The 72,089-nt window shown below is 41.5% G+C and overlaps 4 protein-coding genes across 4 annotated transcripts; 2 read left to right on the forward strand and 2 right to left on the reverse strand.

Moving 5' to 3' along the window:
* Window positions 1–23,080: 23,080 nt before the first annotated feature.
* On the reverse strand, window positions 23,081–31,186 carry LOC146609079 (uncharacterized). Its single transcript, XM_085346923.1, has 4 exons — window positions 31,074–31,186; window positions 29,271–30,979; window positions 25,588–25,618; window positions 23,081–23,621 (listed from the first exon to the last, which is right to left on the reverse strand). Exons 1-4 carry the CDS (start codon window positions 31,184–31,186, stop codon window positions 23,081–23,083), a joined length of 2,394 nt encoding a protein of 797 aa, XP_085203049.1.
* A 9,372-nt stretch (window positions 31,187–40,558) lies between these two features.
* On the forward strand, window positions 40,559–42,476 carry LOC146609080 (uncharacterized). Its single transcript, XM_085346906.1, has 2 exons — window positions 40,559–40,671; window positions 40,766–42,476. The coding sequence occupies exons 1-2, from the start codon at window positions 40,559–40,561 to the stop codon at window positions 42,474–42,476; spliced, it is 1,824 nt and encodes a 607-aa protein (XP_085203032.1).
* A 6,538-nt stretch (window positions 42,477–49,014) lies between these two features.
* Window positions 49,015–52,201, forward strand: LOC146609081 (uncharacterized). Its single transcript, XM_085346881.1, has 5 exons — window positions 49,015–49,127; window positions 49,222–49,631; window positions 49,737–50,314; window positions 50,438–51,248; window positions 51,498–52,201. The coding sequence occupies exons 1-5, from the start codon at window positions 49,015–49,017 to the stop codon at window positions 52,199–52,201; spliced, it is 2,616 nt and encodes an 871-aa protein (XP_085203007.1).
* A 13,649-nt stretch (window positions 52,202–65,850) lies between these two features.
* Window positions 65,851–68,109, reverse strand: LOC146609082 (uncharacterized). The gene is made up of 3 exons (XM_085346924.1): window positions 68,028–68,109; window positions 67,707–67,943; window positions 65,851–67,601 (listed from the first exon to the last, which is right to left on the reverse strand). The coding sequence occupies exons 1-3, from the start codon at window positions 68,107–68,109 to the stop codon at window positions 65,851–65,853; spliced, it is 2,070 nt and encodes a 689-aa protein (XP_085203050.1).
* Window positions 68,110–72,089: the final 3,980 nt, after the last annotated feature.

Genomic DNA, 72,089 nt, shown 5'->3' on the forward strand with positions numbered 1-72,089 from the left:
CACAGGGAAATACGCACAAAACTGAAGGATGACGCGACATGAAACAGAGGGAGATTATCACATAAATACACAGAAGGTAATAAGGGACATGGGAATACACAGGGAGCACAGATGAGGACAATTACGCATAAAAAGACAGGGAGGACACAGAACTGAAAATACTCAGAGATATATGAACACAGGTACACAGAGGAAGATAAGGAGCAAAGACATGGGGATATTGCAATTGCAATATCATGTCTCAATGCTACTAAAAGTAGATGACTTTCATTGCCCCTGTTGTCATTTGTGCCCTTGATGTTGGAATGCTTTCAGACATGTTTTGTTGGATGCGCTAACAAATTGATTGAGTGATTGATTGTTTGAGTGATATATCAACTAGGTTGTATGTTGAGTGTCTGTATGGGGCCTTAGGCCTGGATTGCTTGGGTGTATCTACGGTATGAGAATACTGTATTTTATATGTATTTCTATCTTTTATATCCTATCATTATAGTTTTTAAGTATTTAATTATAGTTTTTAAGTATTTATCTTTTGTGATGTTGCACTGACCAGAGACATCTTTCAATTTCATTGTACCTGTGACAATGACAATAAAGAATATTCATTCATTCATTCATATCTAACAACCAAAAGCCAAACATGACAACCTCGGGACCAGGACTAAACTAACAAGGTGGACTCAAATCATAATACAAAATGACAAAACACAAGAAACTGAGACCGCTGGGTCATAAGACCCAGGATTGTGACAGTAAGTGTGTGATCCTGACTGAGAGATCGATAGACAAGTTCATTCAGGTACATTTGACCTTCATCTGCGATGTCTTCTTGAGAAGATATGAACAAAAGTTCCCTTATAAATGTTTAATGTTATTTGGTTAGGAGTGGCATTAATGTGGCAGACCCTTACTCTGAATGGAGCTAGAAAGGTAGGCAGATGGTGGAGTAGCTTCAGGGAACTGAGCCAGTATGTTCCAGGTTAGAGTGCATACATATACTGCCAGTCTGGGTGTGTCTCCCCAACCAACTAGAGGTGGATGACAGATGACATAGCTTGACAGGGAGGGGTCCAGATAAGAGGCACAACCCAGACTGGTTTTTCCAAATACAGGTGCAGTGGTTTCATTCAGACCAGAAGCTGCATGTTCTTAAACTCAGGTACACATATAGCTCTTAATGCAGGCCAGTAAACTTGAAATATAAAGTCACCCCCTTTGTGGCTGATAAATCCGTTTTTCTTTCTTTGGATTCACTTCAATGATTTTTTTGTTCAGCTGTCACACAGTTATCAATCAATCAATCAATCAATCTTTATTTATAAAGCACTTTTCATACAAAAAAAAAATGTAGCACAAAGTGCTTTACATAGTTAAAAGCAGCCCACCCCACCCTCCAACTCACTCCCCACACTCTCATTAACATAAATGATGTGAATACACACATATCCCCCCCCACACACACACACACACACATACACACACGCGCACACTTAAAGAGTAAAAGTTGGGCTGGGCTCGCATGAGCCAAGTGAGGAAACACTATAACAGGGAGCCGTCTGCACCGGGAGTTATGTAACGTCTCAACATGAAGGTTAGCATAGCTGTGCTGCTCCTCACATATAACGGCCCAACTCACTTTTCTCTGCTGTTTTTTTTCCAATAAGTGTGTGGATGTATTTCTCACACCTCAGTAAACTGGGATGCATCGTACTTATTTTCACATTATTTAATGTGAATGAAAGGATTCCAGCCATTCTTAGATTCTGTTTTCCTTTCTTTTTTGTTTTCATGCAGAGGAACTCAGAGTATGACTTGGCAGATATACTGTATTGTAAATGTGATGTATTATACATACATACTTATAGAGAGAAACTCCCAAACTAGCAGGTGTGTCATTTCCTCTATTGTGCTCTCCTTTGTTAACTGTCAGTCCCTACAATGTGAGTGGAAATGCATCAAATGTTTGCCTTTATTCAACAGTCAGCTTTGCTCTCTGGAACCAGCCTGGGTTGATTTCATTATGAAGTCATCAGATAGGATGGTTTCATAAGGAAGGATTATGTAACCATGCAGAAATCAGCCAGATTTTTAAAAAGACACTCTTTTCTGAGTAAATAGATGCATTTTAATGTGGATACAGAGAAACATGTTCAACTCAGTGTCTTGTATGCAGTGTCTTACCGCTCCTCAGTCACATGACAGCCTGTCGTTGGCTCTGATGTGCAGTACAAACACACAGGCATTGCTCTGTATCATTGTTGTGCTGGTCTTCACATTCTGTGCTCCAGACAGCTCACTGTTCTCACACAAACCTTCAATATGCAGCAGGAGAGTAATCCTTTCACTCTGACCACAGTCAAAGGACATTTTGGTTTTCCCAGCTTTAAAACGAAACCTGAGTCCTCATCCATATCAGATCATAACTCATTTGAGAGCCTGCATAAATGATATCTGTCTCATTTAATCCTGACTCTCTTTGACATGATGAGCTCTGAAACCTGACGGAAACTCTTCCAATAAGCCATTCCTCTGCAGATGATCTGTCAGCTGTTTGACAACTTCTCCTTCAAGGATTTGATTTCCGTTTCCATTTCCTTGATTTGAAAGGAAGGTTGGAGATGGCTCTTTACCTTCTGCCATCTTGAAGGCCTCTGGTACATTACTGATAAATACAGGCAGTATAACAGTGTTTCCTGAAAACCCTCTCCTGTCTGATCATTTCCTGATAACATTTACATTTATAATAATTGATTACACAGCAGTGGAGAGTAGACTTGATCACAGTAGATGTCTTTCTGAAAGCGCTGTAACTAAGTTTAAGAATATAATCCACCCACTGTTATCATCTTCAATGCCCTGTGCCAACACAGAGCAGAGCAGCTACCTGAACGCTGCTCCAACAGAGGTCGATTATCTTGTTAATAATTTTACTTCTTAATCTACTCATAGTCATCTCCAACACGTTCTCACTCCCAAAGCGTAACATTTTACGCTAGCTGGCAAATCGTCTGTATATTACACTTCCAGGCACCCGACACGTCCCTATATGATGAGATCAGAAAAATGAGGAAACATGAGAACCGTTTGGAATGAATCTACACGTGTATATTTGTTTGACTTAAATCGCTTTGGAAACACTATTTAACATTATTAAAGTGCTGGTTGAGGTTAGGGATAAGGTTATGGTTAGGGCTGGAATACATGGCTGGAACAAGTATTACCGTGGGAGCGTCATTCTACTGGATTTCATGCATAACCCGGCGTGTAGCATAAGAATGCAAACGGTCACTTTTCGCTTTCCTTAGGAACGCCGCGGGACGTGACAAATCAGTATATTATGCCTCGGGAGTGCGAACGGGCTGTAATCCCACAGATGTAACATTATCTACAGCTACTTTCAGTTACATTGATATTCATTTAGAGTCTTTTTCTCCAACTGATCTTTCTGAGTTAACTTCAATAACTACTTCCTCCAAACCATCAACGTGTCTTTTAGACCCCATTCCTACAATACTGCTCAAGACTTACGCTGCTGGGGGATTGTAAGACTACGAACATGAAATTATCCCTTTTTTATTTTCATTAATTGTTTTTTTTTATGTACAAACATTTATGTACAAACAAAGACTAATTGTCTTTTGCCATGTGACAAATATGGCACTTTACTGGAAAGCTTTCTTTTTTAAATCATAGAACCAGCCAGTCCTAAGACATTTTTTGATATCTCTATCTGAAACTACAAATCCTGGTTAATTTCACGCATTCATCCCCAACACTACAGTGTGGGTCACATAACTGCCGTATTGACTGACTGAGGTTCAGTAAGGTTCAGTCAACATAAGTTACTTTTACATGAAATGTTTTGTAGGAAGTCTTTGCTAAATATTGCGCAGAGATGTTTAAGATAAGATAACAGATAAGATAACCTTTGTTAGTCCCACGCGTGGGAAATTTGTTTGTTTGATTCATTGCGTGCAGCAGCTGCTGACATCAGTGATCAGAACCAGGAACATGTTTAACAAAAGCATGTCGATTCTTTTTTATTCTCCTGGTAAACAAGCTGACTGACAGCACAGTCTATTACAGTCTGATGATGTATTTAAGCAGCAACACACCCAATGCAGAGAAATATTCTATACTTTAGGGTGGTGACTGTCTTCATTCACTCTTTTGTTTTGATTGTTCGAGTATCTCTTTATAGCTCCAAGAAATCAAAGTTGTTTGTTATGGTGATTTTCATAATGAAAACATCTATTATGAATGTGTTGTTTATTGTGAGGGTGATTCTGTAGGACTTCAGTGCTTCGTGGTTGCCTGCTTGGTCACTCTGAAGGTCATTGTCGTCACTCTCTATGGTCTCTATTGATTCTTGGTTGTCCTCGTCTGGTCCGTTTTAGTTCTTTGTGATTTTTGTATTATTGTACTTGGTGTGAGTTTCTAGTTTCAATCCCTTGCCCTTCATGTTTCTCTATGTCCCCTCTGTTCTGTGTAAGTCTGTGTCTGCATGTTTGATTTCCCCTCTGTGTCTCTCGGTTCTTAGAGTCCTCTGCCTTATGGTTTATGTCTCTGTGTTTCTTAGTTGCTGTCTCCACTGTGTCAAGTTCGCGTCTCTGTGTGATCCTTCCTGTTTTACTTTGAAGGTCCGTGTCTTATGTGAATGTGTCCTGCTTTGCTTGTCTCGTCAGTTCTAATTTCCCCCAGCTGTGCTCTCCTTCTGTGTCTCATTCTCCTCGTTACTTCCCAGTGTATTTAGTCCCTGTGTTTCTCTGAGTCAGTGTTGCGTCGTACCCTCAACAAGCTGTGTGTGTTTTGCCTCCGTGTTGCCAGTGTTTTGTTTCCAGTTCAGTGTTTTGTGCTTCAGTGTTTTAGTCCACCAGCGTTTTTGTTTGTCTTTTGGTGAGTTTAGTTAGTAAGAGGTTTTCCAGCATTAAAGCTGCGCTTTAAGTTGAATTTCTGTGTCTGAGTCCTGCATTTTGGATCCACCACTCCTGCTTGCCCACCTGCCACACAGCCAACCATGACAGAAGGAGAGCCTGTCGCCGAAGTTTAAATATATTTTTAAAAACTGTGGCTAGGCCTCCACCCTTCCCTGAAAGTCGCGGTGAGCTGAAACAGTCGAGAGGAAGGAATTCAGAGAAGGAAGAGAGCTCACCAGAGCGAATCCAGGTTTCTGTCAGGAACAGAACAGGTGCAGGGTAAGGAAAAAGGATAAAGGATAAAAATTGTATTTATCAGCGATCTTGTGTTGAGCAATGCCAACAAATGCAATTTGACAGCTTTTGTGCTGAATTTAGTGTAACGTATGTTCTGAAGAAACTTAAGCTTTAACATTTGTATTTCATTTCTCTAATAATTGTGTTACGTGTGTGTCTATTGCAACTATGTTGGTTAGACAGAAGTTCTAACATGAGTCACTGAAGAGTACCACAATTTTTCAGGGTGTAAGTAATTGCAAATTGCAGTTATTGTTGTTGAGTTTATGATTAATTTGAATGCTGAAATAAGTGATAGATCAGAGACTATAAACCTGTTTCTAAATACAGGTCAGGTCTTTTAGTGAGCTTTGAGCTCCACGAGAAAAGACCAGTGATTCCAATTGATGGCGAGCCTCCCAGTGTGATTTCCAGGATCCAGATCTACACAACAAGTCAGACGGCCAATGGTTTATCTGGTTTCTGGTAGGATTCCACCAGTCACCCCGACTGGCAACAGTGAACAGACAAAAAGACTATAAAAACACTAAGTGTGAAACTTCACTGGACCTTTTTGCTGACTGACAGATCCTTACAGATCATTCCCTCATCCGATCTGTGCTTTGACTTGACTGACCCTCTATAAACTCTGAGGAACCAACTGAACTATAAGGTTGCAACCTAACAAATACTTTCAAAGGGACAATTTCAATTATTAAGGACAATGCATTTTATATCTGTTTTTATTTTAAGGGCCCTAGTTGTTGTTTTTTTTGCTGTGAAACTGTTACTGTTGAAAGTCACAGTGAACTGAAATTTCTGTGTATTCTGATTAATCGCATATAAAAATTAAAGTTATAAATAAAATACCTGTACAACAAAATACACAATATAGAAATATATGAAGAAATATAAGAAACAATAAGAGCAGCTGTACGAGTAATAAATGGTATGAAGAAATATAATGTGCAGGGTTGTGTAATCCATGTGTAAGTGTCTTGTGCAGTGCAAATATGCTTAAAGTGATTTATTTAAGCGACTTGTGATAAAGTGATCCGATTAGATGACCACGCAGTGTAGTTGTGCAGCAGCTACTGGTGTAAACAAAGTCCAGAAAGTCCAGTGTGTGTGTAAGAACCATATGTGTGGGTCAGTACTGTGTGGTGGTGTGATTGAGAGACCGTATCGCCTGCGGGAAGAAGCTCCTCCTCAGTCTCTCTGTGTTGGTCTTCAGGGAGCGGAATCGCTTTCCTGACCTCAACAGAGAGAACAGTCTGTTGTTGGGATGGCTGAGGTCCTTCACGATCTTCCTGGCCTTGGTCCAGCACCGCCTGCTGTAGATTGAGTGCAGGTCAGGGAGCTCGGCGCGGATGGTGCGCTCAGCTGACCGCACAACCCTCTGTAGAGCTCGTCTGTCCTGCATGGTGCTGTTCCCGAACCAGGTTGAGATGTTTCCCGCCAGGATGCTCTCTATGGTGCAGGAGTAAAAGTTCCTGAGCATATATGTGTATATATATATAAAAAACACCCAGCACGCCCCTGCGGGCGGTTTATCCTTCAAACTCGGGTCCTCTACCAGAGGCCTGGGAGCTTGAGGGTCCTGCGCAGTATCTTAGCTGTTCCCAAGACTGCGCTCTTCTGGACAGAGATCTCCGATGGTGTTCCCGGGATCTGCTGGAGCCACTCGCCTAGCTTGGGAGTCACCGCACCTAGTGCTCCGATTACCACGGGGTCCACCGTTACCTTCACCCTCCACATCCTCTCGAGCTCTTCTCTGAGCCCTTGGTATTTCTCCAGCTTCTCGTGTTCCTTCTTCCTGATGTTGCTGTCATTCGGAACCGCTACATCGATCACTACGGCCGTCTTCTTCTGTTTGTCTACCACCACTATGTCCGGTTGGTTAGCCACCACCATTTTGTCCGTCTGTATCTGGAAGTCCCACAGGATCTTAGCTCGGTCATTCTCCACCACCCTTGGGGGCATCTCCCATTTTGACCTCGGGACTTCCAGGTTATACTCGGCACAGATGTTCCTGTACACTATGCCGGCCACTTGGTTATGGCGTTCCATGTATGCCTTGCCTGCTAGCATCTTGCACCCTGCTGTTATGTGCTGGATTGTCTCTGGGGCATCTTTACACAGCCTGCACCTGGGGTCTTGCCTGGTGTGATAGACCCCAGCCTCTATGGATCTTGTACTCAGAGCTTGTTCTTGTGCTGCCATGATTAGTGCCTCTGTGCTGTCTTTCAGTCCAGCTTTGTCCAGCCACTGGTAGGATTTCTGGATATCAGCCACCTCCTCTATCTGCCGGTGGTACATACCGTGCAGGGGCCTGTCCTTCCATGATGGTTCCTCGTCTCCCTCCTCTTTCTTGGGTTTCTGCTGCCTGAGGTATTCACTGAGCACTCGGTCAGTTGGGGCCATCTTCCCAATGTATTCTTGGATGTTCGTTGTCTCATCCTGGACTGTGGTGCTGACACTCACCAGTCCCCGGCCCCCTTCCTTCCGCTTAGCGTACAGCCTCAGGGTGCTGGACTTGGGGTGAAACCCTCCATGCATGGTAAGGAGCTTTCTTGTCTTTATGTCAGTGGCTTCTATCTCCTCCTTTGGCCAGCCTATTACCCCAGCAGGGTACCTGATCACGGGCAGGGCGTACGTGTTGATGGCCCGGATCTTGTTCTTACCATTCAGCTGACTCCTCAGGACTTGCCTGACCCTCTGCAGGTACTTGGTGGCTGCAGCTTTTCTAGCGGCCTCTTCATGGTTCCCATTCGCCTGCGGGATCCCCAGGTACTTGTAACTGTCCTCTATGTCTGCAATGTTGCCTTCTGGTAGTTCAATCCCCTCAGTTCTGAGGGGAACATAGGCCTGAACCCCCTCAGTCCCGATGTACGCTCAGTCATATGAGGTGTGGTTATTGAAGCTGCCTCTCGTTGCATAAACTTTCAGCCGCAACTCATAGTTTAGCCTGTTGTGCATTAACAGGCGCTCAGAACGAGAATTTATTGTTTTGTGCATTGAAGTCAACAAACAACTTCAATCATTTTTCTGGAGCCTTAGGAGGTGGTTGAGTCCTCATTGAGGAAAGCCACATATCTGTCAAACAGAAGGGACACATCACTGGCAGCTACGACACCATGAAACCTGTCCTGTCTGACCTTTAATCAGCTATTTCTGTCATTAGGTGTTTCTAAAGTATGATTGAGACATAATAGAATAATCCTTTGTTAATAGCTTAATACTGACGATCTGTCAACAACATGTTCTAAAAAAAAGTCCTCAGGTCTTAAACTGGTGGAGTCCTGTACTGCAGGCGTGTCCGGAAGATTTATCAGCAAAATGTTCTCTAATCAGGCAGCACGGTGGTTAGCACTGTTGCCGCACAGCAAGAAGGTCCTGAGTTCAGTTCCACCATCAGGCCGGGGTCTTTCTGTGTGGAGTTTGCATGTTCTCCCCGTGTTTGCGTGGGTTCCCTCCGGGTACTCCGGCTTCCTCCCACCGTCCAAAGACATGCAGCTTGTGGGGATAGGTTAATTGGATAATCCAAATTGTCACTAGGTGTGAATGGTTGTCTGTCCCTGTGTGTTGTCGGTGCGACAGACTGGCGACCTGTCCAGGGTGTACCCCGCCTCTCGCCCTATGACAGTCTTCCTCTACTCACCCAAACCTGTCGTGGCAGATGGCCCTGCCCCTCCCTGAGCTCTCTGCATTTAATCATGAGTTATTTCTTCCCACTGTTGCCAAAGCACCAGGTCATAATGGGATGTGATTGTTGAGATTTTTTGCTATATACATAAAATTGAACTGAATTGAAATCTATCCACCATGGATTATATGATTGCATTAGCACAGTGGTTCCCAGACTTGTTTTGCTAGGTCCCCCTTTGTTTTGCAAGAAAGTCTTGGCGCCCCCCCCCCCCCCCAACTCCATTGCAGTTTATTTCACACCTCAAATCTTTTAAACATATAAAAGTAAACTGCAATAAATTACAATAAAATAAACGACCACTTTTACATAACAGAAGAACAAACCATTTTTATTGTGTAATTATTTTATGTGTATTTTCTTTTTTAATTGTGTGACAATATTCAACATTGCTATCGATACATTTTTCAACATGTTCAAAATAAAGATTCAATCAATCAATCAAAATCTCTTTACTCATGGTTAACATATGTATCATAGTCTCTCTTACTCAGTGGGTGAGATGTTAGCCCGTCCAGTTTCAGAACAAAGGCAGAGCCGCCTGCTGGGAAACAGTCAACGATGTTGAGGAATGGTGATGGCGAGAGCTTTGCTTCCTCAGACATACAGGGACTGACAAGGCCCGAGCAGCTGATGCCTCTAATCTGAGGCTGCAAGCCTGGGATTCAGGAAGTCACTTATACATTGCAAATGACTGCAGCAGTGTGAGGCCGCAGGTTATATAAATACAGGCCATTTACCATTTATTTATTTAAAAAATTGGTGAAAGCGGAATCAGAGTTGTCATCACTTGTTTCATATTACTGTGTGCAATCCTGTATGTTTTTTGTTTATTTGTTGTTTTGCATTTCATTGTATTACTTTGTGTTATAATCTTATGTATTTGTTGACTAGACTACGTTGTTGTACATTGTCTGATGGTGTGCTAAATTCCTTATGTATCATCTTTGTCTGACCTGCCAGGGACTACAGATGAAAAGTGGCCTTCTGGCTAAATCTGGCATATTTACATTGATATATGCGTTGTCCATTTGAAATAAATAAATTCAAATATGTGAGATGTGTGGGGTGAACGGCTGGAGGATTAGGGCAAAGGAACAATAAACATAAAGAAGACTTTGGTGACATCTAGTGGCATCAGTGAGAGACTACACCCTGAGCAAACTGATCTCTTCAGAACAGTCTTGATTTCCTGTATAGATACAGTCCACACTTTGAATTTGTGGTGCTCAAAGCTCAGTGGTGTTTCTACAATACAGGATTTTATAAAGGGAGACGGTGAGCTGGGAGCCATAACTGTGTACCTCAGTCAAATCCTCTCACACATGCAACTAAAGCTAAAACATCGTATACATGACACCAATGTCTCATCATCCTGAACAATGATGTCCTCTGCTGATGTCACAGTGAGCAAGTTTGTTTGTTTGTTTGTTTATTTGTTTTTTAAATTGAGTGTTAATGGTACACAGATGTCTGGAATCAAGAAAAAGCAGAAACTTTATACAACATTTTGGTCACGGTTGGCTGTTTTAAACTATGTGTTTATTTGTGTCCTAATAAGAACAGAAGTATTGAACATGTCACCAGTTTTCTAAGGAAATGTATTTCTAAAGGTGTGTGAGGGAATTATGCCATCACGGACTGCAGACAGCAGACATGGAAGCATGCACGGGATTCCAGAGCAGTACTGGGGCGGCCAGCGTACACTGCCACTTACCTTTAACGAAAAGCTTTGGGCACAGTCTCCCATTCATCGCCGATTACAAGAGCAGTTGGGCAAGACAAAGGTACAGTGTTTCGGGGATTAAATCGTGGGTTTGCGCGTGCTTGAGGGGTTATGTGGATTGCATTATTTTTCTTTGGGTTTTTCCCTTATTACTAGACACTGTAAGTTGCCTGAAAACAGTCATAAATACAGATATGATTATTATGAAAAATATGTCTGGAAATGAGTAGAGAAAATAATTTTTTGTGAGGAAAGTTGCCTTGATGGATAAAAATTATGTGTAGTGGGAGGGGCAATGGAGTATAAAGGGAGGCTATCGGGGTCTACCTGGGTGACTGTCAGATGGTGATGGTGAAGATGACATGTAGACTTGTTCAGCCACTTGAGCTTTTCAAATAGGCTTTTTTTGTTTTTGATTAAGCTACTTGTTTATTCTTTTTGTAAATGGTCCTTTGTGCACTTCAGTTCAGCATTCAACACAATCATTCATGAGCACCTGATTGGAAAACTGAGCTTACTGGGCCCAGAAATTCTTTTTGTGGTAATATGTTAAATATGCATTTCTTTTGTCCTGTCAACTTATTGAGTTATTAACTGATATGCAAATTAGTTGAGTGTTGTTGGATTAGGAACAGATGATTTGATCTCTCAAGTGAACCAGATGTAGCCGAGTCGGTTAGAGTGGAAACATAAACAAAAAACAAAAAACAAAAGTTTCCTGTTGGAATGTATGAGTGAAGCTTGCACTGAGAGAAACATATCTGTGTGAGAAGAATTGCTTAGTAAAATACATGACAGCATGGTACGGGATGATTAAATAAAGTGGGTGGGTCTGTGGCTAAAATGCAGTAATGCAGACATGGAGAAGAAAGTTATAATTTAGTGATGATACATTGTCATCAAGTGTTTAGGAAGTGCTTAATGGGCAATATTAGTGTTGTGCGAACACTGCGGCTGATAACAAAACCTGCAGGTGAAACAGTGGAACTTTTTGTTTTAGTGATTAATTGTTGGTTAATTCTGCCAGTTAGGTTTGGGTTGTTTTCCTGTTTTCAACAGAGGGAGTTTTTCTATACATGGACATGTCCACAACTGGGCCCATTATTTTTGTAATAGTGCACTTATAGAAAACCTGTCAGGTGTCGCCCTTATGGTGATGATGTTTTGTGTTTTGATGAGTTAATAATCAGCTCTCTTTGTATGCTGTCCTCACTAAAGTTTGTTGCAGGCAACGTAATTTCAGCTATACAGCTAGCTTAACAATCTTTATTCCCAGCACTTCATCCTCCAAGAAACAGGCCGCTTGTTGCGTTTGGCAGGATTTAATGGTGAAAATAAATTCTCTCTCTCTCTTTTTTGTAAAACTGTACAAAGAAAAGGAATACAAAATACACAATGAAGACATGTTCCATTACACTGGGAGAATAACATTGCTCTAGTGAAAAACACACGACCACAGATGAAGCATCTGCTGAAAAAATATAAGCATCTACCTGCCTCCATATGATTTAACTAGTGATGGCCAAATGAAGCTTTCTGAAGCTTGAATTGAAAAACGGTTCATTACTCGAAGCTTTTCAAGACAGTCCTCTCTGGTGACATCTGGTGGCCAGAAATATGAAGAGCAGCTTGAATCCACAAAATAAAACCAACTGCTTCATTATGATTGCCCACTCTACAGAGTGGAATTTTGTCTGATATTGGACGACCGCTGTGTTGCTTTAAACATGTATTTTTGGGGGTGAAAAAAATGTTGTTTATTTCTTTAATACATAATTTTGACCAGTAAACTCTTCTTGTTTAAACATGCACCATGGTGTGGTCTTTCTTTGCTTGTGACTTCTTGATGTTGGTAAATACAATAATTGAAAAGTACCACGTTACATATAATATACATATAATAATGTACAACACATTATGGAGTATGCTTCTGCTGTGAGGTCCTGCCTCCTTGTACTTATGCAATTAATTGCCGGACAGGCATATTTATAAATAATATTATATTAGGGACATTTTCCTATACATATTTTTGACCTGGGGGTAGAATTGATTGTGAACTGGAAAAGGAAAATGCTCATGAACTTGCAAATTAAAAACATGATGCATTTAAGGTAACTTTTTCATTTTTATTTAAGAAGAGAATTTGTTCCCCTGTGCGATGGCTGAACCTGTTCCTTTTCGTGGAGATCATTTCTCCTGCATTAAGGAAAATCCCTTCACATGGCACAGAGGAGGCTGCAGTGCAGAGAAACTGGTAGCGATGCAGTTATACAGTCTATGGGCCCCACAAACTATCAGCTAAAGAGAATAAATAAATTAAATTGCTGCACATTTTGCAGACTAACGTTTTAAGATTAATTACAAAATAAGATATATATTTTTATAACATTAAATGTAAAGAGTCAAATGGAAGTTTTTCTAAAGTTATTTAATGATATTTATACTATGAAAATCAGATTTTTGACATTTTAAGTTTTTCCCGTTTTCAGATAAAATAAACAGCCAGAACACAAAGCTGGAAAACCCACCCGATCGACAAAATCAACTCAAAATCCTCCCACACAACAGAACCTCCTCTATTCCTCACTGGCTCCAAATCTCTCTGTAGAATTATCAGTGGTTCGTTATCTGTCACCATCAAAACACTCCACAAATCACTTCCTTATAAACCAGGGAATCAGACACCGAAGCGGTTAGGTTCTAAATGAAGCTTCGGACGTCACTGATCACGTGACTCTGGCCAAACGAATCAAGCTTCGACACAGTGCTTCTGAAGCAGTGTGTCGATTTTTGTGACACACGCACCGGAGCATCAGCTTCAAGCGGGCCATCACTAGATTTAACTCAAAACAGTGTCAAAACTTACTAATACACATTAAATGTATAGGAACTTACGGATGAAGTCGATATTGTGGACTTTAACACCAGGATTGCAGAGATTGCCATCAGATTACAAATGCTACCACTGTAGCAGCTAAAGAGCACACCACTTCCTGTAGACCACTTCCTCTACAAAAAAGACATTCTGCTTAGTTACCACTAGGTGGTAGTAACACTTCTTAAAAAACTATAATATGTCCGTTCCATGACACCTGGCATATTAAAGATATGACACTTTATGCCACTTGCAAAGAAAAGCGTCTGGACTTCTTTAAGTTACTTGAAGACGTTTCACCTCTCATCCGAGAAGCTTCTTCAGTTCTAAGGTCAAATGGTGGAGAGTCCCAGATATAAACCTAGTGGGAGTATTCCACTAAGTCCATCTCTGCTGGGAACAACCTTGACAATAATTCCCATAGGCCACTGATTCCTCTTGGTTTGATCGTCCTTGAGCAGAACAATATCTCCTTCTTTGAGATTAGGTTTCTGAGATTGCCATTTGTGCCGACTCTGTAATGTGCTCAAATATTCACGGTGCCACCTAGCCCAGAAGGTATCTGCCAAGGCCTGAACTCTTTTCCACTGATTCTTGAGAAGATCCCCTCTTGAAAACTCACTTACAGTAGGAGAGGGAACACCCCCTTTCTGGGTCAGCAATATGGAAGGTGTTAGAATGAAAGGCGCCTCAGGATCAGTAGAAACTGGTATTAACGGCCTTGCATTGACAATGGCACTCACTTCAGCTATGAAAGTGGTTAAGACCTCATGAGTGAGTTTTACATGTCCAACCTGACGAAGCATAGAATCTAAAATCCGTCTTGCCACTCCAATCATGTGCTCCCAAGCGCCGCCCATATGAGAGGAGTGAGGTGGGTTGAAAACCCAAGTGCATTTTTGTTGAAGAAGGTAATCCTCTACGCTCTTATTGCCAGGATCCATCTTCAGCTCTTTGAACGCTCCAGTGAAATTGGTCCCACAGTCCGAGCGAAGCTGTTTGGCATGACCCCTGATGGAGAAAAACCTTCGGAGCGCATTTATAAAGCTTGAGGACGTCCTTGTTTCAATAACCTCAATATGTATGGCTCGTTTGGACATACACGTGAAAAGGACAGCCCACCTTTTGTCTTGAGCTTGACCACCTCTGGTACGGCGTATCACCACTTCCCATGGTCCAAAAACATCAAGGCCAACATAGGAAAATGGAGGGTCAGCTTGAAGGCGCTCTGTGGGTAGGTCTGACATTTGTTGCTGCTCGGTTCTTCCTCTTAGTTTCCTGCATGTAACACACTTGTGAATAATACTGCTGATGAGACGTTTCCCTCCAACAATCCACAGACCACTGTTGCGAATTGCACCTTCAGTGAAATGCCTGCCCTGGTGCTTTACAGCCTGATGATGATGACAAACAAGCAAGCTTGCTACATGGCTGCGGCTTGGTATTATTAGCGGATGGACTTCACCACTTTCAAGTTGTCCTCGACCAATGCGTCCACCTATTCTTAACATACCTTCGCTGTCGAGAATGGGTTGGAGTTTGTACAGAGTGCTGGTTTTCAGAAGGTCATGTTTCATTTTGATGCATTTCAGTTCTTCTGAATACATTTCTTCTTGCACACATTTTATGATGATCTGTTCTGCTCTGACAATGTCAACGACTGACAGGCCACTTTTGCACATATGCCATCCAACACACCTTTGGTTCTTTGAGGAGTGAGAGAAACACTGAGCGATATGACACAGACGTGCCACAGTCTTACTGAGTGTGGTCCAGGTAGAAAAACGCTGGAAGCGTTTTGAGCCAAGCTTGTCTCTACTAACTTGTGTGGCGAGCGAGATTACCTCAGGACGTACCTCAGCATCAGCATCTGGGTTCACAAGGTCAAATGTTGATCCTTTATCGCCACTGGCAGCTACCTTTGATTGTTTCGTTAGGAATGCTGGTCCTGTTAGCCACATGGTGTCGGCAAGCTCGGCGGCTGGAACAGAACGTTACCCATGATCAGCTGGATTTAGTTCTGAAGGAATGTAGTTCCACTGATCAGGTCGTGTTGACTGCCGGATGCGCTGCACTCTATTGTTCACATACACATAGAACCTCCTTGTCTCGTTGTGTATGTATCCCAATACAACTCTGCTGTCAGTGTAGAATTTCACTGTCTTGAGATCTAGATCAAGCTCCCTTATTACTAGATCGGCTCTCTCAACGGCCATGACAGCAGCACACAATTCCAGTCTTGGGATTGTGAGGCCTGGGTTGGGAGCGAGCTTGGATTTCCCGAAAACAAAGCCCACCTCTTGGAGACCTTGTTCATTCGTTGTCTTAAGATAAGCAACTGCAGATATTGCTTTGACAGAGGCATCACAGAAGATCAATAATTCGGCATGCTGTGCTTTGGAAACAGAAAGAGGTATATGTTCGTGGAACATCCAGGTTTTTTAGTGCTGACAATGATTCATTCCATCTTCTCCAACTTTCTTTTTTAGCCTCGGGGAGTTCTGCGTCCCAGTCCGCATTCTCGGTTGTTAGCTCTCTTAGAATCAGCCTCCCTGTCACTGCAACAGGAGCTATGAACCCCAAAGGATCAAACAGACTGTTTACTGTTGACAGGACACCACGGTGTGTAAATGGCTTTTGATTCTCAGGAATATTGAATCCAAAGGTGTCAGTCATTGTGTTACAGCTGACTCCTAGACTGCGTTGGACTGGTAAGTCATCCACAAAGAGGTTAAGGTCTTTTACATTGTCTGCTCTTTGATCTGCAGGAAATGCGTTCAATACTTCTGCTCGATTTGGAGCTATTTTGTGCAGAGTGATGTTAGATGCTGCCAACATCTGCTGTGTTCAACGCAGAACATCAATGGCCTCTGCTGTTGTAGCAAAAGACCGGAGGCCGTCATCTACATAGAAGTCTCTTTCTACGAAGTGCCTCGCATCACTGCCATATTCAACTTCTTGGTGCTCTGCTGCTTTCCTCAGATCAAAGATTGCCACTGCAGGTGATGGACTGTTTCCGAAAACATGAACACGCATGTGATCCACCACATCCTTACTCAGATCGTTATCCTGGTACCACAGGAACCTAAGGTAATCCCTGCAGTCCTCACGAACAACGAAACAGTAAAACATCTGCTGAATATCTGCAGTTATGGCTACAGGCTCTTTTCTGAATCTGAGGAGGACACCGATGAGACTGTTGTTAAGATCTGGTCCAGACAGCAGCACCTCGTTTAGTGAGATTCCGTCATACTGAGCACTGGAATCAAATACCACTCTAATCTTGTTTGGTTTTTTGGGATGGTAAACACCAAACGTGGGCAAATATCAGCATTCTGCCCCCTCCTGCAGTGGTGGTGCAAGTTCAGCATGTCCCTTGTCTAACATATTTTGCATGAAGTCTGTGAAATGCATTTTCATTTAAGGCGTCTTATCTAAAGTCTTCCGCAGTGACATCAGACGGTGATGAGCGTAGCATCTGTTATTTGGCAGATGTTTACGTGGGTGCCGAAAAGGAAGAGGGGCAACCCAGCTTTTTGTCTCATCCTGGAAGAATTCCTCTTCCATGATCTGTAGGAAGACTGAATCCTCAATGGAGTGTGCTAGCTGGTTGTCATCTTTTGTGGCATTGAAGACTGTTTCTCCAAGATTTGTCACTGTCGATGCATTTTGGATGTCTCTATTGGGTCGGGTTCTCTTTTTCTCATCTTTGCCATTAGGATTTTCTTTCACCTTTATCTTATTCTCACACGTGGCAAAGTGACTTGGTCTGCCATTTTCCAGGATGCAGGTTTTCATAGCACTCACTGTAGTCGTGTTGTGTGCACCTCCTATGCACACCTCTCCAACTATGACCCACCCTAGGTCTAAGCGTTGTGCATGTGGGGCGTTTAGTGGACCATTATACTGGTCTCGAACCTTATGCGCTCTGATAATGTCTCTTCCCAATAGAAGAAGAATGTCTGCATCTGGGTCAAGCAGTGGAATCTTATCTGTCACTCTTTTAAGATGATGGTGGTGACATGCAGCTTCGGGTGTGGGTATCTCTGACCTGTTGTTTGGGATATCATTGCGGGATATAAGTGCAGGCAAGGGCATGGTAACTTTCCCATCCAACGATTCTATCATAAAACTGTGGGCTCTTCTCCCAGATGCTTCTATGACGCCTGCACAGGTTTTCAGTGTGTATGGCACGGTTGCTCCCTTGAGACCAAACATGTCAAAAAACTCAGATCTGGCCAGTGAAACATTACTTTGGTCATCTAAAATGACATACATCTTCTGCCATAGCTCTTGGTGGCCATTTGGGTACACATTCACCACTCTGTACCTCTGTGTCTGACCTCTCCCCGCCATTCTCTGTCGAGGAAGTAGGAACTGCATCTGAGCGCGAAGCTGGTCCAGGGTGCAGAGCGGGAATGTGTTTATCGCTATCACATTCCTCGCATTTTACGATGGCCTCACAAGATTTGGCTTGATGAGTCGTAGAGGCGCAGCAGCGAAAACATATGTTGTTTTCTTTTAAGAACCTTTTCCTCTCTTCCAAGAGCAGTTTTTGAAAACCTCTGCATTTTTGAAGAGAATGAGGCTTGTGGTGCATGGGGCATAGCTTCTCTGGATTTCCTATTTTGGGCTCTGAAGCCATAGATCGTTCGTCTTGTGCACGGAGACAGGTCTCACTTGATTTGACCTTTCTTCTCTGTAAGAATTTGTGAAAAGATCTGGATAGTTAAAACTGGGACCATTTCTCTCTTCAGCCTCTCTGCAGATGAATTCTTTGAAGTAGGAAAAAGGAGGAAAGGCAGCATGATGATCTCTTTTGTATTTGCACCCCTGTGACAGCCACTTGTCTTGGAGATATAAAGGGAGCTTTTCCACAATTGGCTGCACACCTCTTGATGTATCAAGATACTACAGCAAATACTACAGCGGTGGTTAAAAAGGCCCAGCAGCGTCTCCACTTTCTGAGAGTGCTCAGGAGGAACAACCTGGAGGAGAGGCTGCTGGTGACATTTTACAGAGCCACCATAGAGAGCATCCTAACGTACGGCATAACAACATGGTATGCAGGGTGCTCAGCTGCAGACAGGAAAGTACTGCAGAGGGTCATCAACACAGCCCAGAAGATCACTGGCTGCTCTCTGCCCAGCCTGGAGGTCACTGCAAACTCTCGGTACCTCAGCAGAGCTGGCAATATCATCAAGGACCACTCTCACCCCAGCAACCAACTGTTTGAACTATTACCGTCAGGCCGACGGTACAGGTCACATAAAACCAGGACAAACAGATTCAGGGATAGCTTCTTTCCCAGAGCTATCACCGTAGTAAATAAGCACAAAAACAAGTGAACCTATTCCATACCGTCACTGTCATTATATTATGCTGCTATTCATACTGTCATTATATTAATGCTGCTATCCTGTATATATTGTACATACTATTGTTTGAGTACTTATGACTGTTTTTTTTGTACTTTTTATATTTTACATTTATATTTATTATTGAAACTTGCACCAAGGGAGTGGCACTCCAATTTCGTTGTACTCTGTACAATGACAATAAAGGCTATTCTATTCTATTCTATTCTATTCTAAGATAGGCTAGACCTGGCAGGTAACCCACTTACTTCTACTAAAGTAAGTGGTTATAATTATTTTCACATTGCAATAATGAAGGACTTAGAGTGCTGAGGGGTAAATGCAAACACTCTTACACACATAAATAATAATTAGACTTATCATTCATAACCTGATACATTTTATGATTTTCCTTTACAAAACTTTGGTTGTTTTGATCAGCAGTTTCATTTAAATATACCATATAGCCGACAATCACAATGATATTTGACACATGAAATGAAGTTTATAGGATTTACAGAGAGTCTGCAATAGTTACTTAAACAAAATTAAGCGGGCGCATATATTTGGGCACCCTTGTCATTTTATTGATTTGAATACCTTTAGCACTAATTATTGGAACACAAAATTTGTTTGGTAAGCTTATTGACCCTTGACCTACATACACAGGTGAATCCAATCATGATAAAGGATATTTAAGGTGGCCAATTGCAAGTTTTTCTCCTCTTTGCATCTTCTCTGAAGTGTGGCAAAATGGGAGCCTCAAAGCAACAAAACAACCCTCAAATGACCTGAAAACAAAGATTGTTCAACATCATATAGGGGAAGGATACAAAAAGCTAGTGATGGGCAGATGAAGCTTTCTGAAGCTTGTATTGAAAAACGGTTCATTACTTGAAGCTTTTCAACACAGTCCTCTCTGGTGACATCTGGTGGCCAAAAATATGAAGAGCAGCTTGAATCCACAAAATAAAACCAACTGCTTCGTAATGATTGCCCACTCTACAGAGTGGAGTTCTGTCTGATATTGGGCCACCGCTGTGTTGCTTTAAACGTGTATTTTTTGGGGTGACAAAATTGTGTTTTATTTCTTTTATAAATAATTTTGACCAGGAAACTTTCCTTGTTTAAACATGCACCATGGTTTGGTCTTTCTTTGCTTGTGACTTCTTGATGTTGGTATATTCAATAATTGAAAAACACCACGTTACATATAATATACATATAATAATGCACATTATGGAGTATGCTTCTGCTGTGAGGTCCTGCCTCCATGCACTTATGCAATGGCTTCCCCCACACCCTCTAGCAGACCATTACATGAAGGAACCTTTTAAAAACAAGCGCGTCCATGCTCACAGGTGTACACACGGGTGCTCACACACACAAACTACACCCTTTTTGAGTCCTACCTCAAAGCACACTGTGCGCTGTCGATCCTACGTGCTGCACAATAATGTTTAATATTTAGTATTTACTGTTATATTCCCATAGATCATCGTGATGATGTTTATTATGTTGCTCTTTTTCTTCTGCTTGTTTTCTTTTTTCTTTGTCAACAGGTGATCCAGGTGATTGATATTTGTATTTGTTGTCTGCTTATTTTGTTGGTTTTTGTTTTTTGCCCTTTATCCCCGTCCCTCTTCCCCACTGTTTTTTTCCCTCTTTCTTTTCCCCAGTCAAGTCTGTCCCGTATCAAGTACAGCTGACTCTGACATTATGGTCATGAACTGTTTATCTTCTACAGACATTTCTGCACGCTCATTACACCGGTTCTCCACAAAATCTTGATTATACTGTTTAATCAGCATTTCTTCTAAACTACTTATAGAAGTTGGTTATGGCAGATGCAAAAATGCAAATTTTCACCTCTGCTCAGGATCAGCAGAGCCTTGATTCCAGGGCTGAGGTTGAATCAGAAGCTCCTTCTGGAACATCTACTAAGTTCATACCTGCTGCTACAGCTCAAAAGGCTCCAAGAATAAAGAAAGCCCCTTTAGTTCATTCACCTTTGCCAATGCCCCTAGAGACACATGCACCTGCTAAGGTTAAACCAGAAGGGGAAAGCCCAAGGCCAATCTCTTCTCAGGTTGATGTCCACAGTGCCCTAACAGATATCATGAGAAAGCAAAATGAGATTACTGAGATGCTTGTAAAATAACAGAGGTTGTCACTGCTTCCAGCAATAGAAATTCCTGTTTTTGGTTGTGATCCTTTGCTTTTTAGATCCTTTCTTAAGGCGTTTGAGCAAGGAATAGAAACTAAGACTGATAACATGCAGGATAGACTTTATTATTTAGAACAGTTTACTACAGGACAGCCCAGAATTTTAGTGAGAAGCTGCATGCACATGTTATGTGCATGCAGCTTATACTGAGGCAAAAAAGCAGCTTGAGTGGAACTTTGGTAACAGAGCAAAGATAACATCTGCATTTATAGACAAGGCTCTTAACTGGTCAGTTTTAAAGTCACTCCATTATGCAACATACACCTTTTTTCAATACACACAAAGTAAACACATGAACAACAAAGACTTGAAATCATAGAACATTGACCTTTCCTTTTGTTTGTTTTTTAAGAAGATGTATATGGACTACTGAAGAAAATTAATGGTATTGCTTTTTGTGATGGCCACACAGACAGATATAATTCATGTTACACAGAAATGTTGTGGCCATTTTTGTTGAATGTTTATAAAATGCAATTTGTATCCATTTTTGTTTTTTCTTTAAAGTTGTAAGAATATGCTGACCTAGTTTTGTTATGTAAATTTGTAATTCATTTTCTTGGAAACGTTTTTGGAAAGTGATTGGTTTATTAGCTTATGGACCCTCCCATTAATCAGGGGACTAAGAGCACCCTGGAGGGGTGTGGTAAAGATGTTTTTTTGTTTGCTAAATGTCTGATAGGAAGACGGGAGGGTTAGAAAATGATTTTTTGAACATTTTTGAAGTTGTTAAAGCAAATTAAATTAACTTTCGTTTAATTGTAAGTTTTAAGAAGTTATTTGGTTGATTTTTGTTTGTAATTTTCCACGAAATACACGGCATATGATTTTTAAACAATGGAGTCAGAAGTGCGTTCTAAAACACCACCCACGGCCTTTTCTTGGACTTTTTGGGTGTTTGGAACATAAAAGGCCGTGACACCAGGCGATCATAGACTAAGGCAGCCAACACATCAGTGACAAGAAGCGATAACAAAAGGGCACAGAAAAACAGCACAGAAAAATTATGTAGCTATTTTTGAATATTTCTAACATTTTGAGTTAGAAAAGTTTCTGCTTACATCACATTCTTCTGCACCTCTGTGGTTGTAAAAGCAGCTGTATGTGAGTGTCAACTGTTAGTTGTGTTAGATTACCACTGTCAAGTTTAATAATCAAATTGGATATTTGAGTTGATTGTTTACATTACAAGGAGATATCAGACCCAATAAAACCACAGTCATATACTCTGGATTATCAGAATCACTCATTTTTATCCTTATCTACTCTTTTTTGTCTCTGTGTGTTTATATACCACTGCAGCATGTCACTCAATTTTCTCCCACAGTTTGTGTTTACCTGTTTTGTCTTTTTCTGGGTGGTGTTATTTTTTTTCTCCTTAGCTTTCCTCATGTTGTGCATTTTCCATTATTATACCTCTCTGACCTGTCTTCCCCATGTGATGTTTTCGTGCAATGTATGTATAGTCAGAGGGTATGATGGCGCCGCCATTGCGTGCAAATGGTCGGCAGCCTTAACATGAAATTTCCCACTCGTGGGACTAATAAAGGCATCTCATCTCGTCTCATCTCATCTTCCAAATACTGCAGGGTCTTTAATTTACAACAGGAAACATGATGAAATAACTATTGTGATTTGCAGCAATATAAACAAAGCTGAATATAACTCAGTATTAACACTGACTATTGTAGAGAAATGATTATTATGAGAAATTATTCTCATCTTTAAAAAGTCAGGAGACACTTATTAATCAGTGCAAAAAGACTTTATTTATGATAAGCTCAGTGTTGAGATTGTAGACATCACTATATTTTTAATATCAGTCCTCTGATCACACAAGTTTGGAACACACAAACATCAGGAAAACATTTAACAACTTCTCTCTGATAGATATAAATAAATAAATAAAACCATAATAAATAAGAATAAATATATGATTAAACATTTGGTTACTTAAACATTTCAAATCGTCACAGGTACTTCAGTTTGTTGCTTCATTTGGAGGATGTGAACTTAAGAAATGTTAAAAACATGATCTGAGTACATGTGACGACAGAGCCAGAACTACTGTAAGGAAGCTGATGTTGTTGAGAATAGCAGAGGAGGTGGTTGTTGCTGTCACTGCAGTTATGGTTGTTGTTGGAACAGTTGTGGTTGTTGTTGCTGGTGTTGTTGTTGTTGTCGCTGCAGTTGTGGTTGTTGTTGGAACAGCTGTGGTTGTTGTCGCTGCAGTTGTGGTTGTTGTTGGAACAGCTGTGGTTGTTGTCGCTGCAGTTGTGGTTGTTGTTGGAACAGCTGTGGTTGTTGTCGCTGCAGATGTGGTTGTTGTCGCTGCAGATGTGGTTGTTGTCGCTGCAGATGTGGTTGTTGTCGCAGCACTTGTGGTTGTTGTTGGTGCAGCTGTGGTTTTTGTTGCTGCAGCTGTGGTTGTTGTTGGAGCAGATGTGGTTGTTGTCGCTGCAGATGTGGTTGTTGTCGCTGCAGATGTGGTTGTTGTCGCTGCAGATGTGGTTGTTGTCGCTGCGTTGCAGCAGGCTGTGTAGAGAATCTTACATCATTTTCATATTTCATCACATTAACCACATCTTTATGAATAGGAAATTCTTTGACAAATTAATTTTTTTCCTACCAACAACAAGAAGAACGATGACAAACATCTTTGCGATCATGGTGATGCTGATTTTCTGCTCCTGTCTCTGAAAATAAAAATTCACTGTGGTTATTATGATTTAAAGAAAGCATTATTCCTACAATTGCCTTAATTAAGCTTTCTAAAGTTATCTTGAAAAGAAGTTTGAGATCTAAAACTCATAATATAAAAAAGTTCCTATTCAATTACATAATTTAAAATATAGATTTTTTTTCTATAGTACTGTCTTTGTGATAGTCCACATCTCTCAACGAGGTGCTTGTACACATGTAGTTTGAAGCAAAAGCAACAAGAAGAAATTAAGAAATCATGAAGGAAAGGCTCTGACTATCATGACCTCATTGTTCCTGACTGTAAATCAGAGCAAAAGTCACCACTTCATGTTTATAGTGTTAATCAACTCCAATATTGACATATATATGGGTGGCTGTAGCTCAGGTGGCAGAGCAGGTCACCCACTAATCAGAAGGTCGGTGGTTCGATCCCAGGCTGCCTCCTTGCTGCATGCCAAATATCCTTGGGCAACATACTAACCCCATGTTTGCCTACTGGTGGTGGTCAGAGGGCCCGGTGGCGCCTGTGTCCGGCAGCCTCGCCTCTGTCAGCGACGTAGCTTGCCATCGCCAGTGTGTGAATGGGTGTATGACTGAATGTAGTGTAAAGCGCTTTGGGGTCCTATGGACTAGAAAAGCGCTATACAAATGCAGGCCATTACCATTTACCATATAATCACTCACCCATTAAATCTATCTATCTACCTGTGTGTGTGTGTGAATGTGTCATATATTATTTATCAAGGGTAATAGCAAAAAACAAAACAAAAACAGAAGCATAAAAAAACTTCAGAACTTTAAGATAAACACAACCCAACACAACAAATTGCTGCCTAAATTACACCATATGTTGCCAAAAGATCATTTCCAGAAATAAATCTATCAATTCATCTTAAATTCACATGTAGATGTCAGATATATATTTAATATTAGGGTTACTTACATAGTATTTCTTTGCTTGTAAGTCGTCCACTGCAGTGAAAGAAAGTGATGTTCTCTGACTTCATCTCCTCTTTTTATAATCAGCCAACATGAACCTGAGGACAAATATGTGCAGGTGGAGTAATGGTAGTTATCGTCATGGTTTAAGGTGTGTGCACTAAACTTTTATTTACCTGCATCTCTCTCCTATTGTCCTCCTGAAACAGTCATCACTTTAATTTTAGCACTTACACACACACAGACACACACACACACATATTTGTGACATGTTTTGACGTGAGCTTCGACATTTTCTCTGTGTGACTATGACTACATTTATGTGATTGTATCTTTATGGTTACATTAGGACTCTATGTGGTCCATAAAAGATGACCATTTTGGATAATAAAATCTGACAGAAGAAAACAAATATTCGGTGATTAGTTTTGGATTAACTAAATCTCACAACTGGCTGACTAGATTTAGACGGAGAATCAACATTTACAGGTTGGTGGTGCTCGGTGGGCAGTCAGCGTCCACATCAAAATAACTCTGATTTCTCTCTTTTTTGTCTTTTCTTTTACACACATTCTAAATATTACTGGTTCATTTACTTGAAATGAAGAAGTTTTCATCAATGGAAATAAGAAGTCAGTTTTAAAGGCATTCTTGTGAGTTGGGAGCTTGCTTTCATTTTCTTCTTGCAACACTTAATGCAGGAAGTCATTCATCAGTTATCAGAGACACAAGGTGAGACCCGACTAAAAGACACTTACACACTTGTGCTGTAATAAATTGAATATAGCCACCGAGTACCGCTGGCCATGATTAAAAATGCAGGTTTAATGCATTTCAGCATTATGTTCACTTTTCAGACCTGACTGGGTTCATCTTTTGCACCTTCAAATCTTCAAATATACACAGGTATCAAAAAGTGAGAGTAAAGGATGCTTACAGTCTTTAAAGGTGTAAACTTTTATTTCTTTGAGCCTAAAACAACACCAGTGTGAATCAGTCACTTTATGTAAATAGTTTATTTGTAAAGACTTTAGATATACACATCCTTCATTGATCGCACGAGGGTTTATTTTTTTCTGTAACAGCAGCATGATAAAGAGTAAAAAAAGTGCAGCTGCAATAAACCACATATTATCAACACAGTTAAAATAATAGTACCACAGATGCCCAGTAAGTGTCTTATACTGTAACACAGGTCAGGGATTTATATATATATATATATATACACAACATATTTCTGCTTTGTTGAACTTGTTTTATGAATCTTGCTGATCTGGTGCAACTCTGGAAATTAATTGATGCAGATTTGTTCATTAATTTATTCTGAAGTTATTCCAACACATGGATTTTCTTTTAGTTCTTTGGAGATATGCATATGAACAGCAGCACACACAGCAGTTTATAAAATATAGCTGAGCAGGTTTGATCCCGGCCTTTCTCTGTCGCACAATCAGTCATAAGAGGTGTGGTTATTGAAGCGGCTTCTAGTTGCATAAACTTGCAGCCACACCTCATAGTTTAGTCTCCTGTGCGTTAACAGATGTTGAGAATTAACATTCATTGTTTCTGTACTGAGGTCCAAAAACAGCTTAAAGCATTTCCCAGCATGTACTTGAGATGGTTGAGCCTTCACTGAGGAATGCCACATATCCGTCAAACAGGAGACAACACGTCACACGAAAACCTGTCCTGTGTGACCTTCAGTTCTGTGATGATGCATTTCTATGTTGTGATACAACATGATGTAGGAAAATGGAGATTCTGTTAGGCAACAACACAACAAAACTAATATCACAACACACACGTATGTACATTATGAACTGGAAAAAGTCCCTAGATCTTCAACTGAGGCATCTACAACACAAATAATAACACGTCTTGACCCACATCGAGATGTCCGGTCTGTCTCTGGGGCTCCTGAGTGCCCGTTGGGCCACAAGGGGGTGAGGGAGGATGGCGTGCAGTTGATACAGTTTGGGTGGATGTTTGCAGTGACTTATCTCAAACTTACACCAGCCTGGGATCTGTGTGTAGTCTTGGGAAGTCCAACAGGTAGCCAGGGAGTGCTCCACTCTCCCTGTGGTAGGATTTAGGAAATAGGGGTGCTTACTAGCGCTCTCTTTCTGAGGGTAGTCCTCTACCTCCTGGCCATCCCATGCCTTCTCCTCTCGAGGCTTCCTGTGACAACACATTATTCACACAGGCAGGGTCTTGGGGGGGGGGGGGGGGGGGGGGGGGTGCCTTTATATGGCACCTTACAGCATATATAACTTGTATACAAATGTATATAGCTGTGTGTCTTTTATCTTTTATTCTAAAGTAATTTTAATGTAAAGAATCTACATACTGCTAATGGAGAGATGCCAAACTGCCTTTCATTGTTGTTGTAACAGTGACAATAAAGATCTTTTCTATCTGATTTTATCTTAGCTGGCTGTGCTGTGCGGCCATTTGTTGCTCCTTTTTAATTACGCTATAGCCATTACATCTCTTGACATAGCAACATACACGTAGGATCTTGGGGGCAGGTGCGTTACCCAGGATAGGCGGGGATATTGTCCCTGCTGCTCGCTGCTGGTTGTTGTTTCATTTGTTATTTAAGATATCTCAGGGATAAAATGTGTTGTCAAACTTCTGTGCACTAACAGAAAGGAGAGTTTCACTGGTCTGGCCCACATAGACTCAAAATGAGGTGAGTGTGTTTGGAGATGTAAAATGAGTTTGACCTCGCTGCCGTAAACCCAACAACAAGTCAATGTTTGGGTCAAGTGTAATTTTGGTGGTGTTTTCACTATAGTCAAACCTTGTATTCTAATGAACTGCTAGAGACTGAATTGGAGTAGCATGATCTTTGGTGACTTCTTGATGTTAATGCTCAGAGCTTTTCAGTTTTCATGAAAAGTCTTGATTCTTTGCTGGTAGCATTAAATAAGCAACAGGCGATGTACGTGAGATTTCTGTTGTGGATTTCAAAGGACACACAACTACATGACATATCAGACGATGTCTTCCCGGGACAGGAAGTGACCACCAGCCTACTTCAACTGCAGCACACTTCAACGTGCGCTGATGTGCAAGTTCCCCATCATCACTGCTGGCAGCTTTAATTTATTTTACTTTTCAAATGAACTCTACCTTACGTGACTTTAATCTTCAGGACAGGTCGTCATGTTGAGCCTTGTATTGTCTGTGTGACATTGTGAACACACCTCACACACTAGAACAGCCGTTATTAAATCCATATATAAAGACTGAATGGATGCTGGAGTGGATACTAATTGTCATGGTTCTGGGTCAGTTTTGACACAGTATTTTGAGATGTTTTGGTTTGATTTTGTATTATGGATTATTTTCTGATTCTCTTGTTGTGCTTTGTTGATTATTATTAGAATTCTATGTTTCAGGTCATTCTGGTTGAGGGGTCAGTTCTTAGGTTCAGTTTCGATGCCCTCATTTTTCTGCATGTTTAGTTCAGTGTCTAGTCTGCGTCTTTGTGTTGTTATTTCCTGTTTCCTGTTTTATTGTGAAGGTCCGTGTTTTATGTGAGCGTATTCAGTTTTGCCTCCCATGTCTCATCTCGTCAATTACTTCCAGCTGTGTTCCCCACCTGTGTGTAATCTCCTTGTGTTCTTCTGTGTGTATTTAAATCATGTCTTCTTATGTTGTAGTCGCTGGTCTGTCTGTGAATCTACCGTGTTTCATCCACGTGTTCTCCCTGCTGTCTACCGTCATATGCCTCTGCTCAACCTCCTCCATGTTCGTGTTCATGTCTAGTAGTTTAGTTTTCCCAGTTCAGATTATCTTTAGTTCCGTTTGCCGTTTTCCACTTGTGTTTTATTTTTTACAATAAACGTCCTTCGCACCTCCACGAGTGCCTACAATTGGATCCTCCTTTATTTTTCTCCACACGGCTCATCCCATTTGCCGTGACAGTATTGACCCGCCAGGTTATGGATCCAGCGGCATTCGCCCCACAGAAGGAGCTTCGGGAGCTCATAATCGACTCTGCTTCAAGGTTGAAATTTCCCACTCGTGGGACTAATAAAGGCATCTCATCTCGTCTCATCTCATCTTCCAAATACTGCAGGGTCTTTAATTTACAACAGGAAACATGATGAAATAACTATTGTGATTTGCAGCAATATAAACAAAGCTGAATATAACTCAGTATTAACACTGACTATTGTAGAGAAATGATTATTATGAGAAATTATTCTCATCTTTAAAAAGTCAGGAGACACTTATTAATCAGTGCAAAAAGACTTTATTTATGATAAGCTCAGTGTTGAGATTGTAGACATCACTATATTTTTAATATCAGTCCTCTGATCACACAAGTTTGGAACACACAAACATCAGGAAAACATTTAACAACTTTTCTCTGATAGATATAAATAAATAAATAAAACCATAATAAATAAGAATAAATATATGATTAAACATTTGGTTACTTAAACATTTCAAATCGTCACAGGTACTTCAGTTTGTTGCTTCATTTGGAGGATGTGAACTTAAGAAATGTTAAAAACATGATCTGAGTACATGTGACGACAGAGCCAGAACTACTGTAAGGAAGCTGATGTTGTTGAGAATAGCAGAGGAGGTGGTTGTTGCTGTCGCTGCAGTTATGGTTGTTGTTGGAACAGTTGTAGTTGTTGTCGCAGCAGTTGTGGTTGTTGTTGGAGTAGCTGTAGTTGTTGTCGCAGCAGTTGTGGTTGTTGTTGCTGGTGTTGTTGTTGTTGTTGCTGCGGTTGTGGTTGTTGTTGAAGCAGCTGCGGTTGTTGTCGCGGCAGTTTTGGTTGTTGTTGGAACAGTTGTGGTTGTTGTTGCTGGTGTTGTTGTTGTTGTTGCTGCGGTTGTGGTTGTTGTTGAAGCAGCTGCAGTTGTTGTTGCTGCAGTTGTGATTGTTGTTGGAACAGCTGTGGTTGTTGTCACTGCAGTTGTGATTGTTGTTGGAACAGCTGTGGTTGTTGTCACTGCAGATGTGGTTGTTGTCGCTGCAACTGTGGTTGTTGTTGGAGCAGCTGTGGTTGTTGTTGGAACAGTTGTGATTGTTGTTGGAGCAGCTGTGGTTGTTGTCGCTGCAGTTGTGGTTGTTGTTGGAACAGCTGTGGTTGTTGTCACTGCAGATGTGGTTGTTGTCGCTGCAACTGTGGTTGTTGTTGGAGCAGTTGTGGTTGTTGTCCCTGCAGCTGTGGTTGTTGTTGGTGCAGCTGTGGTTGTTGTTGGAGCAGCTGTGGTTGTTGTCGCTGCAGTTGTGGTTGTTGTTGTCGCAGCTGTAGTTGTTGTCGGTGCAGCTGTGGTTGTTGTTGGAGCAGCTGTGGTTGTTGTTGTCGCAGCTGTAGTTGTTGTCGGTGCAGCTGTAGTTGTTGTCGCTGCAACTGTAGTTGTTGTTGGAGCAGCTGTGGTTGTTGTTGTCGCAGCTGTAGTTGTTGTCGGTGCAGCTGTGGTTGTTGTTGTTGCAGCTGTAGTTGTTGTCGGTGCAGCTGTGGTTGTTGTTGGAGCAGCTGTGGTTGTTTTCGCTGCAGCTGTGGTTGTTGTTGGAACAGCTGTAGTTGTTGTCGGTGCAGCTGTGGTTGTTGTTGGAGCAGCTGTGGTTGTTGTCGCTGCAGTTGTGGTTGTCGTTGGAACAGCTGTGGTTGTTGTTGGGGCAGCTGTAGTTGTTGTCGGTGCAGCTGTAGTTGTTGTTGGAGCAGCTGTGGTTGTTGTCGCTGCAGTTGTGGTTGTCGTTGGAACAGCTGTGGTTGTTGTTGGGGCAGCTGTGGTTGTTGTCGCTGCAGTTGTGGTTGTTGTTGGAGCAGCTGTGGTTGTTGTTGTCGCAGCTGTAGTTGTTGTCGGTGCAGCTGTGGTTGTTGTTGGAGCAGCTGTGGTTGTTTTCGCTGCAGCTGTGGTTGTTGTTGGAACAGCTGTAGTTGTTGTCGCTGCAGCTGTGGTTGTTGTTGGAGCAGCTGTGGTTGTTGTTGTCGCAGCTGTAGTTGTTGTCGGTGCAGCTGTGGTTGTTGTTGGAACAGCTGTAGTTGTTGTCGCTGCAGCTGTGGTTGTTGTTGGAGCAGCTGTGGTTGTTGTCCCTGTAGCTGTGGTTGTTGTTGGAGCAGCTGTGGTTGTTGTCGCTGCAGCTGTGGTTGTTGTTGGAGCAGCTGTAGTTGTTGTCGCTGCAACTGTAGTTGTTGTTGGTGCAGATGTGGTTGTTGTCGCTGCAGATGTGGTTGTTGTCGCTGCAGATGTGGTTGTTGTCGCTGTGTTGCAGCAGGCTGTGTAGAGAATCTTACATCATTTTCATATTTCATCACATTAACCACATCTTTATGAATAGGAAATTCTTTGACAAATTAATTTTTTTCCTACCAACAACAAGAAGAACGATGACAAACATCTTTGCGATCATGGTGATGCTGATTTTCTGCTCCTGTCTCTGAAAATAAAAATTCACTGTGGTTATTATGATTTAAAGAAAGCATTATTCCTACAATTGCCTTAATTAAGCTTTCTAAAGTTATCTTGAAAAGAAGTTTGAGATCTAAAACTCATAATATAAAAAAGTTCCTATTCAATTACATAATTTAAAATATAGATTTTTTTTCTATAGTACTGTCTTTGTGATAGTCCACATCTCTCAACGAGGTGCTTGTACACATGTAGTTTGAAGCAAAAGCAACAAGAAGAAATTAAGAAATCATGAAGGAAAGGCTCTGACTATCATGACCTCATTGTTCCTGACTGTAAATCAGAGCAAAAGTCACCACTTCATGTTTATAGTGTTAATCAACTCCAATATTGACATATATATGGGTGGCTGTAGCTCAGGTGGCAGAGCAGGTCACCCACTAATCAGAAGGTCGGTGGTTCGATCCCAGGCTGCCTCCTTGCTGCATGCCAAATATCCTTGGGCAACATACTAACCCCATGTTTGCCTACTGGTGGTGGTCAGAGGGCCCGGTGGCGCCTGTGTCCGGCAGCCTCGCCTCTGTCAGCGACGTAGCTTGCCATCGCCAGTGTGTGAATGGGTGTATGACTGAATGTAGTGTAAAGCGCTTTGGGGTCCTATGGACTAGAAAAGCGCTATACAAATGCAGGCCATTACCATTTACCATATAATCACTCACCCATTAAATCTATCTATCTACCTGTGTGTGTGTGTGAATGTGTCATATATTATTTATCAAGGGTAATAGCAAAAAACAAAACAAAAACAGAAGCATAAAAAAACTTCAGAACTTTAAGATAAACACAACCCAACACAACAAATTGCTGCCTAAATTACACCATATGTTGCCAAAAGATCATTTCCAGAAATAAATCTATCAATTCATCTTAAATTCACATGTAGATGTCAGATATATATTTAATATTAGGGTTACTTACATAGTATTTCTTTGCTTGTAAGTCGTCCACTGCAGTGAAAGAAAGTGATGTTCTCTGACTTCATCTCCTCTTTTTATAATCAGCCAACATGAACCTGAGGACAAATATGTGCAGGTGGAGTAATGGTAGTTATCGTCATGGTTTAAGGTGTGTGCACTAAACTTTTATTTACCTGCATCTCTCTCCTATTGTCCTCCTGAAACAGTCATCACTTTAATTTTAGCACTTACACACACACAGACACACACACACACACACACATATTTGTGACATGTTTTGACGTGAGCTTCGACATTTTCTCTGTGTGACTATGACTACATTTATGTGATTGTATCTTTATGGCTACATTAGGACTCTATGTGGTCCATAAAAGATGACCATTTTGGATAATAAAATCTGACAGAAGAAAACAAATATTCGGTGATTAGTTTTGGATTAACTAAATCTCACAACTGGCTGACTAGATTTAGACGGAGAATCAACATTTACAGGTTGGTGGTGCTCGGTGGGCAGTCAGCGTCCACATCAAAATAACTCTGATTTCTCTCTTTTTTGTCTTTTCTTTTACACACATTCTAAATATTACTGGTTCATTTACTTGAAATGAAGAAGTTTTCATCAATGGAAATAAGAAGTCAGTTTTAAAGGCATTCTTGTGAGTTGGGAGCTTGCTTTCATTTTCTTCTTGCAACACTTAATGCAGGAAGTCATTCATCAGTTATCAGAGACACAAGGTGAGACCCGACTAAAAGACACTTACACACTTGTGCTGTAATAAACAAGACCTGAAAATGCTGACTGAGCCTCTCAGTTAATCAGACAACTACATACCATACTCATCTATCAGTTAAAATGGAGGTTTAATGCATTTCAGCATTATCTTCACTTTTTAGACCTGAATCTTCAAATATACACAGGTAAGAGAAAGTGAGGGTAAAGGATTCTTGCAATCTAAGGTCTTTAAAGGTGTAAACTTGTATTTCTCCAAGCTCAATTCTCAGGCGCTTAAGCAGAGTAGCTGGAATAGAAATAATTAAGTCATTTATTTAAATGGGATTCACTGAGACTGAGATCTGGTTTGCAAGAGACACCTGTTTACAGAACTCATTTGCCACAAAACAGCCACATAATAAAAGGAAACATTATACATCATACACACAAATTAAGAAAAAGATGTACAAGGGTAGTTGCAGGTAGACAAATATGGGGCCTTCACACTTCAGTGGGCTGGCAGTCAGGTATTCTTTAACCCCCTCATGCTCAAATTAAACTTTTTGTTACTAATGCACAACCAAGTCCTGCATAAAATATGTATGTGGGGTAATCAGGTTGTTTGTTTTTAACTGTTGCAAATCGGCAACGCCTGCCTCGAGAAGGTTAAGTCCAGGAGCTTCTTCTTTTTTTCATTTTAATTATAATGTTGCACAATTTCTTTATCACTTCTTGTTCCCACGCAATAGTGTTTGATAACACACACACACATTTTGAACATTTTCCATGTAAATCTGATGATAATGAGCTAATACTGACAAACAGATGTCCAGAGACAGTCTCATTTATCAAGCATGTAAATTGGATGATGTGAATCTTTATTGAATTTTTATTGTAAGTCAGTTTTGCTTCATGTGGTAAAAAATAGAAGGCCCTTTTCAAAAAGATTAAAAGTTTTCCAATCTATGATCAACAAGGTCTTTAGATTGAACTCACCAAGGATCACACTGATACAATCAAATCTCTAGGAAGAGTTCATTAGTACAAAAATGCTACCATGGCTGGCTTCTTGTTGACTTTAGGGCTACAGGAGGATTTAGGTGACACCTATTGCTGGGGCTAATAAGGTGCAACCCAAGGCTCATACATGCAATTAAACTTTGACATCGTAAAAGATGAGAGTATGACAGCAGCATCTTGTAAGAGGAAACTTTTGGACACATCAGTACAGGACTCCACCCGGTACAAGAGTGTACTCATGTTGTCGATGCTTCAGCTGAAGATTTGAGGATGTTTTTTTTTTTAGAACACATGGTACATACGTGTGTTGTGATGTTTGTGCGTCAGGATAAGATTTGTTGTGACGTAGTTGCCTACGGTGCATCCTCAATACTCAGTAGTGACGTGTTGTCTCTTGTTTGATAGATATGTGGCATTCCTCAGGGAAGACTCCACCACCTCGAGAATGTGGAAAATGCTTTGAGTTATTTGTGTACCCCAGTTCTAGTTCTGTTAACACACAGGAGACTAAATAATGAGGTGTGGTTGAAGGTTTAGGTAACTAGAAGCAACTTCAGTTTCATGCTTCCAAAACCACACCACATATGACTGAGTCAGCATCACTAGAAAAACAGGAGTAGTCACAGTATACTTTTCTAACCTGCTGACATACTGCTGTTCATCCCTATGTCTCTAAAGAACTAAGAAAATCAGGTACGGGCACTCCATACAGTGGAAAGACTCCAAACTAATTTAATGATCAAATTCCAACTTGTAGTTGGTGTTGCACGCTAAAAAATGCATACATTTATATTAAATAAGAGGGTGGAGGCCATCCAGTGTGACAGTTGTAGGTTGAAGCCAAAGGAACAGCTACAACAAGACATTTGTTGTTATATCAGGGAATCAAGTACTTCTGATTTGAGGCTCTTTTTCACAGCAGATACAGTATCCAGATTCATATGGAACATTATTAACAAGATAACTAACTTCTGTGGGAGCAGCTTTCAGGTAGCTTTTCTGCTCTGTGTTGGTACAGGGCATTGAAAATGCTAACAGTGGGTGAATTATATCCTTAAGCTCAGTTACAGCACTCTCAGACAGACATCTACTGTGATGAAGTCTATTCCCCACTGCTGTGTAACCCATTCACTCAAAAGAGGGTTCTCAGGAAATACTATTAAATCTTCAGTTTCTCGTTCAGTTTTTCATCTTGTAACAAAATGCTGTTTTTGTGGTGACTCCTCCAGTTGAACATCTGAGGATTTTTCACCTGCATATGTGTAGGTTGTGATGTCTGGTGGATATTTCAGGGTTGGTGTCGCGACAGAAAGCAGCAGCCATCCGCTGATGTGAGAAAACAAACACACAGATCATTGCTGTTCCACTAACGGCTTGTCACACTTTTGAAATGCTTCTCTGCCACAAGAAGCAGCTTATTAAAAGGTCACACAGGTTATGTTTAGGTGTGATGGGCAAATCCCAAACATTCAGTAATGCGCTGACTCCTGTTTGATGGATGTGGTGCATTCCTCAGAGAGCAAGAATCAAAGAGAAAAGTCTTAATATTAACAATGATCAACACCAACAGCATATTCAAAACAAGCCCTCAGATACATAAAAATACGCTGTAAAAAGTTTTTAACTGCTTTCATGGTTCAAGATTGATGAGCTACAACACAATGGGGGAGCCAAGATGACAGGTCAGGTGGGAGATGTTGAGAGTGCACTTGGGGCTTGGTACCTACCAAGAATCATTGAGTGCGAGAAGAACTGACCTGAAAGATAGGATCTTGGCGAAGCTTGCAACCTGGACCCTCCATAGCTGGTTACCACCGACATCACGACGAGGAAGCTCCTGACTATGCGTGGAGGATTTCACCCCAAGTCCAGCACCCTGACACTGTACACTAAGCGGAAGAAGGTGGCAGGGGACTGGTGAGTGTCGGCACCACAGTCGAGGATGAAACAATGAAAATCCATGAGTCCATCAGAATGATGGTCATAACCGACCACCTGCTTAGCGAAACACAATATGTACCACCAGCAGATAGAGGAATTTGTTTTGTCACAGCAGGAAGTGGACAGTGCAAAAGTTATGAGGCAAAAATTAGAATACAATAAGAATAAATACAGTACACAACTGTACAGAATAGAATAAAATAAAATACTATATACAGTAGAATAAAATAAAATAAATATACAATAAGATAAAAAATAGAATACAAATACAAATACTATATACAACTGAGTAAAAATACAACGATGACAGAAAGGATTATTGCACTTAGTATTATTGCACATGTGTGGATGTGTGTGCTTGATCAGTTAAAGTCTTTGTTGTGGAGTCTGACAGCAGTGGGGAGGAAAGACCTGCGAAATCTCTCCGTCCCACACCGTGGGTGCCGCAGTCTCCCACTGAAGGAGCTGCTCAGTGCTGTCACAGTCTGCTGCATGGGGTGGGAGACGTTGTCCAACAGGGATGACAGCTTAGCCGCCGTTCTCCTGTCACTCACCACCTCCACTGGGTCCAGAGGGCATCCTAGAACAGAGCTGGCCCTTCGGATCACCCTGTTCAGTCTCTTCCTGTCCCCAGCAGAGATGCTGCCGCCCCAGCAGACCACACCATAAAAGATAGCAGAAGCCACCACAGAGTCATAGAAGGTCTTCAGGAGTGGGCCCTCCACTCCAAACGACCTGAGTCTCCGCAGCAGGTACAGCCTGCTCTGCCCTTTCCTGTAGAGGGCGTCTGAGTTATGAGTCCAGTCCAGTCTGTTGTTCAGATGAACACCGAGGTACCTGTAGCTGTCCACAGCCTCAATGTCCATACCCTGGATGTTCAGTGGTTGCAGTGGAGAATGCTTGTGCCTGTGGAAGTCTACCACCAGTTCCTTGGTTTTACTGGCGTTGATCTGGAGGTAGTTCAGCTGGCACCAGTCCACAAAGTCTTGGGTCAGACCTCTGTACTCCTTGTCGTCCCCATCAGTGATGAGGCCGACTATTGCAGAGTCATCAGAGAACTTCTGCAGGAAGCACTGGGTGGAATTGTGGGAGAAGTCTGCAGTGTAGATGGTGAAGAGGAACGGAGCCAGAACCGTTCCCTGTGGGGCCCCCGTACTGCAGACGACCCTGTGCACAAGATCCATAGAGGCTGGGGTCTGTCACACAAGGCAAGACCCCAGGTGCAGGCTGTGTAAAGATGCCCCTGAGACAATCCAGCAAGATGCTAGCAGAAGATGTGGAGGGTGAAGGTGACAGTGGTCCGAGTGGTGATCGGAGCACTAGGTGCGGTGACTCCCAAGCTAGGCGAGTGGTTCCAGCAGGCAGCAGTTCCCAGGAACAACATTGGAGATCTCTGTCCAGAAGAAAACTGTCCTGGGAACAGGACCCTCAAGCTCCCAGGCCTCTGGTAGAGGACCCGAGCTTAAAGGATAAAAATATGTGTATATATGTTCATATATGCTTGGCCAGTCAAGTACCTTTACCCTCAGTTTACTCAGCAAGCCACTGGTCTTGTTGGAGATGTGTTTGGGGTTGGTATCATGTGGGAGAACTGTCCTGTGGCCCAGTCTCTGAAGGGAGGGGATCATGCTCTGCTTCAGTATGTCACAGTCAGTGTTGGTCAAGTTACTTGAAAAAAGTAATCAGTAACTAATTACTGATTACTTCCCCCAAAAGTAATCCCATTACTTTACTGATTACTTATTTTCAAAAGTAATTAGTTACTTAGTTATGTAGTTAGTTTTTAAAACCATGATTTACAACCTGAACAGGTGATAAAGCGATAGATCTTTCAGCCCAATTCTATGTTTTCTACGTAATCCATCATATAAAATGTAATCAAATGAAAAAGTCTCTTTTTAAAAATTATTTTATTAGTTTTAATCTTTTAATTTTATGCATCAAGACATTCTCTGACTGGAAGAAATATGTTTAACATTTAAACCTATTTTCTGCACATTCCAGCACATAAAATAAAATATTTTTTGTGTTTACACTCAGTCTTTCAAATAGATGCAAGTAAAACACAGCAGAAAATAAATAAAGTCAAAGACTCAGCGGTCCTGTTGCTCTATTTTCACCTGTATAGCAGGAGTGAGGCAGGCGGAGGTTTACCCTGGTGCAGGTGTGTTGCAGTGGTCAGTGGAAGAATCCGCGAGTTTCTCTGTGGATTTCACATTCCTGTGGCAGCACACTTGGTGCTTGCTCAGAGGTTTAGGGGTTGTTTTCACTGTAAAAGAAGTTTTCTTCCCATGCGCTGTACAGTGGACACTAATGTTTTTGTCACTTTTTATGAAATCAAACTCAAAGTAAGGTCAGTACTTCCACACTTTAAATGCTACACGCTCATACTCTCTCCGCACTCATTATATTATCGATATTTGGTCTGCACACAGCTGTTGCCACGACCGTCGCAAGTAACACGTTACTGTAATCCGATTACTTTTTTCTGCTGCCCATCTCTGGTCACAGTACATGTTGGCCTTCATGGTTCCGTCAATTAATTCTACAGTGCCAGCAGCAGTCATGCAGCCCCAAACAATAACATCCCACCACCATGCTTGAAAGACACACTTGTCTTTGTGCTCCTCACCTGGTTGCCGCAAAACATTCTTGACTCCATCTGAACCACAATTTGAACATTTTCATTTAAGGGTGTACACACTTTTGTTGCAAGTATTTTAGGCAATAATGGCTGTGTGTTGAGTTATTTAGAGGGGACAGCACATTTGCAATGTTAATCAAGCTGTAAACTGACTACTTTACATTTTATCAAAGTGTCATATCATCAATGTTGTCCCATGAAATGATGTAAAAAAATATTTACAAAAATGTGAGGGGTGAACTCAATTTCGTGAGATAATGTTTAAATGAACATGTTTTTTGGTTATGAATCAAGAAGACGAATAATCAAAGAATAATTTTAAAATATGGTTCTACTAAAAAGAGAGAAATCAGAGTTATTTTGATGTGGACGCTGACTGCCCACCGAGCACCACCAACCTGTAAATGTTGATTCTCCGTCTAAATCTAGTCAGCCAGTTGTGAGATTTAGTTAATCCAAAACTAATCACCGAATATTTGTTTTCTTCTGTCAGATTTTATTATCCAAAATGGTCATCTTTTATGGACCACATAGAGTCCTAATGTAGCCATAAAGATACAATCACATAAATGTAGTCATAGTCACACAGAGAAAATGTCGAAGCTCACGTCAAAACATGTCACAAATATGTGTGTGTGTGTGTCTGTGTGTGTGTAAGTGCTAAAATTAAAGTGATGACTGTTTCAGGAGGACAATAGGAGAGAGATGCAGGTAAATAAAAGTTTAGTGCACACACCTTAAACCATGACGATAACTACCATTACTCCACCTGCACATATTTGTCCTCAGGTTCATGTTGGCTGATTATAAAAAGAGGAGATGAAGTCAGAGAACATCACTTTCTTTCACTGCAGTGGACGACTTACAAGCAAAGAAATACTATGTAAGTAACCCTAATATTAAATATATATCTGACATCTACATGTGAATTTAAGATGAATTGATAGATTTATTTCTGGAAATGATCTTTTGGCAACATATAAGATAAGATAAGATAAGATAAGATAGAACTTTATTAATCCCTCGGGTGGGTTCCTCTGGGAAATTCGATTTCCAAAAAAGCACAGCACCGACAGAAGTTACAGAGTTACAGAATATTATATATATATATACACACACACACACACACATATATATATAAATACAGAGACAATATAAATAAAATATACGAAGGGGATAAATAGAATAAATAGGAATAAAAAATAAAAAATAAAAATACAAGTGAATTGCACATTTCAAGTATTGAGGTCTATTGCACCGTTGACTATTAACAAAGGTATTGCACAGTGAGGTGAAGAGGCACTACAGCTTAGTTGTTCCCCCCTCCTTTGTCCTCCTGTTTCCCCTCCCTCTCCCCTCCAGAGAGGAGTTAAACAGTCTGATGGCGTGTGGGACAAAGGAGTTTTTAAGTCTGTTAGTTCTTGTCTTGGGGAGAAGCAACCTGTCACTGAACAGACTCCTCTGGTTGTTTATGGCCGTGTGCAGAGGATGCCCAGCATTGTCCATAATGTCCATCAGTTTCTTTGGCAACATATGGTGTAATTTAGGCAGCAATTTGTTGTGTTGGGTTGTGTTTATCTTAAAGTTCTGAAGGTTTTTTTATGCTTCTGTTTTTGTTTTGTTTTTTGCTATTACCCTTGATAAATAATATATGACACATTCACACACACACACACACACACACACACACACACACACACACACACACACACACAGATAGATAGATAGATAGATAGATAGATAGATAGATAGATAGATAGATAGAGAGATAGAGAGATAGATAGATAGATAGATAGATAGATAGATAGATTTAATGGGTGAGTGATTATATGTCAATATTGGAGTTGATTAACACTATAAACATGAAGTGGTGACTTTTGCTCTGATTTACAGTCAGGAACAATGAGGTCATGATAGTCAGAGCCTTTCCTTCATGATTTCTTAATTTCTTCTTGTTGCTTTTGCTTCAAACTACATGTGTACAAGCACCTCGTTGAGAGATGTGGACTATCACAAAGACAGTACTATAGAAAAAAAATCTATATTTTAAATTATGTAATTGAATAGGAACTTTTTTATATTATGAGTTTTAGATCTCAAACTTCTTTTCAAGATAACTTTAGAAAGCTTAATTAAGGCAATTGTAGGAATAATGCTTTCTTTAAATCATAATAACCACAGTGAATTTTTATTTTCAGAGACAGGAGCAGAAAAACAGCATCACCATGATCGCAAAGATGTTTGTCATCGTTCTTCTTGTTATTGGTAGGAAAAAATTTGATTTGTCAAAGAATTTCCTATTCATAAAGATGTGGTTAATGTGATGAAATATGAAAATGATGTAAGATTCTCTACACAGCCTGCTGCAACGCAGCGACAACAACCACATCTGCAGCGACAACAACCACATCTGCAGCGACAACAACCACATCTGCAGCGACAACAACCACAGCTGCAGCAACAACAACCACAGCTGCACCAACAACAACCACAAGTGCTGCGACAACAACCAAAACTGCTCCAACAACAACCACAACTGCTGCGACAACAACCACAGCTGCTCCAACAACAACCACAACTGCTGCCACAACAACCAAAACTGCTCCAACAACAACCACAACTGCTGCAACAACAACCACAGCTGCTCCAACAACAACCACAACTGCTGCGACAACAACCACAGCTGCTCCAACAACAACCACAACTGCTGCGACAACAACCACAGCTGTTCCAACAACAACCACAGCTGCCCTGACAACAACCACATCTGCAGCGACAACAACCACAGCTGTTCCAACAACAACCACAACTGCTGCGACAACAACCACAGCTGCTCCAACAACAACCACAACTGCTGCGACAACAACCACAGCTGCTCCAACAACAACCACAACTGCTGCGACAACAACCACAGCTGCTCCAACAACAACCACAACTGCTGCGACAACAACCACAGCTACTCCAACAACAACCACAACTGCTGCGACAACAACCACAGCTGCTCCAACAACAACCACAACTGCTGCGACAACAACCACAGCTGTTCCAACAACAACCACAACTGCAGCGACAACAACCACAGCTGCTCCAACAACAACCACAACTGCTGCGACAACAACCACAGCTACTCCAACAACAACCACAACTGTTCCAACAACAACCACAACTGCTGCGACAACAACCACAGCTACTCCAACAACAACCACAACTGCTGCGACAACAACCACAGCTGCTTCAACAACAACCACATCTGTACCGACAACAACTACAGCTGCTCCAACAACAACCACAACTGCAGCGACAACAACCACAGCTGCTCCAACAACAACCACGGCTGCAGGGACAACAACCACAGCTGCTCCAACAACCACAGTTGCAGCGACAACAACCACATCTGCAGTGACAACAACCACAGCTGTTCCAACAACAACCACAACTGCAGCGACAACAACCACAGCTGTTCCAACAACAATCACAACTGCAGCGACAACAACCACAGCTGCTCCAACAACAATCACAACTGCAGCGACAACAACCACAGCTGCTCCAACAACAATCACAACTGCAGCAACAACAACCACAGCTGCTCCAACAACAATCACAACTGCAGCGGCAACAACTACAGCTGTTCCAACAACAATCACAACTGCAGCGACAACAACCACAGCTGCTCCAACAACAACCACAACTGCAGCAACAACAACCACAGCTGCTCCAACAACAACCACAACTGCAGCAACAACAACCACAGCTGCTCCAACAACAATCACAACTGCAGCGACAACAACTACAGCTGTTCCGACAATAACCACAACTGCCGCGACAACAACTGCAGCTGCTTCAACAACAACCACAACAGCAGCAACAACAACAACAACACCAGCAACAACAACCACAACTGTCGCGACAACAACTACAGCTGCTTCAACAACCATAACTGCAGCGACAGCAACAACCACCTCCTCTGCTATTCTCAACAACATCAGCTTCCTTACAGTAGTTCTGGCTCTGTCGTCACATGTACTCAGATCATGTTTTTAACATTTCTTAAGTTCACATCCTCCAAATGAAGCAACAAACTGAAGTACCTGTGACGATTTGAAATGTTTAAGTAACCAAATGTTTAATCATATATTTATTCTTATTTATTGTGGTTTTATTTATTTATTTATATCTATCAGAGAAAAGTTGTTAAATGTTTTCCTGATGTTTGTGTGTTCCAAACTTGTGTGATCAGAGGACTGATATTAAAAATATAGTGATGTCTACAATCTCAACACTGAGCTTATCATAAATAAAGTCTTTTTGCACTGATTAATAAGTGTCTCCTGACTTTTTAAAGATGAGAATAATTTCTCATAATAATCATTTCTCTACAATAGTCAGTGTTAATACTGAGTTATATTCAGCTTTGTTTATATTTCTGCAAATCACAATAGTTATTTCATCATGTTTCCTGTTGTAAATTAAAGACCCTGCAGTATTTGGAAGATGAGATGAGACGAGATGAGATGCCTTTATTAGTCCCACGAGTGGGAAATTTCAACCTTGAAGCAGAGTCGATTATGAGCTCCCGAAGCTCCTTCTGTGGGGCGAATGCCGCTGGATCCATAATCTGGCGGGTCAATACTGTCACGGCAAATGGGATGAGCCGTGTGGAGAAAAATAAAGGAGGATCCAATTGTAGGCACTCGTGGAGGTGCGAAGGACGTTTATTGTAAAAAATAAAACACAAGTGGAAAACGGCAAACGGAACTAAAGATAATCTGAACTGGGAAAACTAAACTACTAGACATGAACACGAACATGGAGGAGGTTGAGCAGAGGCATATGACGGTAGACAGCAGGGAGAACACGTGGATGAAACACGGTAGATTCACAGACAGACCAGCGACTACAACATAAGAAGACATGATTTAAATACACACAGAAGAACACAAGGAGATTACACACAGGTGGGGAACACAGCTGGAAGTAATTGACGAGATGAGACATGGGAGGCAAAACTGAATACGCTCACATAAAACACGGACCTTCACAATAAAACAGGAAACAGGAAATAACAACACAAAGACGCAGACTAGACACTGAACTAAACATGCAGAAAAATGAGGGCATCGAAACTGAACCTAAGAACTGACCCCTCAACCAGAATGACCTGAAACATAGAATTCTAATAATAATCAACAAAGCACAACAAGAGAATCAGAAAATAATCCATAATACAAAATCAAACCAAAACATCTCAAAATACTGTGTCAAAACTGACCCAGAACCATGACAATTAGTATCCACTCCAGCATCCATTCAGTCTTTATATATGGATTTAATAACGGCTGTTCTAGTGTGTGAGGTGTGTTCACAATGTCACACAGACAATACAAGGCTCAACATGACGACCTGTCCTGAAGATTAAAGTCACGTAAGGTAGAGTTCATTTGAAAAGTAAAATAAATTAAAGCTGCCAGCAGTGATGATGGGGAACTTGCACATCAGCGCACGTTGAAGTGTGCTGCAGTTGAAGTAGGCTGGTGGTCACTTCCTGTCCCGGGAAGACATCGTCTGATATGTCATGTAGTTGTGTGTCCTTTGAAATCCACAACAGAAATCTCACGTACATCGCCTGTTGCTTATTTAATGCTACCAGCAAAGAATCAAGACTTTTCATGAAAACTGAAAAGCTCTGAGCATTAACATCAAGAAGTCACCAAAGATCATGCTACTCCAATTCAGTCTCTAGCAGTTCATTAGAATACAAGGTTTGACTATAGTGAAAACACCACCAAAATTACACTTGACCCAAACATTGACTTGTTGTTGGGTTTACGGCAGCGAGGTCAAACTCATTTTACATCTCCAAACACACTCACCTCATTTTGAGTCTATGTGGGCCAGACCAGTGAAACTCTCCTTTCTGTTAGTGCACAGAAGTTTGACAACACATTTTATCCCTGAGATATCTTAAATAACAAATGAAACAACAACCAGCAGCGAGCAGCAGGGACAATATCCCCGCCTATCCTGGGTAACGCACCTGCCCCCAAGATCCTACGTGTATGTTGCTATGTCAAGAGATGTAATGGCTATAGCGTAATTAAAAAGGAGCAACAAATGGCCGCACAGCACAGCCAGCTAAGATAAAATCAGATAGAAAAGATAGATCTTTATTGTCACTGTTACAACAACAATGAAAGGCAGTTTGGCATCTCTCCATTAGCAGTATGTAGATTCTTTACATTAAAATTACTTTAGAATAAAAGATAAAAGACACACAGCTATATACATTTGTATACAAGTTATATATGCTGTAAGGTGCCATATAAAGGCACCCCCCCCCCCCCCCCCCCCCCCAAGACCCTGCCTGTGTGAATAATGTGTTGTCACAGGAAGCCTCGAGAGGAGAAGGCATGGGATGGCCAGGAGGTAGAGGACTACCCTCAGAAAGAGAGCGCTAGTAAGCACCCCTATTTCCTAAATCCTACCACAGGGAGAGTGGAGCACTCCCTGGCTACCTGTTGGACTTCCCAAGACTACACACAGATCCCAGGCTGGTGTAAGTTTGAGATAAGTCACTGCAAACATCCACCCAAACTGTATCAACTGCACGCCATCCTCCCTCACCCCCTTGTGGCCCAACGGGCACTCAGGAGCCCCAGAGACAGACCGGACATCTCGATGTGGGTCAAGACGTGTTATTATTTGTGTTGTAGATGCCTCAGTTGAAGATCTAGGGACTTTTTCCAGTTCATAATGTACATACGTGTGTGTTGTGATATTAGTTTTGTTGTGTTGTTGCCTAACAGAATCTCCATTTTCCTACATCATGTTGTATCACAACATAGAAATGCATCATCACAGAACTGAAGGTCACACAGGACAGGTTTTCGTGTGACGTGTTGTCTCCTGTTTGACGGATATGTGGCATTCCTCAGTGAAGGCTCAACCATCTCAAGTACATGCTGGGAAATGCTTTAAGCTGTTTTTGGACCTCAGTACAGAAACAATGAATGTTAATTCTCAACATCTGTTAACGCACAGGAGACTAAACTATGAGGTGTGGCTGCAAGTTTATGCAACTAGAAGCAGCTTCAATAACCACACCTCTTATGACTGATTGTGCGACAGAGAAAGGCCGGGATCAAACCTGCTCAGCTATATTTTATAAACTGCTGTGTGTGCTGCTGTTCATATGCATATCTCCAAAGAACTAAAAGAAAATCCATGTGTTGGAATAACTTCAGAATAAATGAATGAACAAATCTGCATCAATTAATTTCCAGAGTTGCACCAGATCAGCAAGATTCATAAAACAAGTTCAACAAAGCAGAAATATGTTGTGTATATATATATATATATATAAATCCCTGACCTGTGTTACAGTATAAGACACTTACTGGGCATCTGTGGTACTATTATTTTAACTGTGTTGATAATATGTGGTTTATTGCAGCTGCACTTTTTTTACTCTTTATCATGCTGCTGTTACAGAAAAAAATAAACCCTCGTGCGATCAATGAAGGATGTGTATATCTAAAGTCTTTACAAATAAACTATTTACATAAAGTGACTGATTCACACTGGTGTTGTTTTAGGCTCAAAGAAATAAAAGTTTACACCTTTAAAGACTGTAAGCATCCTTTACTCTCACTTTTTGATACCTGTGTATATTTGAAGATTTGAAGGTGCAAAAGATGAACCCAGTCAGGTCTGAAAAGTGAACATAATGCTGAAATGCATTAAACCTGCATTTTTAATCATGGCCAGCGGTACTCGGTGGCTATATTCAATTTATTACAGCACAAGTGTGTAAGTGTCTTTTAGTCGGGTCTCACCTTGTGTCTCTGATAACTGATGAATGACTTCCTGCATTAAGTGTTGCAAGAAGAAAATGAAAGCAAGCTCCCAACTCGCAAGAATGCCTTTAATCAGAATCAGAATCAGAATCAGAATACTTTATTGATCCCTGGGGGAAATTATTTTTTGTTACAGTGCTCCATTTTAAACCAACATTAAGACAAGACAGACAATACGCTAACTAAGAATAGTACAATATATACATATATATACATACATACATACATAAGTCACTTATAAATAAATAGTTGGAAAAGAAACATGTGTAGTTGTAGCAGCAAACAGTGTGTTAAGTGGATGCGTTGTACAGGGAGATGGCCACAGGCAGGAATGATTTCCTGTGTCGTTCAGTGGTGCTTTTCGGTAATCTCAGTCTCTCACTGAACGAGCTCCTGTGACTGACCAACATGTCATGGAGTGGGTGGGAGGTGTTATCCAACATTGTCTTTATCTTGGACAGCATCCGCCTCTCCGACACCACCTTGAGGGAGTCCAGCTCCATCCCCACAACATTGCTGGCCTTACGGATCAGTTTATTAAGTCTGTTGGCATCTGCGACCCTCAGCCTGCTCCCCCAGCATGCAACAGCATAGAGGATCGCACTGGCCACAACAGACTCATAGAAAATCCTCAGCATTTTCTGGCAGATGTTGAAGGACCTCAGTCGCCTCAAAAAATAGAGACGACTCTGGCCCTTCCTGTAAAGTGCTGTGGTGTTTTTAGCCCAGTCCAGTTTATTGTCAATGTGTACTCCAAGGTATTTATAGTCCTCCACAATGTCAACACTGACCCCCTGGATTGAAACAGGGGTCAAGTGTTTCCTGGTCTTCCTGAAGTCCACGATCAGTTCCTTGGTCTTTGCCACGTTGAGCTGCAGATGATTCTGCTCACACCACGTGACAAAGGAGTCGACCACAGCCCGGTACTCTGTCTCATCATCCCTGCTGATGCATCCAACCACCGCAGAGTCATCAGAAAACTTCTGAAGATGGAGGTCTCTGTGCAGTGGCTGAAGTCTGTGGTGTAGAGGGTGAAGAGGAAGGGGGAGAGGACAGTCCCCTGTGGTGCCCCTGTGTTGCTGATCACCTTGTCAGACACACACTGTGGGAGACGTACATATTGTGGTCTTCCTGTCAGGTAATCAACAATCCAGGACACCAGAGAAGCATCCACCTGCATCGCTGCTAACTTATCACCCAGGAGGGTCGGCCTGATGGTGTTGAAAGCACTGGAAAAGTCAAAAAACATGACCCTCACAGTGCTCGCCGGCTGGTCCAGATGGGTGTAGACACGATTGAGCAGGTAGATGATGGCGTCCTCTGTTCCGAGACGAGGCTGATAAGCGAACTGAAGGGGATCCAGATGTGGTCTTACTATGGGTCGCAGCTGGTCCAGGATGAGCCTTTCCAGGGTCTTCATGATGTTAAAACTGACTTCTTATTTCCATTGATGAAAACTTCTTCATTTCAAGTAAATGAACCAGTAATATTTAGAATGTGTGTAAAAGAAAAGACAAAAAAGAGAGAAATCAGAGTTATTTTGATGTGGACGCTGACTGCCCACCGAGCACCACCAACCTGTAAATGTTGATTCTCCGTCTAAATCTAGTCAGCCAGTTGTGAGATTTAGTTAATCCAAAACTAATCACCGAATATTTGTTTTCTTCTGTCAGATTTTATTATCCAAAATGGTCATCTTTTATGGACCACATAGAGTCCTAATGTAGCCATAAAGATACAATCACATAAATGTAGTCATAGTCACACAGAGAAAATGTCGAAGCTCACGTCAAAACATGTCACAAATATGTGTGTGTGTGTGTGTGTGTGTCTGTGTGTGTGTAAGTGCTAAAATTAAAGTGATGACTGTTTCAGGAGGACAATAGGAGAGAGATGCAGGTAAATAAAAGTTTAGTGCACACACCTTAAACCATGACGATAACTACCATTACTCCACCTGCACATATTTGTCCTCAGGTTCATGTTGGCTGATTATAAAAAGAGGAGATGAAGTCAGAGAACATCACTTTCTTTCACTGCAGTGGACGACTTACAAGCAAAGAAATACTATGTAAGTAACCCTAATATTAAATATATATCTGACATCTACATGTGAATTTAAGATGAATTGATAGATTTATTTCTGGAAATGATCTTTTGGCAACATATGGTGTAATTTAGGCAGCAATTTGTTGTGTTGGGTTGTGTTTATCTTAAAGTTCTGAAGGTTTTTTTAATGCTTCTGTTTTTGTTTTGTTTTTTGCTATTACCCTTGATAAATAATATATGACACATTCACACACACACACAGGTAGATAGATAGATAGATAGATAGATAGATAGATAGATAGATAGATAGATAGATAGATAGATAGATAGATAGATAGATAGATAGATAGATAGATAGATTGATTTAATGGGTGAGTGATTATATGTCAATATTGGAGTTGATTAACACTATAAACATGAAGTGGTGACTTTTGCTCTGATTTACAGTCAGGAACAATGAGGTCATGATAGTCAGAGCCTTTCCTTCATGATTTCTTAATTTCTTCTTGTTGCTTTTGCTTCAAACTACATGTGTACAAGCACCTCGTTGAGAGATGTGGACTATCACAAAGACAGTACTATAGAAAAAAAATCTATATTTTAAATTATGTAATTGAATAGGAACTTTTTTATATTATGGGTTTTAGATCTCAAACTTCTTTTCAAGATAACTTTAGAAAGCTTAATTAAGGCAATTGTAGGAATAATGCTTTCTTTAAATCATAATAACCACAGTGAATTTTTATTTTCAGAGACAGGAGCAGAAAAACAGCATCACCATGATCGCAAAGATGTTTGTCATCGTTCTTCTTGTTATTGGTAGGAAAAAATTTGATTTGTCAAAGAATTTCCTATTCATAAAGATGTGGTTAATGTGATGAAATATGAAAATGATGTAAGATTCTCTACACAGCCTGCTGCAACGCAGCGACAACAACCACATCTGCAGCGACAACAACCACAGCTGCAGCAACAACAACCACAGCTGCAGCAACAACAACCACATCTGCAGCGACAACAACCACAGCTGCACCAACAACAACCACAACTGCTGCGACAACAACCAAAACTGCTCCAACAACAACCACAACTGCTGCGACAACAACCACAGCTGCTCCAACAACTACAGCTGCTCCAACAACAACCACAACTGCTGCGACAACAACCACAGCTGCTCCAACAACAACCACAACTGCTGCAACAACAACCACAGCTGTTCCAACAACAACCACAGCTGCAGCGACAACAACTACAGCTGCTCCAACAACAACCACAACTGCACCGACAACAACTACAGCTGCGACAACAACAACCACAGCTGCTCCAACAACAACTACAGTTGCAGCGACAACAACTACAGCTGCACCGACAACAAGTACAGCTGCGACAACAACAACCACAGCTGCTCCAACAACAACTACAGTTGCAGCGACAACAACTACAGCTGTTCCAACAACAAACACAGCTGCTCCAACAACAACCACAGCTGCACCAACAACAAACACAGCTGCTCCAACAACAACCACAGCTGCACCAACAACAACCACAGCTGCTCCAACAACAACCACAGCTGCAGGGACAACAACCACAGCTGCTCCAACAACAACCACAGTTGTAGCGACAACAACCACATCTGCTCGAACAACAACTACAGCTGCTCCAACAACAACCACAGTTGCAGCGACAACAACCACATCTGCAGTGACAACAACCACAGCTGTTCCAACAACAACCACAACTGCAGCGACAACAACCACAGCTGTTCAAACAACCACAGCTGTTCCAACAACAATCACAACTGCAGTGACAACAACCACAGCTGTTCCAACAACAACCACATCTGCAGCGACAACAACCACAGCTGCAGCAACAACAACCACAGCTGCAGCAACAACAACCACATCTGCAGTGACAACAACCACAGCTGTTCCAACAACAACCACATCTGCAGCGACAACAACCACAGCTGCAGCAACAACAACCACAGCTGCAGCAACAACAACCACATCTGCAGCGACAACAACCACAGCTGCACCAACAACAACCACAACTGCTGCGACAACAACCAAAACTGCTCCAACAACAACCACAACTGCTGCGACAACAACCACAGCTGCTCCAACAACTACAGCTGCTCCAACAACAACCACAACTGCTGCGACAACAACCACAGCTGCTCCAACAACAACCACAACTGCTGCAACAACAACCACAGCTGTTCCAACAACAACCACAGCTGCAGCGACAACAACTACAGCTGCTCCAACAACAACCACAACTGCACCGACAACAACTACAGCTGCGACAACAACAACCACAGCTGCTCCAACAACAACTACAGTTGCAGCGACAACAACTACAGCTGCACCGACAACAAGTACAGCTGCGACAACAACAACCACAGCTGCTCCAACAACAACTACAGTTGCAGCGACAACAACTACAGCTGTTCCAACAACAAACACAGCTGCTCCAACAACAACCACAGCTGCACCAACAACAACCACAGCTGCTCCAACAACAACCACAGCTGCAGGGACAACAACCACAGCTGCTCCAACAACAACCACAGTTGTAGCGACAACAACCACATCTGCTCGAACAACAACTACAGCTGCTCCAACAACAACCACAGTTGCAGCGACAACAACCACATCTGCAGTGACAACAACCACAGCTGCTCCAACAACAACCACAACTGCAGCGACAACAACCACAGCTGCTCCAACAACAACCACAACTGCTGCGACAACAACCACAGCTGCTCCAACAACAACCACATCTGCAGCGACAACAACCACAACTGCAGCGACAACAACCACATCTGCAGCGACAACAACCACAACTGCAGCGACAACAACCACAGCTGCAGCGACAACAACTACAGCTGCTCCAACAACAACCACAGCTGCACCGACAACAACTACAGCTGTTCCAACAACAACTACAGCTGTTCCAACAACAACCACAGCTGCAGCAAAAACAACCACAGCTGCTCCAACAACAACCACAACTGCACCGACAACAACTACAGCTGCGACAACAACAACCACAGCTGCTCCAACAACAACTACAGTTGCAGCGACAACAACTACAGCTGTTCCAACAACAACCACAGCTGCTCCAATAACAACCACATCTGCTCCAACAACAACCACAGCTGTTCCAACGACAACCACAACTGCACCGACAACAACTACAGCTGCGACAACAACAACCACAGCTGCTCCAATAACAACCACATCTGCTCCAACAACAACCACAGCTGCTCCAACAACAACCACAGCTGCACCGACAACAACTACAGCTGCGACAACAACAACCACAACTGCAGCGACAACAACCACAGCTGCACCGACAACAACTACAGCTGCACCAACAACAACCACAGCTGCTCCAACAACAACCACAGCTGCAGGGACAACAACCACAGCTGCTCCAACAACAACCACAGTTGTAGCGACAACAACCACATCTGCAGTGACAACAACCACAGCTGTTCCAACAACAACCACAACTGCAGCGACAACAACCACAGCTGCTCCAACAACCACAGCTGTTCCAACAACAACCACAACTGCAGCGACAACAACCACAGCTGTTCCAACAACAACCACAACTGCAGCGACAACAACCACAGCTGCTCCAACAACCACAGCTGTTCCAACAACAATCACAACTGCAGCAACAACAACCACAGCTGTTCCAACAACAACCAAAACTGCAGCGACAACAACTACAGCTGCTTCAACAACCATAACTGCAGCGACAGCAACAACCACCTCCTCTGCTATTCTCAACAACATCAGCTTCCTTACAGTAGTTCTGGCTCTGTCGTCACATGTACTCAGATCATGTTTTTAACATTTCTTAAGTTCACATCCTCCAAATGAAGCAACAAACTGAAGTACCTGTGACGATTTGAAATGTTTAAGTAACCAAATGTTTAATCATATATTTATTCTTATTTATTATGGTTTTATTTATTTATATCTATCAGAGAGAAGTTGTTAAATGTTTTCCTGATGTTTGTGTGTTCCAAACTTGTGTGATCAGAGGACTGATATTAAAAATATAGTGATGTCTACAATCTCAACACTGAGCTTATCATAAATAAAGTCTTTTTGCACTGATTAATAAGTGTCTCCTGACTTTTTAAAGATGAGAATAATTTCTCATAATAATCATTTCTCTACAATAGTCAGTGTTAATACTGAGTTATATTCAGCTTTGTTTATATTGCTGCAAATCACAATAGTTATTTCATCATGTTTCCTGTTGTAAATTAAAGACCCTGCAGTATTTGGAAGATGAGATGAGACGAGATGAGATGCCTTTATTAGTCCCACGAGTGGGAAATTTCATGTTAAGGCTGCCGACCATTTGCACGCAATGGCGGCGCCATCATACCCTCTGACCATACATACATTGCACGAAAACATCACATGGGGAAGACAGGTCAGAGAGGTATAATAATGGAAAATGCACAACATGAGGAAAGCTAAGGAGAAAAAAAATAACACCACCCAGAAAAAGACAAAACAGGTAAACACAAACTGTGGGAGAAAATTGAGTGACATGCTGCAGTGGTATATAAACACACAGAGACAAAAAAGAGTAGATAAGGATAAAAATGAGTGATTCTGATAATCCAGAGTATATGACTGTGGTTTTATGGGGTCTGATATCTCCTTGTAATGTAAACAATCAACTCAAATATCCAATTTGATTATTAAACTTGACAGTGGTAATCTAACACAACTAACAGTTGACACTCACATACAGCTGCTTTTACAACCACAGAGGTGCAGAAGAATGTGATGTAAGCAGAAACTTTGCGTCTCACTCCCACTGCGCCACATATGGACATTTGGTCAGGACCTGTTGTCATCACACTTTAATGCAACAGGTAACTGACACAACTTTTCCCCTTAAATAAACGAGACCTCAAAGAAGACCAATACGAATCTTACTGCAGGTACGAGAATTCTAATTAGAGGACTGAACCTGTTCACAGTCACAGCGGTAAAATGTAGCAGGTCACTTCTGAAAAATGTCACAGAGCATGTGTGAAACAGCACTGCAACAGTCAGTGTTGTTGGCTGCTTCAGGAGGACAAAAGCAGAGACACTTGCATTCAAGCTGTGTCTGCACACACCTTTAACCAGGACGATATCTACCATTACTCCACCTGCACATATTTATCTGGATGCTGATGTTATCACATGTCGCTGGCTCATAAAACATCACAGTTTCTCTCTGCAGCTGAAACTACCAGTCAGCCATGACACTTTTACCACACAACCTTGAAGTGAAATCTGCATTCAGGTAGCCTAATGTAGGCAGACTGGAAAGAACAAGAAAGCATTACTCTGATTTAAAACTTCAGCACCACGTAGTCTGTGAGTGGTGGAGCCAGAACTCTGTCAGACGGACTCAAAACTCCACAACACATTTCATGTTCACATGTTGAACCCATTGTGAATTGGACCTTGGTAACATTCAGCTTATCATTTTACTCTAATAATTAACCGTCCAAAACCCCAGATAGGTGATAGTTTAAGATTTTGTTACAATTCTTCCTGTGCTTTGAGACAACACCTGTTTAGCCATACTGCCATACCACAATCATTTTTATTCAGCAGCGAGCAGTGTCTATCAGCCATGCATCCATTTCATTTATCAGTCCACTTCCATTAGCTCATCATTTCTGTCGGCAGCAAATGATTTTAAACATTTGTTCAATTTTGGACCTTTTTGAGTGGTCTGTATTTGAGTTTTACACTACTGCGAAAGAAAGCATATAGAAAACTTTAATGTTTAACTTTCATCATCGATTGAGCCAATATGACAAATTGTACGAGAAAAGCAAAAATACAGTCAAATCCAAATATAGCAAAATGCTGGAGTTTCCAAATATCCTCTAATTATAATTCAGAAAATAACTTTCACTAGTGTTTCTTCCCATCAAAAAGAATCCGGATCTGTAATTTCGGACCGATATATTTGGTGATAGCAATATGAAAAAATCACACCGTCTTGTAAATCTAACATGTGAGCACACACACCAATAAAAGCTTCACAATGGAAAACACAATTGTGTCAGTTCATAAATATGTTTATAGTAATATTTCAAAATATTGCAAAAACGACTTTATTTGAACTATTTATTTTGTGTTTGAAGAATTTTACAGTGGTACTCCAGAATTTCTTTTCTTGTTTATGACTGACTTTCTTCACCAGTTTGATAGGTAAGCTTCAGTCAACATAAGTTACTTTTACAGGAAATGTTTTGCAGGAAGTCTTTGCTAAATATTGCACAGAGGTGATTCATGTGTGCAGCAGCTGCTGGCGTCAGTGATCAGAACCAGGAGCTTTTTTTAATCTCCTGGTAAATACCAACAAGCTGACTGACAGCACAGTCTATTACAGTTTATTGCATGTCTGATGATGCATTTAAGCAGCAACACACCCAATGCACAGAAATGTTCTTCACTTTTGTGAGTGAGTTTAAACCTTCCAGGAAGATGTTGTTGGAAATTTAAAAGCACAATAATTTATTCAAGAATGAACCTAAACTGGCATTAAATACACACAGTCTTTGGCCATAAACTATAGTCGGCATGCATCCAGGACAGTATTGAAGTTCCACCCTTCTTTCTTCTAGCTCTCATAAAATACATAAATATTTATTAATGTTTAATGAAGATGTTTTATGTTCAGGTGACTCATTTGTTAAGTAAAAGCACAATGATGATTAGTATCCACTCCAGCCTCCATTCAGTCGTTATATATGGATTTAATAAAGGCTGTTCTAGTTTGTGAGGCGTGTCGTCAATGTCACACAGAAACAACAAGCCTCAACATGACATCCTGACATAAAAAGAAAAGTCATGTACCATATACCATATATACACATATATAAATACAGAGTATTATTAAATCTCGTTCTTTTAATTCTTCTGGTGGCCAAGAAAGACTCAAAGTGGTCAAACTCAAAAAATGATCTTTATTTTACATTCCCGGGAACGGAGACCTGAACACACGAACACACAAGCTCAGGTCTGAAGCACAAACAGGAAGCCTAGTTATTTATATACTTCCTCTAGACGTCACACACACTTTGAGTTTCGATCAAAGACTCTGCTTAGTTTCACTTTCTGGCTGCAGCTCCTATTTTCTCTGCAAAAGCACGCAGTTTCCTGTTAGTACTTTTGGCACAGACTGTACTCAGAGTTGGGCCTCTCTTATACATATAATCAGCAAATAAGCATTCAGATTGTATATTTAAATCCCAACAGTTTCCCCTTTCGTGTTTCCCAAGAAACCAGAAACATAATTCCTAATTTCTCCCATTAAGTTTACTTTCATGTGAGAATAATAGCTAAAATATAACAAAAGAAATCATATCAAAAATGAAACCTTTCAATTGCCCAACCCTTTCAATGTTCCCTTATTACTATGGCGTAGTTACTTGTATCCACAACAAATAAATCAAACAAATAAATCACGCCCTTATACAGCACCTCGCGTTTACGCTGGGCTGTGAGCTATCGTTGCTTCTCTTCCTACCATCCGCTTTTGACCCCAGAGTCACAATTTAACCGCACTTCTGACTTCCCTCAATGCTCACTATAAAATCCAATCATGTATAATTAACTTTATCCTATTAAAAGGCCTCTATAGAGTTAAAATGTAAAATTTACTCCTGGTTTTCACCCCCTCTAGGGGTAACATATATCCGGTCTTAACACTATTCTTGGGCAATTTACATAACATAGAAATCCTGCAAACTATTCCTAAAGTCCCTCTCATTACTCTTCATTACTTTTACGCGCACATTCAACCTGTGTCTAACAAGCTTTTAGTCTCTTAAACAACACATTTGCTGGTACTGTGGTTCTCTGTGCTGTGCTTCTTTTCGGGGTCCCCCTTCCTCTGGTTGGTTCCTGGATTCTCGCCATGGTTTTGCTCTGGTTCTGGAATCTCCTGTAAAGAATAAACAAACACTTTCCCTGCTACGCCTCCATAACCTATTATGTTCATCAATTGTTCTCTTAATTCTTCAAACTTGGTTCAACCTATCATGTTCGGGACTCTCTAATCAAAAGGATCAGCCTCATTATGTGTATAAGCATGTTGGCATTCATCCATCGGCACTCAGGGTCCTCCCTACAATATATCAGTTCAGTCAGTCACGCTGAACGACGTTTTTGACCTTCACTTTACCGAGTGACAACTCCTATGAGCACGATTGCAATGTGTGTATAAAAAATCATTTATACATAAATAATCTTCAATGTTATTCATTTGGTTAAGCGACACTTTTGACACAATTTTAAGAAGCTCTCTTCTTCTCTTATCTGATCATAAACATCCTGTACAAAAATAAAAAAAAATGTTATTTTGCAGGCGCACATTCAGTTGCAAGCTCACCCACATTTTTCTGTCTCAGTCTTCATATCCTTCCTGTCGACCTATTCAGAGCAGGCCTATTTCCACACCTTCTGCATTACTTCTTGCTAAGCAAAGACAAAGCAAACTGTTTTTCATCTTTACCCCAGAAACTAATCTATGTCATGTCTGTGACTGTAAGTGTGCATGATAACCGCTTATTCTAGAAATCAAAAAGAAATCAAACATTTTTACTCCAAAAATTTTCCTTTCTACAAAGCATATGTTTTATTCAAGCTGTCCCACAGTTTCCCTTTAAGATTGGTATTCAACTTATTATGAACAGGATTCAGTTCATTTTAATCCTTTAGCTTAAAAATGAAAATAACAATTTCTGCCTCTTTCATGGTCCGGGTGTGTGCCAGTGTGTCTCCCTCCGAGCCGGCGTCTCCACCCCGGGGAGGGGCCTCAGTGTTTTTGCTGATCGCTTACACCTGTGGGTAATTTAGCCAGGGACTCATAAGGCCAGCGTTCTCAATCTCTCTTCGCCAGATTCTCTGCTAACATCAGTCAGTGCAGGCCACCACCATCATTCCCTATGTATTTTGTGAATCACCTTGCCTCACTGTATGTTTGTCTTTTGTGCGCCTCTCTCTTAGCTACACCCAACTGTCAACCCCTGTCGAAGAGCACCTACTTGGATGCTGGACCATCTGGCAGTCCCACAGGCTATTACCCAAATTACCTACCTGCCTCTCTGCCTCCACGCCAGGAGTTTTTTGGATTTCACACCCGGACTACTCACCCCTCTACGTCATCTCCGACCTCCTTTGGCAAGTACGCAGTACGAAGGAGGATTCTGAATCAGCAACATATTCATATGTCTCCTTATCCGTATCTGAACATCTGCACTCTGTTACAGTGACCCCGACCTTTTCCTGGATCAAATGTGACTTGCTTTCCAGTCCAATCCCTGGAATAGCTGTCCTCTCTGACCCGGACCAGATCATTACTTAGTTTCAGTGGTGGAACGTCGTACTTGTCTACTCTCACCTTTTGTTTATGAATATTTGTGGAAATATTAAACTTTATTCTTAAAATCTACTTACGAGCTGTTCGGCGTCCTGCGTTTGAGTCCTGTCACTCGTCCAAAACGGTCTCGGCCGTAACAGCCTGTTTTACCGTATCTAAATTATCAAAACACCCCAAAAGTCATAAAATGATTATAAAGCCCCTTATTTCAAATTAAATCCAAAATAATCTAAAAAACCCTCAGCAATTCTCCTCTCTGAGTACCCGTCCTCTGGACCTCCAAACCTGTGTTCAGAAATAAAATCAGTTCAATCATCATGTTAAATCTTTTAAACTCCTGACTCCATTCAGAGCTGCCTAGAAACAAAACCTTCATTTTAAAACTCAATTTCCCCCCTTGTAATGCAATCTGTGTTATAACAAAACTTAAGACACAACAGTTATCAGTCATGTTCTTCATACACAATTTCCCTATTTTGATTTCATTTTGCTCCTCTTAATGTAATGGTACATTTTGATTTTACTTTATCAGGGATAAATAGAATAAATAGGAATAAGAACACAAGGGAATGGCACATTTCACGTATTGAAGTCTATTGTACTGTTGGATATTAACAAAGTATTGCACAGTGAAAAGGCACTACAGCTTAGTCGTGTGGCATTCTTCAGTGAAGACTCAACCACCTCGAGTCTACCGTGAGGAAAATGCTTAAGCTGCTAATTCCAAGCAGCTGTTAATGCGTAGACTAAACTCTGAGGTGTGGCTGAAAGTTTATGTAACTAGAAGCAGCTTCAGTGTCACGCTTCAGTAACCGCTCCTCATATTACTGAAGATTTGGAGACCGGCCAGATTAAACCTGCTCAGCTAGTTTTTCTGAAATGCTGTTTTTACTGCTGTTCCATATGTTAGAATAACTTCAAACTTCAGTGCAAGGTACAGCATCATATACATATATAAGATGCTGTACCTGCAATTATTACATTACTGAAGAACTCAAAGACAAAAGATCCTCTTTTGGCAGTTGCCACTCAAATTATAAGTGAAGCTATTTAGAGTAGTTGTTCCTCCAGTATATAAAGCTGGAAACAAACATTTAGTGATTTTACCTGGGCTTTTCTGAGGTTATTGAAAAAGTAAAGCAAGCAGCTGAAAGAACATACAGAAAGACAAACCCTGTCTGGATTTAGAGCATTCGACCGAAACTGCATGTTGTTACTTTATCCCTCCTTTATCAAAGTTGGGACTTTGATAAAGGAGGGATCGTGGGTGCAGTAGTTTTGGTCTTGTGTAAAGCAGTTGACTCTGTAAATCAGTTCAGTAATTGGATCTTAATTAGCTGATCGCATTCATTGTGTCCAAATGAACACGTCTGTACAGTTAGAGTGCTGGAAGGACCAATTTTAGGACCTCAGTTATTTAGCTTGTGCTTCCATTGCTGTGTGAGAACGCTGAAATTCTCTCCTGAAAAAGGAGTTGAAAACAGAAATTATAAAAAGAAATTACAATTATTTAGACAATCTAAGCCTGTTACTTCTTATAAAACTTATTTTTATGTTTTAAAAACTTGTCCAGCTAGTGCACAGAAAATAACCTGAAGCTGAATGTCCTTAAAACCAAAGAACTCATAATGGACTTCAGGAGGCACAGACAGGTCCACTCCACTCTTGGACCCACAACACCATCAGCCTGATAACGAAGGCCCAGCAGCAGCTGCACTTCCTCCGTGTCCTGAGGAAGAATAACCTGGACCAGAAGCTGCTGCTAGCCTTTACCGCTCCTCAGTGGAGAGCATGCTCTCCTTCTGCCTGGTGTTTGGTGTTCAGGAACCACGACTGAGAACAGGAAGGCTGCACAGAGGGTCATTAACCAAAAGTATCACCTGGACACACCTGGAGGCATTCGCCAGATCCTCCTGTATCAGGTAAACCAGGGCTATCACAGGTGAGCCTGCCGACTACCCGTTTGACCCGCTGCCTTCTGGTTAGTCAGGCAGGCCCCAAACCTCCAGACTCACTAACAGCTTCTTCCTCTGGGCCATTCAGACTGTCAACAAACACTACTGCCATCCCTGCCCACGACCTCACTAATCTGATCCATGGTCTGAGTGACCCTCATCATTCAGGACACTCACATGCAGATCAAGTCTTTTGCACTACTTCAAAGCACTTTTTCTTTTAATGTGTAATTCTGTACATATTCCTCTTGACTATTTCTTCTGTTTGCTCTTTATTCCTGATGTCTGTACTATTTATATTTTTTTCCTCCTGCACCCCATTCATGCTGTAAATGTACAGTGACAGTAAAGGAGTATTCTATTCTATTCTATTCTATTCTATTCTATTCTATTCTATTCTATTCTAATAACACCAGAAGAATAACCTGAGGTATGTTTGAGTGAATTATGTATTACTCACTGTGCACTATCTGCTGTGTAGAACACTCTGCCTAGACAGTGAGCTTAGACACAAGCTGTAAACAAATATGAATAATGGGCATCCATAGAAAGGGTATCCATGCAATCAACGCAAGTCTCACAAGTGTGCACTGCCAAATGTGCCAAACATCTATGTAACACCCGGTTTTTGAGTTTATTATATTATTTACAGTTTCTAGTCTTTGGGTTTTTGTTACAGTCATGTCTTATGGTTTGTCTCTGTGTAATCCTTAGTTGCTATATCCCCGTGTCCAGTCAGTGTCTCTGTCTGCCCTGGTCCCACGTCTCTGTTGTAGTGCCTGCATGTGAGTCTGTGTCTTTGTTCAGTCTGTGTTATGTGTTTCCTGTTTTACTTTGAAGGTCTCTGTCTTATCTCAGTGTGTTCAGTTTACGCTTCCTTGTCTCGTCAGTTCTGATTTGCCCCAGCTGTGTTTCCCTCCTGTTGTCCATTCCCTGATTGCTCCCTCTATGTATTTAAGCCCTGTGTTTCAGTTTGTCATGGTTGTGATCTACTCTTATCTACCCTTGCTTATGCTGTGTGCTTTGATTTTTCCCCTGCCTGCGTTAATGTTTGTACTTTGGAGGTTTGTTACTTTGAGTTCAGCATTAAAGCTGTTTTTTGAGTTCACGTCTGACTATGACTATGTATTTATTTTATTTTCGTTTTTTAAAGACGGGACAGACATAACTGGGGGATAGGACAGGGAGAAAGAATGAAAGAAAGAGAGGGAGAGAAAGAAAAAGAGAGGAGGGGAGAAGAGACGGTGAGAAAGGGGGGAAGAAAGAAAGAAAAACACCTGGATCACCTGTGTGGAGAAAAAAACCAGAAGAGAAAACAAACAACAAAGAGCAACATAATAAAAACAACACCATCACAATAAACTAGCTAACAGTAGATAACAGTAGATAACAGTAGATAACAGTAGATACTAAATATTACATGTTATTGTTTTTTTGTTTTATTTTTTTAATTTCACCTGTTGAGAAAGAAAAAAGAAAACAAGCAGAAGAAAACGAGAGCAACATAATAAACAACATCACAATGATATATGGGAATATGACAGTAAATACTAAATGTTAAACATTATTGTGCAGCACATAAGATCAACAGAACACAGTGTGCTTTGAGGTAGGAGCCAAAAAGGGTGTAGTTTGTGTGTGTGAGCACCCGTGTGTACACCTGTGAGCATGGACGCGCTTGTTGTTTTTAAAAGGTTCCTTCATGTAATAATCTGCTAGAGGGCGGGGAAACCTAATAGACCAATCCCACCTGCTCCGCTACATCCTATTCCAGTAATAGGTGAGCCGTTTGAAAAAGTAATATTGGATTGTGTTGGTCCCCTGCCAAAAACTAAATCCGGACACCAATACATACTTACAATAATGTGTTCAGCAACAAGGTTCCCAGAGGCAATTCCACTACACACACTGAAAGCAAAAACGATAATAAAAGCACTAATTAAGTTTTGCTCTACTTTCGGGCTTCCAAAGGTTATTCAAACAGACCGAGGAACAAATTTTACTTCAAAAGTGTTTGTGCAGGTTGTGGATGAGTTGCAGATAAAACATGTAAAATCCAGTCCATATCACCCAGAAAGTCAGGGTGCTCTGGAGAAATTCCATTAAAACCTCAAAGCTATGCTGCGCAAGTTCTGTGCGGAGTCTGGTAGAGAATGGGATGAGGGTCTGCCGTTATTGTTGTTTGCCGTCAGGGAGGCCACTCAGGAATTCTTGGGATTCAGTCCTACGGATCTGGTGTTTGGACATGTGGTCCGTGGTCCTCTCCAGCTTCTGAAGGAGTGGTTGTCAGAAACGTCTGAAACTCAACATAATGTCCTTGATTATGTTAGTGGACTTCAGGAAAAACTCCACCTTGCATGCCAATTAGCTCGGGAAAATCTGACTCATACGCAGGCTAAAATGAAAGCTGGTTATCATACAAAGGCTGTTTACAGAAGTTTCCAGCCGGGCTAGAAAGTGTTGGTGTTGCTGCCTGTGGTAGGGTCCAGTTTGCTAGCCCAGTTCGCTGGCCCATATGTGGTGGAACAGAAACTCAGCGAGAACAATTATGTGATCCAGACCCCAGACCGTCGGAGAAAGTCTAGGGTTTGTCACATTAATATGTTGAAATCGTGTCACTCAAGGAGCCCTTTGGGTGCGCCATCTCCAGTGTGCGCCGCTAGTGTTGTTTCTCCTTATGAACCCTCTGATGACGGACTGCTCCAGAAAAGTGAAGCGCTGGGTAGCGGTTGAAAAATTCGGAGATCTTAAATGATTTAGAGACATATTTAGCCCACCTATCTGAGCCCGCTCGAGCTGACATCACTGATCTGATAGAGGATAATTTATCACTTTTTTCTGATCATCCTCATCAAACTGCAGTCCTGTACCACGACATTGACGTGGAAGGACATTAAGCAGCATGCCTATCGAGTGAACCCAGTGAAAAGAGTAATAATGCAGAAGGAAGTCAGCTATCTCTTAGAACACGGTTTAGCCAGCGCGTGGAGTTTGCCATGTGTGCTGGTACCAAAATCTGACAACACTCCTCGGCTTTGTAATGATTACAGGAAAGTTAACGTTGTTACCAAACATGATTCATTTCCTCTTCCGTGAATGGAGGATTGTATTGATAGAGTGGGATCGGCATCTTTTGTAACCAAACTTGATCTGTTAAAAGGTTACTGGCAAGTACCTTTAACTCCCAGAGCATCTGAAATATCTGCTTTTGTCACGCCAGATCATTTTCTCCAGTAGACGGTTATGCCGTTTAGGTTGCGTAACGCACCCGCTACGTTCCAGCGCCTTATGGGCAGTACTGGCCGGCGTGAATAACTGTGATGCCTACTTGGATGATGTTGTCATTTACTCATCCACCTGGTCTGACCACTTACAAACACTCTCTCTCGTTTTCAGCCGTTTTCAGGAAGCCTCGCTTACTCTGAACCTGGCCAAATGTGAATTTGGCAGAGCCACCATCACATACCTGGGAAAACAGTTGGGTCAGGGACAGGTAAGGCCGGTGACTGTGGAGATACAGGCTATTGTCGAGTTTCCGGTCCCACAAACGAGAAGGGCGCTACGCCGATTTCTAGGAATGTGTGGTTATTACAGAGGTCCATGAAAGAACTTCGCCACTGTTGTCGTTCCTCTCATCGATTTGATCAGCCAAGTGAAGCCTTTTGTGTGGACGCCTGTTTGTCAGACTGCTTTCGAGTCTGCGAAAGCATTGCTGTGCAGTTCCCCTGTTCTTACGGGACCTAATTTCAGGTGCCCTTTCAAGCTCGAGGTTGACGCTAGTGCGGCTGGTGCAGGAGCTGTCCTTATGCAGGAAGCCCATCGCGGGGTGGATCGCCCAATTTGCTATTTTTCCAAAATGTTCAACAAACATCAGATGAACTACAGCACTATTGAAAAGGAAGCCCTTGCCTTGTTGTTAGCCCTGCAGCATTTCGAGGTGTATATTGGATCCAGCTCTATACCCATTCAAGTATTCACTGACCACAAACCATTGGTGTTTCTCTCCCGGATGCAAAACTCACATGAGAGACTTATGCGTTGGTCACTACTTTTGTCAGGATCCTGGGTCATTCGACCCAGCGTTCGTAGTTTTTCCTGTGTTCCTGTTTCATGTTAAGTTCATTTGTTATTCTTGGAGGTATTTTATTGGAGGTCCTAAGATGTTTAGTTTACTGGGCTTCCCCTCCTTGTGTTTCATTCCATGTTTTCCCAGCCCGTCATGTCTGTGCTCCCCCCTCGTGCTTCTCTGTGCTTTATTCTCCCCTTTGGTCTGTGTCTCTGTGTATTTCCTGTTTTACTTTGAAGTTCCATGTCTTATGTGAATGTGTCCTACTTTGCTTCCTTGTCTTGTCAGTTCTGATTTCCCCCAGCTGTGCTCTCCTTCTGTGTCTCGTTATTTCCCAGTGTATTTAAACCCTGTGTTTCTCTGAGTCTGTGTCGCGTCGTCCCTCAAGCTGTGTGTTCCCTCATGTGCCTCTCCGTAAAGTATAGTTTATATTTTCCCAGTATACTTTAGTTTTGTATCTTTTCCTGGTGTCTTCTGTCATGGTCCCCGTGCCTGCCCAGCCGGCCTCACAAGGCTACACTTGTGTTTTTTCTCTTTCTCCCCCTATCTCTCTGCCTGGGCGGAGCTCACAGCTGGCTCCCGCCCTTGGCTCTCACAGCTGTTGGCGATCAGCTGATTATCCGTCTTCTATTTGAGGCTGGGTCACAGATCCTCTCATCGCGGGATGATTGCGCTACTGACGTTAGTCTACCTTTCCAGCTCCCGTGGTCTTACACCTTTATGCCTTCGTGATTTGTGATTGATGTCTCCCTTTCCCTGTTCCAGCTTATCTTCCCGGACCTGTGACCTCCCCGCGGTACGAACGTGTGTGAGGACGTGAGCGAGCGTGAGAGAGAGAGAGAGCCTTCCCCTAATCCCCTGGAACCCTGAATTTCCCGTCACTGTATATATTATTGCACGGGTGTGTAAATAAATCGTGTTCTGAGACATCAACCTGCTCTGCGCTTGAGTCCCTGCTTTCAGCCCGTGACATCTTCGAATAAAATCTACATTCTGAGTTCATCCCTCGAGTCTGAGTGCCTGCATTTTGGGTCCAACTCCTGCCTGCCACACAGCGCTTCCTGACAACGTTTGCAGGATTTTAACCTGCAAATCAAGAAAGGAACGGAAAATGTCATCGCTGACGCCTTGTAAAGAGCAATTTCTTAGTTTGGGAATTAAACAATAGGAGGGTTGTTTAATTCAGGTAATATATCTGTTTATACTAATTCAGCTGTGCCAGGGCCCTGCTCCAATTGGTGCGTGGATACACCGCCCCGTCGTGACTGGTTCCAGCTGGAGGACCCGGGTAGGGGTGAGCTGCAGTTTCTTTTGATCACCAGTTTTCTCCTGTTTTGAATTAGTTAAGCAGGTCAGACTCTGTCTTTATTTTTTGACTTGTTTTAGTAAGGTCAGGGGTGTAATATTTGCAGAGTTCATATTTGGTGGAAGTCTGCCACACAATAAATAAGATTTAGAATATGCTTTGTAACTTCTATAGAATTATTTTTGATGTTTGATATAGAATAAAGGGCCATGATCCAACTGATGTTTACCCAGTATTTTAATCTCCTCTTCAAATCACTCGGATCAAATCACTTTTTTATTGTCACATCACATGTGCAGGCACACTGGCACAGCACATGCGAGTGAAATTCTTGTGTGCGAGCCCCACAAGCAACAGAGATGTGCAAACACAAAAACACAAACGAGCAAAATACAAGAATGGCCAACCTGAAACTAATAAATATATGTACGATATATAATAGTGTATGCATTTCTGGATGTGTATACTAAATCTCTTTACCAGCAAACACTGTGAAAAAACTATGGTGAAATACAAGCACAGATATTCTGCCAGCAAAATAAAACCACAACCCAAAAAAAGTGTAAACACAAGTAAAATACTCAAGTTCACCAGTAAATGGCAACAAAACAGCAACGGGGATTAGATTAAATGCTCAGTTTTGAACATTATAATCACACAAATTGAGAACAATTAAACACATTTCACTGAGAACGAGCTACATGCTAATTTAAACATTTCATAAATTCTCATACATAATTTTCTGTTATATTTATATTATTTACAGGAAGTGAACTGAAGAGAAAAATGTTAACAGTATGAGCTGAGTACATGTGACATCACAGGAATAATAACGGACAGGAAGCTGATGTTGATGAGGATGGCAGAGGAGGTGGTGGTTGTTGTTGCTGCAGTTGTGGTTGTTGTTGGGGCAGTTGTGGTTGTTGTTGGGGCAGTTGTGGTTGTTGTCGCTGAGGTTGTGGTTGTTGTTGGGGCAGTTGTGGTTGTTGTCGCTGAGGTTGTGGTTGTTGTTGGGGCAGTTGTGGTTGTTGTCGCTGAGGTTGTGGTTGTTGTTGGGGCAGTTGTGGTTGTTGTTGGGGCAGTTGTGGTTGTTGTCGCTGAGGTTGTGGTTGTTGTTGGGGCAGTTGTGGTTGTTGTTGGGGCAGTTGTGGTTGTTGTTGGGGCAGTTGTGGTTGTTGTCGCTGCAGTTGTGGTTGTTGTTGCGGCAGTTGTGGTTGTTGTTGCTGCAGTTGTGGTTGTTGTTGGAACAGCTGTGGTTGTTGTCGCTGCAGTTGTGGTTGTTGTCGCTGCAGTTGTTGTTGTTGTTGGAACAGCTGTGGTTGTTGTCGCTGCAGTTGTGGTTGTTGTTGCTGCAGTTGTGGTTGTTGTTGCTGCAGTTGTGGTTGTTGTTGCTGCAGTTGTGGTTGTTGTTGCTGCAGTTGTTGTTGTCGGGGCAGTTGTGGTTGTTGTTGGAAGAGCTGTGGTTGTTGTCGCTGCACTTGTGGTTGTTGTTGGAACAGCTGTGATTGTTGTGGTTGTTGTTGGAACAGCTGTGATTGTTGTCGCTGCAGTTGTGGTTGTTGTTGCTGCAGTTGTGGTTGTTGTCGGGGCAGTTGTGGTTGTTGTTGGAACAGCTGTGGTTGTTGTCGCTGCAGTTGTGGTTGTTGTTGGGGCAGTTGTGGTTGTTGTTGCTGCAGTTGTTGTTGTCGGGGCAGTTGTGGTTGTTGTTGGAACAGCTGTGGTTGTTGTCGGGGCAGTTGTGGTTGTTGTTGCTGCAGTTGTGGTTGTTGTTGGAACAGCTGTGGTTGTTGTCGCTGCAGTTGTGGTTGTTGTTGGAACAGCTGTGGTTGTTGTCGCTGCAGTTGTGGTTGTTGTTGGAACAGCTGTGGTTGTTGTCGCTGCAGTTGTGGTTGTTGTTGGAACAGCTGTGGTTGTTGTCGGAACAGCTGTGGTTGTTGTCGCAGCAGTTGTGGTTGTTGTTGCTGCAGTTGTTGTTGTTGGGGCAGTTGTGGTTGTTGTTGGAGCAGCTGTGGTTGTTGTCGCTGCAGTTGTGATTGTTGTTGGAACAGCTGTAGTTGTTGTCGGGGCAGTTGTGGTTGTTGTTGGAACAGCTGTGGTTGTTGTCGCTGCAGTTGTGGTTGTTGTTGCTGCAGTTGTTGTTGTTGGGGCAGTTGTGGTTGTTGTTGGAGCAGCTGTGGTTGTTGTCGCTGCAGTTGTGGTTGTTGTTGGAACAGCTGTGGTTGTTGTCGCTGCAGTTGTGGTTGTTGTTGGAACAGCTGTGGTTGTTGTCGCTGCAGTTGTGGTTGTTGTTGCTGCAGTTGTGGTTGTTGTTGCTGCAGTTGTGGTTGTTGTCGGGGCAGTTGTGGTTGTTGTTGGAACAGCTGTGGTTGTTGTCGCTGCAGTTGTGGTTGTTGTTGCTGCAGTTGTGGTTGTTGTTGCTGCAGTTGTTGTTGTCGGGGCAGTTGTAGTTGTTGTTGGAACAGCTGTGGTTGTTGTCGCTGCAGTTGTAGTTGTTGTTGGGGCAGTTGTGGTTGTTGTTGCTGCAGTTGTGGTTGTTGTTGTTGGAACAGCTGTGGTTGTTGTCGCTGCAACTGTGGTTGTTGTTGGAACAGGTGTGGTTGTTGGAACAGGTGTGGTTGTTGTCGCTGCAGTTGTGGTTGTTGTCGCTGCAGTTGTGGTTGTTGTCGCTGCAGTTGTGGTTGTTGTCGCTGCAGTTGTGGTTGTTGTTGGAACAGCTGTGGTTGTTGTCGCTGGATTTGTGGTTGTTGTTGGGGCAGCTGTGGTTGTTGTCGCTGCATTTGTGGTTGTTGTTGGAACAGCTGTGGTTGTTGTCGCTGCAGTTGTGGTTGGGGCAGCTGTGGTTGTTGTTGGAGCATCTGCAGTTGTTGTTGCATTGCAGCAGGCTGTGTAGAAATCTTTTCTCAGTTTCATATTTGTTCACCCTTTTAACGAGTATAAAATTCTTTGAATAATAAAGCTTCTCTTACCAACAAAAAGAAGAACGATGATACAAATCTTTGCGATCATAGTGAAGTTGTTTCTCTGCTCTCTGAAAATTTTGTCCATCATCTTTATTATCAGCTGAAGAAAAGATCAAATGCCTAGCATGCCTATGGTCAGTTTAATTCAAAGTATGAGGTTGGCATGAAAGAATGTTTTTGTTGAGTTAAAATCTTTGCATTTTACTGTTTTCATTCATGGCTGCAACATTATATAACTTTATATTTGAAATTACCAATCTGTGATCTCTTTATTCTTAAAAATCTTACCTTGAAGTTGTCAATGTGCTTCTCTTACACTTTATCACTTCTTGTAATTTTTCATGTGTTGCTAATTATTTCATATTTACCATCAAGGTGCTTGTTTATACTGAGCTTGAAACAGAAGTATAGAACTAACATAGTTCTTTATTACTATTCATTACTATGAAAACAGAACAGAACCATTTAAAAAACGAAAACGTTACTTTTTTTAATGAAAATGCTCCCTAAATTAAACAACATAAAGCAACCAGATCACAGTAAAAATAACAATTAACCGTAAAAAACACATGTTGTATATTTAAAATGTATTAATATACAACATGTCAGATATATATTTAATATTAGGATTACTTACATAGTATCTCTCTGCTTGAATGTCATCCACTGCAGTGAAAGAAAGCGATGTTCTTTGACTTCATCTCCTCTTTTTATAAACAGCCAACATGAACCTGAGGGCAAATATGTGCAGGTGGAGTAATGGTAGTTATCGTCATGGTTTAAGGTGTGTGCACTAACCTTTTATTTACCTGCATCTCTCTCCTATTGTCCTCCTGAAGCAGCCATCACTTCAAATTTGTAGTCAAAAAGGATCTGACAGACTAACTCAAACAAATTTTCTGTGATTAGTTTTGGTTTTTATAAAGCTCACAACTGACTGAGTAGGTTTAGACAAAGAAACAACTTTTCCAGGTCTCTACTTCTTTGTTGACAGTCAGTGTGCACATAAAAAACTTCAATTCATTTTATTTTTAACATTTTCTTTTAAACAAATTCTGTGATTGTTAGAGTCAATGTTCAAACTTGATTTGTTCTGCTTCAGTAACTGAATGAAGTTGTTACTAGTTTAAGTAGATGAATGAATTTTAAAGGCCTTCCTGAGAACAAGGTGTTCATCTTTTATTTCATTTGATTTTCTTGTATCTTACTACATCACTTAATTCCTGAAAACATTTCTCTGTTATTCTTAAAATACATAAACATCCACTACATAATTATTTGTAAGAAAAAATGTTCTTTAATGATTCGTCAAACAGGAGTCAGCGCATTACTGAATGTCTGGGATTTGCCCATCATACCTAAACATAACTTGTGTGACCTTTTAATAAGCTGCTTCTTGTGGTAGGAACGCATTTCTAAAGCGTGACAATACGTTAGTGGAACAGTAATGATCTGTGTGTTTGTTTTCTCACGTCAGTGGATGGCTGCTGTTTCCTGTTGCGACACCAACCCTGAAATATCCACCAGACACACACATATGCATAAAAATCCTCAGATGTTTAATTGGAGGAGTCAACATTCCCTGATATAACAGCAAATGTCTTGTGTGAAATGATACAAGTTGGAATTTGATCATTAAATTGATTTGGAGTCTTTACACTGTATGGAGTGCCTGTAGTTCATCAGCCTTTTTTCTTAGAGGGACAGAAGGTTGAACAGCAGTATAGGCAGCTGTTGGAGTGATTTTGATAAAAGTTGTCATCGTTGTGCTTAAAATTGTAAACCTTGTCCTGAACTGCATGTTCAGATATTTTTCTGTTCATCCCCTACATGTAGGATGGTGGGAGAGGCTATAGCTGGTTTCCTTATTTTGTAAGGAATGTCTGTGAAGGTTCTCAGTCATCCGGGTCATCGTAGTCTAAGGAGCTTGGAGCAACTTAAAGAAGTCCAGACGCCTTTCTTTCCAAGCTCCTTAGACTTTTGTAAGGATAGTCACTTCCTACCCTTTATGGGCTCACCTGTGCTTGTATATGGTGGACTATTTAAGGGGTTAAGCCCTATGGGGCTTTGGAGTTGATGTCACGCCGCAGTGCATTGTGGGAGTGCGGCACCAGTTTAGCAGGCTACGAATCGCCTGGATCGGTACAAGATTTGGCTTTTTTTAAGCCTCCATGTTGTGAATTCGCCGTCATTCAAACAAAGGTAAGTCAGCTCGAGTACTGCGAGTAAAATGCGTTTGATTCCCCCCGAACATTCAGATTAGTGCAGCATAAATTCATTCATGAGGGGAAACTACAGTGAGAACATGTGGAGGCTGTTAGAGGGAAAACATAGTGAGTTCAGTGCATTTATGTGACATTGTCCTGAAGGATTTAGTCATTCTCTATGGTTAAAGAAATTGCACTAATTAATTCATATTTGTTATAAATAATCCTAATTATACATCTTGCTTCCGTGTTTGTGTCCTGTGTAAGTAAAAATATATTATATTTTGGTTTTATACATCGATTAATGACCTGCAGAATCTCCTTATCATATTAAGTGATTCATAAAAGTCGAACTTTATGCTTTCTCCCTCTTGAAAGCGATGACATCCTTGCATTACATACTTTAGGTTCATTTTTTGCTGGCAGATTAAAAAAAACAAACAGGCAGATTTAGAATACAACATGCAGCGTTGTATAGATGGACACATAAAAAGATAAAAAAATCACATGTAAACACTTTGTTACATTTATGATAAATGGATTTGAAAGTAGATAAACACATTTGTGTCGGCCTTGGCTCATAGTTCTTGTCTTTAAATGAACTTTGTCTGTGTGTGTTTCAGGTCCTGCACTCTCAAAGACTGAATGAACCAGCATTGCAGCCATGGGTCACTGTGAGCATCACAGGGAAGGTTGAAGCCGCCCGCTGCACCTGTAAGGCCGGAGTCACAGAGACCTGCAGCCATGTCGCTGCTCTTCTGTTTAATGTAGAAGCAACAGTGAGGATCTGTGGCACAAGGACTGTTACAGATGAACCTGCATACTGGGTTTTGCCTGGTAATATGACCAAGATACAGCCAGAGGTTGGCCATAAGATAGACTTCTCCTCTTCAGCTGCCCAAAAAAAGGCTCTCGATTAAAACATAAACAGACCATCTGTAGTGACAGGTAAAAGACAAGATTCCACCTGCTACTGTGGAGGAGTTGGATCAACTGATGGGAAAATATTTCTCCAAGCATAGTTCTGTTCTGAATAACCCATAATGTTTTAATTTAGGGGGGCATGTAAATAATTTGCATTTACTGAATATGTACTAATATGAACCACAGTTCAAAAGTTGAATAAAGAAATAAATGTTTGCCTATTTTAATTAAAACCACTTTGTAGAACATCAGTTACAATTGTCATGGAAAACAGGGACCCAGGCGCAGTTCTTCTTCACAGAAACGCAGTGCGTTTATTTACAGTGAAATAGACAGGCAAGTCCAACGTCCCTTGCTCCCAGTGCGTTCCGTGTTGTAACTCCCTAGTGTGTGTGCTCCCCAACTCACTCCTCCACTCGCCTCTCCTGGAGGAAGGAGGAAAAATCCACTATTAGCCACACGCTAGCCAAATACCAAGCTCACACTGCTCGCACAGACTGCACCAGTTCGGAGTAATAATCCCGCGTCGACTGTCGCCGCGAGTCCAGGTTAAATACCTCTTTCTAGAGCATTTTCCCTGGTTTTACTACCACACTGGGGCACATGTTCACCAAAATGCAGCAAACCTTCACCATCTTATCCAGAAGGGTCGCCTCTTCACCTTCACATGGAAGAACTAATCTGATTGGCATGGTGGTGTGTAGCATGTGGTTTGAAGCAGGGATTTCGTAGTGCCCCATGTGTAGCGTTGGAACCCAGTCAGGATTTGTTTCATCCATTTCATAGGCTGGTTTGCTGCAATAATGAAAAACAATTAGCAACTAATATGCTATAAAGAGTGATATGAACTTATTTAGAACTTAACTGAATGAAAACGTCTGGAGCACCAACAGATATCTGTGGATGGTAGAGAACTGGATATCAGCTCGTCTCACAG

Source organism: Diplotaxodon limnothrissa, linkage group LG22 (genome assembly GCF_057381915.1).
Source record: "Diplotaxodon limnothrissa isolate DT_005_m linkage group LG22, D_limnothrissa_male_GT1.1, whole genome shotgun sequence".
Lineage (NCBI taxonomy): Eukaryota > Metazoa > Chordata > Actinopteri > Cichliformes > Cichlidae > Diplotaxodon > Diplotaxodon limnothrissa.

What these genes read in the sequence shown, in the direction of transcription:
- LOC146609079 (XM_085346923.1), bottom strand. Translation starts at nt 31,186, where the DNA reads ATGCTTTCTTTAAATCATAATAACCACAGTGAATTTTTATTTTCAGAG. An exon ending in CATCGTTCTTCTTGTTGTTG is followed by an intron (nt 30,980 to 31,073) that starts GTAGGAAAAAAA and finishes TTCTCTACACAG; the next exon opens with CCTGCTGCAACACAGCGACA. An exon ending in CAAAAGATGAACCCAGTCAG is followed by an intron (nt 23,622 to 25,587) that starts GTCTGAAAAGTG and finishes TTCTCTACACAG; the next exon opens with CCTGCTGCAACGCAGCGACA.
- LOC146609082 (XM_085346924.1), bottom strand. Translation starts at nt 68,109, where the DNA reads ATGATGGACAAAATTTTCAGAGAGCAGAGAAACAACTTCACTATGATC. An exon ending in CATCGTTCTTCTTTTTGTTG is followed by an intron (nt 67,944 to 68,027) that starts GTAAGAGAAGCT and finishes ATTTCTACACAG; the next exon opens with CCTGCTGCAATGCAACAACA. An exon ending in GACAACAACCACAACTGCAG is followed by an intron (nt 67,602 to 67,706) that starts CGACAACAACCA and finishes CAGCTGTTCCAA; the next exon opens with CAACAACAACCACAACTGCA.
- LOC146609081 (XM_085346881.1), top strand. Translation starts at nt 49,015, where the DNA reads ATGCTTTCTTTAAATCATAATAACCACAGTGAATTTTTATTTTCAGAG. An exon ending in GCTGCAGCAACAACAACCAC is followed by an intron (nt 50,315 to 50,437) that starts ATCTGCAGCGAC and finishes TCCAACAACTAC; the next exon opens with AGCTGCTCCAACAACAACCA. An exon ending in CAACTACAGCTGTTCCAACA is followed by an intron (nt 51,249 to 51,497) that starts ACAACTACAGCT and finishes ACAACTGCACCG; the next exon opens with ACAACAACTACAGCTGCGAC.
- LOC146609080 (XM_085346906.1), top strand. Translation starts at nt 40,559, where the DNA reads ATGCTTTCTTTAAATCATAATAACCACAGTGAATTTTTATTTTCAGAG. An exon ending in CATCGTTCTTCTTGTTATTG is followed by an intron (nt 40,672 to 40,765) that starts GTAGGAAAAAAT and finishes TTCTCTACACAG; the next exon opens with CCTGCTGCAACGCAGCGACA.